This window comes from Perna viridis, chromosome 14 (genome assembly GCF_037379345.1).
Source record: "Perna viridis isolate PV_CMFRI_1.1 ecotype Kerala chromosome 14, ASM3737934v1, whole genome shotgun sequence".
Taxonomy (NCBI): domain Eukaryota; kingdom Metazoa; phylum Mollusca; class Bivalvia; order Mytilida; family Mytilidae; genus Perna; species Perna viridis.
This window is the reverse complement of record NC_142458.1, coordinates 34,464,471-34,536,559: the sequence shown is the minus strand read 5'-3', so window position 1 is coordinate 34,536,559 and position 72,089 is coordinate 34,464,471. Positions and strand designations below refer to the sequence as shown.

The 72,089-nt window shown below is 32.7% G+C and overlaps 3 protein-coding genes and 1 long non-coding RNA gene across 7 annotated transcripts in view; all 4 read right to left on the bottom strand.

Moving 5' to 3' along the window:
* Positions 1–18,120: 18,120 nt before the first annotated feature.
* LOC148599102 (uncharacterized) lies at positions 18,121–22,363 on the bottom strand. Its single transcript, XM_088561680.1, has 3 exons — positions 21,941–22,363; positions 21,079–21,102; positions 18,121–18,892 (listed from the first exon to the last, which is right to left on the bottom strand). The coding sequence occupies exons 1-3, from the start codon at positions 22,224–22,226 to the stop codon at positions 18,609–18,611; spliced, it is 594 nt and encodes a 197-aa protein (XP_088417806.1). The 5' UTR covers positions 22,227–22,363; the 3' UTR covers positions 18,121–18,608.
* A 12,141-nt stretch (positions 22,364–34,504) lies between these two features.
* LOC148599101 (uncharacterized) lies at positions 34,505–39,045 on the bottom strand. 2 transcript variants are annotated; one of them, XM_088560320.1, is made up of 3 exons: positions 38,709–38,996; positions 37,567–37,587; positions 34,505–36,925 (listed from the first exon to the last, which is right to left on the bottom strand). In XM_088560320.1, exons 1-3 carry the CDS (start codon positions 38,989–38,991, stop codon positions 36,651–36,653), a joined length of 579 nt encoding a protein of 192 aa, XP_088416446.1. In that variant the 5' UTR covers positions 38,992–38,996; the 3' UTR covers positions 34,505–36,650. The 2 variants fall into 2 exon arrangements, with proteins under 2 accessions (XP_088416446.1, XP_088416447.1); XM_088560321.1 differs by lacking the exon at positions 37,567–37,587 and having other exon boundaries at positions 38,709–39,045.
* Positions 39,046–41,093: 2,048 nt separating this feature from the next.
* On the bottom strand, positions 41,094–47,114 carry LOC148599100 (uncharacterized). 3 transcript variants are annotated; one of them, XR_015918362.1, is made up of 5 exons: positions 45,651–47,112; positions 44,868–44,879; positions 43,809–44,087; positions 42,199–42,329; positions 41,094–41,159 (listed from the first exon to the last, which is right to left on the bottom strand). XR_015918362.1 is itself a non-coding variant. In XM_088560322.1 (3 exons), the coding sequence occupies exons 1-3, from the start codon at positions 45,922–45,924 to the stop codon at positions 43,819–43,821; spliced, it is 555 nt and encodes a 184-aa protein (XP_088416448.1). In that variant the 5' UTR covers positions 45,925–47,107; the 3' UTR covers positions 43,751–43,818. The 3 variants fall into 3 exon arrangements, 2 of the variants coding, with proteins under 2 accessions (XP_088416448.1, XP_088416449.1); XM_088560322.1 differs by lacking the exons at positions 41,094–41,159; positions 42,199–42,329 and having other exon boundaries at positions 43,751–44,087; positions 45,651–47,107; XM_088560323.1 differs by lacking the exons at positions 41,094–41,159; positions 42,199–42,329; positions 44,868–44,879 and having other exon boundaries at positions 43,751–44,087; positions 45,651–47,114.
* A 23,492-nt stretch (positions 47,115–70,606) lies between these two features.
* LOC148599099 (uncharacterized) overlaps positions 70,607–72,089 on the bottom strand; it is a 3,757-nt gene continuing 2,274 nt past the window's right edge. Inside the window, exon 4 of the long non-coding RNA XR_015918502.1 lies at positions 70,607–71,866. This is a non-coding gene — a long non-coding RNA (uncharacterized LOC148599099). The remainder of the gene's footprint in view (positions 71,867–72,089) is intronic.

The window sequence follows — 72,089 nt, the reverse complement described above, 5'->3', positions numbered from 1 at the left end:
GTCATGCAGAGATAGCGACCCAATGATTTAACATAAACATGCTGATTTCAGTACAACTGTTCTATGACTTAATGAAGTCTTTTTTGGTCAATTACTCTTGTATTTATGTACAAGTTATTTGATTATTTAATGTTCTTTGATGTCTATTTTGTCAGTTGTCTTGTTGTTATCTTCAAATTGTGTTCTTTTGATTACTGCTCGATTCGTGAATTCCTCGATTATGATCAGATACAAACCATGTCTAGTATCTTGTTTACTTGTACATGACACATTTTTTGAAAACTGATGGATTGTACTTCTCTTTCTCAAAAAGTAGTTACATTCTTTGGAAAACTTAAGTGCACGAGTACAGCGCAGTAACAATTATTATTTAACGCTTTACACATATAATAAATCTGTTTTATGTGCGTTTTATTAGCGACGTCTTATTTTGACTATAAAATGATAGCAATTACCTTTGTGTTAGGAGGCATTTCGTTTTATAGTCATAATATGATATTTTAACTTTCGAAATAATTTAGCACTAGTTCATTTTATGTCCTTCTGTTGGACAAGAAAAGCAGAGTATGCTTGCCCCTCCAGTAGGCCTTGTAATACATGTTTTATGATGTCAGGACTGCTCATTTGTTCTTTAGTGTAGTTAATTATCACTATGTTTTATACCTCCACAAAGATTTTGGGGGTATGAAGGGGTCACCCCGTCTGTTGTCTGTCCGCCTGCCCGTATCTTCCAATGTTTTCATTGGTCTGTCTTATTTTGTCTAGTCCTTGTCTACTCTGTTCCACGTGGTAATCAAAGAGTTTTCCTACAGTATGAGAAAAATACAATAAAACCACACACGATAATACTGAAAATTTCTATATGAGGTGCATGTATTTCAAGGTGTTGCCTCTTATATTCGCAGCATTAAATTATTAAATAAAAATACTCAAAACCAATGCAAAGCCATTTCTACCAATAATCATTAGTGTTTTAGAAAGTTAGAATTTCGTAATACTACAAATTGCAATTATTAACCTATGTAAATCTATAAAACTATAACAAGCGGCCTATTTAACATATAATAAAATGTATATATAAACAAAAATTATATGTCCATATAGATCGTTAGTTTGTAATAGGGTGTACCAGAGTTATAGTTGACATTGAAACAGTTTGTTGTTATAGAAATATAACATTACTTTGCTATCCTTTCATATCTTTCTTTGGTCACGTACTTTTATGTACAATCAACTATCACAATGAATCTCAAATGAACGACTTCCGGGGATAGTGCCTAGAGAATGAAAAAGTTCGATATTTGACTCAAAGAACTTTTAACCTCTCTGGATTATGACAAAGTATTTGGTGCTAATTATATAACTTTCAAAGGAAATGCTCAAGTAGGTCAAGCAATTGTAACGATAAATTAGTACGTAGGGATGGTGCAATTAAGCAAAATTTGCTTACACAAGAGTATTAACCTTGATTGAAGTAATAAAGAATAAATGTTACAGTATCAAATGCATATTAAAATGTGTGCTGACAAAACCATAAAAAGACGAAAATGTCGTAATAAAAACACATAATCAAGGGAGTAGTAATAATCACGATTCACTTCAAGCGCAAAGTACTCGGTGATGCAAATAACACATTGGGCGAAACAAAAATGACACTGAATCAGTTGTTAGGAAAGGGTTTACGATAACATTGTTGAAAAAATGCGGAGTAGTTATGAAAAACGACAAAAGATGTGGGAAATGCATAGATATAACAATGTATGACTTTTTTGAGCAGCTTGACGGATATTTCTGGAAAATTAGAAGATACTTACCCTAGGGTGCACCTGACCCATTTTGTCAGGTTTTAGACAAAACAACGTTACGTAGCTGGATCTGCAAAATTTTTCATCAAACCTCTTTTAAACTTATAACTTCTATACTCACAGCTGTCAAAGAGGGGTTGCAGTCCTACCACAACTCTTGTTACTCCCTTAGTGGTACTTATTCAATGTGAATCCTGAAAGAGTAATCAAGGGAACCAAGGTTATAGCAGTAATCAAAAGAATGAAATCCAGGGACAAAGACCAGACATGGAAAACAGACATACACAACAAAGAACATAAAGTAACTAAAATCATACATACAAAATAACAAACGCAAAATGCTAGAATCTTGGTTCCCTTGATTACTCTTAGAGGAGTCCGAGTTGCTCATTTACCTTTATTACTTTGTATGTATTATTTTGAATTTGTTATTTTATTTTCTTGTGTGTGTACTTGTTTTCCATATCTTGTCTTTGTCTTTTGATTACATCTTTTGATTTCCGCTTTTTAATTCCCTAAATTACTCTTAAACATCATAGGCACAACACACGAAAGATTAAATAGAGGACATATCTAGAAAAATCAATGCCTAAAACACCATAGAGACAGAACACTATGGTTTAACCGCGGTAACACATTCAGATAAAACAATGCCTGACACTGAAAAGTTCTCCTCATACCAGTCTTACTAATTATGTGTAGTAGTTCGGGTATGCTATTGTCCATTTCAGTAAAAGATAAACCCAGCTATGATTAGGGATAGTTTTCAATCGAACTCTTGTTTCATATGGTACCATCAAGAGTAAAACATAATATATACACTGAATATATAATTTAATTCAGTTTCTTAATCTTTCTGTCCTGATTAAAATATGTTTAAAAAAATCTTCATACGTTGTTTGCTGATTCAGTATTATAAAAAAACCTTGTATTGTGCATGGCAGAATACACTATTTGTGGTGTTGAGTACTTCTTTTATACGATTTATTTTTGGACTTTGATCTATGTATTGGCTTTTATGTTACTGACGAGTGGTTACTCGATAGGTGTACAAGATGCCGAAATACACATATTTGTAATATCTATAGTTCAATATGCAAGATTCAAAGACAAGATTTTTGTTTAATATATGTCAACTATGGTTATGAGTAATGTGTTACACTGGGTTTTCTGATATCATCCGGGACACATATCAGATGACAATGAAGTTACTAGACATTACAAAATAAGTTTGCGATGAACGTTTTAATACTTTCTTTTGTATAGTAATTATTACTTTAATTGCATGTTTGGTGTTATAAATGACATCATCCCTGGTATAAACACGTGTCATGTAGTCACAAAACATTTGTCAATCAAGAAGAGTCGCAACTGTAAACAGAATTATTTATACATTTCACACTCATCAGTATCAAAGAATGAAAGAATCAGTTAAAACTTATATTACGTCGTCATCATAAACTCATGGACCGTTACGATATATCCATCTTCATTATGAGAACCAATTTGTTCAACAAGTCATAGTTTTCATGACTTTTTATGAGCTACTTGGCGGGTGTTTCTAGAAAAGCAGAAGACGCTTACCCTACCGGTGCACCTGGTCCATGTTCCCAGTTTTTAGTGGAGTCCGAGTTGCTCATTTACTTTTGTTACTTTGTATGTATGATTTTTTTTAGTTACTTTATGTTCTTTGTTGTGTATGTCTGTTTTCCATGTCTGGTCTTTGTCCCTGGATTACATTCTTTTGATTACCCTATAACCTTGGTTCCCTTGATTACTCTTTCATTTTCTCTTTTGTCTTCCCTGGACTTGACTTTTTATGAGCAGCTCGGCGGGTGTCTCTGGATTAGCAGAGGACGCTTACCCTATCTATGCACCACCTGGTCCATGCTCACAGTTTTTGGCGGAGTCCGATTTGTTCATTTAATATTGTTACATTGAATGTATTTTTTTTGGTTATTTTATGCTTTTTTTTATCCCATGTCTGATCTCTTCCTTGGACAACTCTTTTTTGACGACCGCAATATCTTGGTTCCGTTCAATACTCTCCCAAATTAACCGTCTAGATTTGTATGGCAGAATCAATGGTCATAAACTCATAGAAAACTCAAATTATATTATTTATTATATTAAAGTACATAAGCCTAATCATTTAGTAAAACAATTAGAAAATAACAATGTTAACATGATCGTCTCCCAATGTGATTACTCTATTCGCTACACTGTTCCATCGGATAGAATTGATACAAAGAAGATAACGTAAAGATAGAAGGGTCTGAAAGATTCAAAATTTGGATCTAACTTCGTTGTGAATTTGCAGACCCTTTGCAGACATGTATATTTTTAATTATAACTTTACGTGAAAATTTCATAATGTGTTTTTTCATTTCTATAGGTACATTTTTTTCATTTTTTATTTTAAAAATATATGTCTGAAAACAAACGTTGCATTTTATCCTGCGTTATGACTTCAAGTGTCTTTGGTATACATAAAAAATAAGTTCATGTTAGATATATAGAAATATCTGGTAAAATGCAATTAAATAAAAAAGAAAGTAGAAACCATGGAATTACACATAAAACATCGGCAGGTGGTCTGTGTTAAATTGTATTAATTGATACTGGCAAACCACGAAATAAATTACCACAACTTACATAATATTATCTAATATAATTTCTTTGATGATATAACATTTTAACATTTCATCATTAATTTTCTGTCAAAATATTCTTTTACATGTGTTTGTTTAATATCTGAGCCTGTCTTAAATTTAAAAAAATCTGAAACCTGCAAGCCTACACAGAATATTTACACTTGTTTGGTGTCGTGTGGTAATATGCTATATATCAGGGTGATATATCAACCACATTAAATGATTTTTTGTTTCCATATTTTATAAATGAAAGATATCCTTGCGTGACATGATGAAAGCAGCATAAATTCCGGTTAGCAGACTTTTGTTGGTAATTAACACATTTTTCGCTTGGATATGTTTAATATACAGTTTTATTTTGAAACCTTTGGTTTTTTAATTAAACCACCTCTTCATTGAAACACGACATGATTAGCTGTACAAGGGTAATCCTTGAACTTTACTTTAGGGTTGGATTGAGGAGGAACAAACTATTGATAGTTTTGTTGCATTATGTATTGAGTTGATTGAGTACACCATCAAATCGTTGCATACAAACTCGTCACAAATAAAGTGCTTTTTGACAAATAATGCGACAAAGACCAGTAGATGAAAGTATATTACTTTAACTAATTGTAAATGCAGGGAAACTGTAAAATTCCTTTTGACCTTGGAAGGTCTCAGTATCGTATTAATTTTCCCATAGACTTCTATAATGAAGTGCATATTCTAAGGATTTTTTTAAAATATGTAAATTGATTCAATAAAACTTTCACTTATGAAGCATTTCTAAGAACACGTGAAAAAATAATTTCCCGCAAAGAAAGTGGGGTGAGTCCACGAAGATCGGACAGAAAAGTAGTCTTGATCTATTAATAGCCATTTTCTCTACTTTCACTTTCGTTTTGCACTCATCAAACCAACTTGTTTATGTAATTATGTTAGATTTTCCTTTAAAAAAGTATAGTGTTTAATAAGTCATTGTTCATATCTTTTGACAAAACATTAGTTTGTAGAGAGGCAAAAAGAAAATGCACTATATTTTTATAGCCTCCATGTTTTGGCGTACACCTGCTCAGGGATATGGAATGCAATACTGGTACCTGGAAAACCAACCTCGTGGAAAATACATGAACAAGTCAAAATTAAACATGTCGAGATCACAAAAGCAATCAATAACAAATAAACATTCTTACATTATATAGAGCTGATTATTATCAGTACACTGCAATGAACATGTAAGTAATCATACACATCCTACGTCCGAGATAACTTGTGAACGTTCCGTCGTCTTATACGGCACGAAACATTACTGCACCAGATCAACAAACTATATCTTGAAGTACATGTAAACATAACAACATTTTTAAAACAAATTCCTCCATCCGAAAGAACTCAATTTTTGAAAAAAAGTGGTGAAGGTAGGAACTTCTTATAAAAAAGTTTGATGATTATATATTTGTTAATGAAATACATTATAATAAATATGTTACAGTAAATAAACGTAATAAGTTATTAAGAGTGATAACCAATCATTTCAGTAATTGGCGGGTAACTACTAGTGTGTTTAGTAAAAACTATAATTTCTACGTGTCCGCTATATAAATGATGTATTATCGTTAAACAATCCAAGATTCCGGATCGTACACAGAAGTTACTCCAAAGAACTTGAAAATCAGGATACTACAGACACTGTGAAGTCAGCCTCATATCTTGACCTTCACTTAGAGATCAATGGTATAGGAAGACCTTTGACAAACTATACGACAATGACTTTTCATTCCGTATTGTCAACTTTCCTTTCATCTGTTGCAACATCCTTCAGCACCTGCGTATTAAGTTTCCATATGACAACTTATACATATGCTAAAGCTTGTCGTAACTATGCAGACTTTTTGTACCATGTTAAGCGTATAATTAGGTTTCATAAACATGGTAATGTTGCTACAAGAATGAATTCGTCACTACAGAAGTTTTATGGTCGTCAGCATATGAGCTCGTGGATCGTTACGGTATATCCATCTGCACTATGAGAACCATTGTGTTCATAACTTTCCTTTCCTCTTACATCTACCCCGGATTTTCATGAGCAGGTCGGTGGTTGTTTCTAGAAAAGAAGAGAACGCTTACCCTACCGATGCGCCTGGTTCATTAAACATTTGAAATTATAATTTACGCGCTCAACCTATTTTGCAGCTGCATTTTCACAAATCCTCGTTCGTTTCCGATTGAATGTAGTCTTTCTGCCTCGCAAACACTTATTTCAGGGTATTCATTTTTAGATAGTCGATATGAAGTAAAAGCCGTAAAGTAATTTAAGGAGAATTAGGACCTACGGAGTCCATTTTTTGTACTGGGTTTGTACTGTTCAATGATAGAATCGGCAGTGGTTACAACACATTATATATTTAAGTCAATCCTACCTAAATCTTCGCTCGGAACTGGAACTAATATCGACTTGTCGCAAAATCTGGTTGCTAATGTCAATAATATATTCAGATTGCTTCGACAATCTATTGCCACTAGCTTGTTCCTCCTTTACTATTTGGTCTTTGCATTTACAGAGATCGCATGCATTGTTGTTTTGCGCGGTTGCCCGAAAAACTGTATAACAAGCAGTGCACATTTGTTCGTAATCCATATGTTCCAGAACAGTGTCTGCCTCCATAGGTGTTCTATAAGTTTTTTCGCTTAAGGTGGTTTGCAAATCTTCTTTGTTATGCAAAACCTGTAAAATTTTGTTTTAATTTTACTGTAAATTTGAAAACATCCCAGCTAAACTGTTTAGTTTACTTAAATATTTAATTTTAACGTTGAACGGTTACTATCGTACATATTATTTTACACTTATTGTCTTGCTTAGCGAGGATGCCGACAAATGAGACTGTATATATTGGTATCATCATTAAACAAGTGTCATGGTCGTCATCACAATTTGATTAACCGATACAAAAATCTTTTTCCGAGAATGCAAGAATAAATCTTCAGTTAGTTGTCATTTTGTACCTTATTGACATCCATTAAGTTTGACACTTACTAGATTAAATTTACTTGCAATGTATCGGGTGTACTTAACAGAGCAAGACATATGGCTCGTACGGAGCACCTGTTGTCACTCCCGTGGGAGCTATTATCATATCGCCCGTACGGAGCACTTGATGTCACTCCAGTGGGAGCTATTATCATATGGCCCGTACGGAGCACCTGATGTCACTCCAGTGGGAGCTATTGTACTTTGTTTTGTTTTGAGTGTTGTTTTGCGCTTCTTCACTGCAGATTTACATGTAATTGTGTTTTACCCGGTTGTCTACATTATGTGTGTGGATCGTCTCTGTTTCTTTTTTTTACGCTTTGGTCGTGTATTATTGGCCAGGATGAAATCACAATCCACTTTTAAAGTGATTTTATGACTGAAAAGAACGAAATATCAGGTTGTTGATGGAAGATGTAGCGTTAAAATGATAGTTCAAAGAAATATCTCGATGCTGGTTTAACGTGGTGTAAATCTATTGAACTCTCGTATTATGCAATTTGACATTCGGTGTACATTCTTTCTTCCGTTTAAATACAAATACGACAATAATGGTTATTTTATTGTTATGCTCCCATTAATTGCTATAGTAAATGAGAATTGCCCACTTACTTCAAGGACGTTATTCTGAACCGTGAATGAAAATGTAATAAACATGGACCATATATACTTTGAATAAGTTAGCAAAAAAAGTATCATTTATTTGTGTAGAATGAGTAACAGAAAAGAGATATTTCAGAAATGATAAAACCCGAGTTGCTCATTTACTTTTGTTGTCTGTTTTCCATGTCTGGTCTTTGTCCCTGGATTACATTCATTTGATTTTGCTAGAATCTTGGTTCCCTTGATTACTCTTGCAGTTGTACGGCTTCAGAAAACTTTAGTAGGAGGTTCATAATAGAAAATATAATAATGATCCTGTGAAAAAAAAAAAAAAACTCATTGAATTCTTTTTAGTGGTGTAGGAGACATAACCGATACGAGAGAATTCATATCATACAACATTTACAACCTTCCATTCAATTCAAAGAAAACTGGAAAACCCTTGTAAATTATCAGTACAATTTAAGAACAACTTTTGACGACGACTCTTTAAAAGGCTGCATTAAAACCGATTGCCATATAAACTATCACGCATTACAGGGAGCAATAAAATCGTAGTAACGGTTTCGTGAAACATTCAATACATGACTTGTAAGGAATAATCCAACAATAACCCTTTAATGTGAGGAAAGCAACCGATATGACAATAACATTTACCAATAAACCTTCGAATAGAATAGTAAAACCGTAGTTACGATAACAGCCTACAAGAATGATATACACAGTCAGAACAAAGGAGCAATTCAATATTAGAGATAGGAAGTTCTTTATTTATTCAATTATAACAAAACGCCCATCCGGTTTGTTTGACAGAAAGATCGAAAAAGTGACACTACTTTTTTTGGAGAAACAGGATGTAGTTGAATTACACAATACTGCTTTGTTACAAATATTATTCATATGTCTCTAATAACTTCTTATATAACAGTTAACTACGCTTCTCCAAGGACAATTGGGCTGTAATCGTAATTACTCATTTCCTCAGCATCATCAATATACTTATAATATACATTTTGTGTATTTGTGTAAATATGTTTATTGCCAAAGTTATAAGTGCTGTGACACATCACACGCGTAGTAACGTTGTGTATATTAGCATACGAAGATAATTTTAACTAACTTATGTTTGAGAATAAACGTGCCTGATAGCAGTTATAAACTATATTAGAATTTAGAACATTTTATGTTATGATTACATATACATCGTCTTCATCTGCTGATTGTGTAGTATTTACCTTTCCATGCATTGTTTAGGCTACACCAATCTATAAAAATCTTTATTAAATATAACAGTTTAGTAGGACGTTTTATTAGAGTTTAATATGAGTATCATTACTAAAGTTGAAACATAACCAAAACATATTTCAGCTAATTATAAGTAGTCTACATTAGAGATTCCGTTAAAGAAATCGTTTTATTTGATCTAATATATGCAAAATTAACTTACGGCATCAAACTGAATAGAGTCCCAATTTTTGGCCAAACTTTAACCGTCACTTTTTATCCAATATTTTATAGTTAGTTGTTATTTTTTCAGGTGCACTGTGTAAACTCTGACAAACATTAAAATACAAGTACATTTTTACATGCATCATAAATACAACACTTCTATAAACATTGAATGAACTTTTTACAAAAAAAAGAAAAAAAAAAAAGAGAAAAATACCATTACACAGAGGAGAAAGCAATAAAGGCTAAAATGCAACTCAACTTGAAGTGAATCACAATGTGTTAAGCAATTTAGTTGTGGATTTGAAGACATGACAATTGAGAAAACATAAAGATTAACTGTAATTCTTGCATAAAAGGGCAAAATGTTTGCATTGCATTTATTGATACACAGTTTATCATATGTAAGAATGTAAAGTTGTTTCTTGGGTTTTGAAATATAGGTGTCAAACAAAACTATGGTAACGAGGTTTCGGAGTTGAAAAACAGTGTAGGTAAATACCATTATGGATTATATATATTTAAGAGTTAAAAACACATAATACAACATCTTGACATCTTGAGTCATTTTTAAAATCACATAAGAATATAACAACAGCATAACCCAATATTTACCTGAAACAAAAACTAGTTGTGACAAAGTATTTTGTATGTTTTAAGGCGAAATGTTCAACTTTTAAATGGGAGGTTATTTCAACTAAAATTTTATTTCTGAACAATATAAAATAAAAAAATTCCACTTAAATGATAAAATTGACATTATCAGTAGAATCTGTATCATCATCTATATTATTTTTTTTTAATCAGATACGTTTACTTTACTCACGTAAAAAACCTTTACATTATTGGTATTATTCGTATAATTGAAGCAGTGGCAGTCATTTGTTTCATATCTTAGGAACCGCTGCATAAGACCCTTCTCGGAGAGCATTCAAACAGTTTTTTCTGCATTTTCTGTGAGGGTTGGATTTGGTGCCTAGAGAGACTTTGTAACGTCAGACGCTGTTCGTAGCTTGTCATTATCATTTAATTTTTGTTCTTTAGTCATATCATACCAAAAAGGCTTTATGTTAGTGGTATGATGGCTAGGGATTTAAGAATAATCAAGGGAACCGAGAATCAAAAGAATGTAATTTGGGGACAAAGACCAGACATGGAAAACAGACATACACCACAAAGAATACAAAGTAACTAAAATCATACATACGACGTAACAAAAATCAAATGAGTAACTCGGACTCCATTGTAGTATCCTTTATCTTAAGTTCTTTGTAGTAGATGCGATGTATAAATCCCCGAAACTAGGATTGTTTAACGAAAATACGTCATCTATTAAGAGGAAAACGAGATTAAAGGATCTAGCTAAACGATATTCTCTATTTTGGATCAGGACAGCTATAAAGCCAGACTCATAAGAGTGATGGAATAGGTCGGTCAGCAAATAGAAGAGCACAATTTCTTCCCACTGGAATGTCAACCCTTTGTTGAAAAGTGTTTATTTATTTAAGACAACATGAAACCAAATAAAGACACTTTGGGGTGTAAAATGTCAAAGAATCGTCTATTACACTCCTATCATAGCCTAGAACAGTGTCATTGTTTTGTTAACAAATTTCGATTTATTGATTGTTGTGTCACGTACATCTTTCCTTATTCCACATTCTAGTCATAGAACAGTAAACTGATACATTGTATTCATATTGAATAAAACACGACATATAAACAAATTAGAATGCTATCATTATTTCCTTTAATATTTATAATTATATGATACTGACCAAGAAAAGAACATTGTTATATTCCTCACCATTTTGTTTTGTTTTTCTATTCTACGAAAAAATCTTAAAAAGATATATAACAGAAAATGATTAGATTACGAGACTATTGGTTGCATGTAAACTGTATAAGTTATTACATTTTTTTGGATTGAGGAGCAAGCACGTTTTGAACAATCACGAAACAAATAATGTGAGTAATTGAACTAAAGTTGAAGCACGTGTTAAACATCGTTGTCCATGGACCAAGTTGGTCATTTACTTTTGTTACTTTGTATGTAGGTTGTTTATTGTTCCTTGTTGTGTTTGTCTGTTTTCCATGTTATGTATTACCAGCAAAATCAATCTTTTTATCAACTTCATTCAATCTCAATTAGTTCAGAAAAGTGTTACCTAATGTTATTGTTTCATGTTTTTTAAGATGTATATATGATGTAAAAGCAATGGTCTGTTAGTTCGAAACATGTATGACCTAATCCCCTATTAGTAATACAATAGCCATCTGAAAAAAGAATGGCACCTGACTCGTCCCCCCACCAAAAAAAGTTATCAGAATATTTTACCATTATTTATGAGTATGTGGTAGGTACATGTAGATATCAGATTGAGAGTGAACTGTGTTGTATTTAGAAGTTAGGCTGACTGTCTGTTTGATTGAATCCTATATAGATTTATTGCGTTTATAGAAATGTACCTAACTATTTTATCCATCAGTATTGAGGAAGGCGTAGTAATTTATAGATTACAATAAAAATGAGGCACGAAATATACCCCACTTTAAAAAAAAAACATACTTTTGTTCTCCACGGCAATATATCTATTTAACATAATCAGTAAGTGCTTAACAAAGACCCCTTTTCACTATATAAAAAGGAATGGCAATTGTCAAAAAAAAAACATACTTTTGTTCTCCACGGCAATATATCTATTTAACATAATCAGTAAGTGCTTAACAAAGACCCCTTTTCACTATATAAAAAGGAATGGCAATTGTCAAAAAAAACCATACTTTTGTTCTCCACGGCAATATATCTATTTAACATAATCAGTAAGTGCTTAACAAAGACCCCTTTTCACTATATAAAAAGGAATGGCAATTGTCAAAAAAAACATACTTTTGTTCTCCACGGCAATATATCTATTTAACATAATCAGTAAGTGCTTAACAAAGACCCCTTTTCACTATATAAAAAGGAATGGCAATTGTCAAAAAAAAAAACATACTTTTGTTCTCCACGGCAATATATCTATTTAACATAATCAGTAAGCGCTTAACAAAGGCCCCTTTTCACTATATAAAAAGGAAAGGAATGGCAATTGTCAAAAAAAAACATACTTTTGTTCTCCACGGCAATATATCTATTTAACATAATCAGTAAGCGCTTAACAAAGGCCCCTTTTCACTATATAAAAAGGAAAGGAATGGCAATTATCAAAAAAAAACATACTTTTGTTCTCCACGGCAATATATCTATTTAACATAATCAGTAAGCGCTTAACAAAGGCCCCTTTTCACTATATAAAAAGGAAAGGAATGACAATTGTCAAAAAAAAACATACTTTTGTTCTCCACGGCAATATATCTATTTAACATAATCAGTAAGCGCTTAACAAAGGCCCCTTTTCACTATATAAAAAGGAATGGCAATTGTCAAAAAAAAACATACTTTTGTTCTCCACGGCAATATATCTATTTAACATAATCAGTAAGCGCTTAACAAAGACCCCTTTTCACTATATAAAAAGGAATGGCAATTGTCAAAAAAAAACATACTTTTGTTCTCCACGGCAATATATCTATTTAACATAATCAGTAAGCGCTTAACAAAGGCCCCTTTTCACTATATAAAAAGGAATGGCAATTGTCAAAAAAAAAAACGATAATTGAAATAGATTGATTTAACAGAAACGTGGGGTTTGTCAGAAACGTGGGGTTTGTCAGATTTCGATACAATTAAAATTATATTTATAGAATCAGTAGGCAGCTGCAAGGTAAGCGTAAATTAACTGTACTAACTAATATCTTTTCTACATGGTTTAAAACAGTTGATGAAACGGCAATAATGAATACTAAATTTCTGAATGCAAACAACAAAAACAAACAAAACAAAAAATCCCAAAATATTCCACAAACAGAAATCCAAATGCCACAACTGTATTAGACCGTACTATGTGCTTTAAAAGGGGAAGCAGTATCTAATTTTTTTAAAAACTCAACAAGTTCCTGCCTTGTAAGATACGGACAAGGAAAACTTCAAGTTCCTGTCTTGTAAGATACGGAAAACTTCAAGGTAATTACTTCCTACAAAGATTGTTGGTACACCAAATTGGTCGACAAGTTCACGCAATGTAGTAATAATATATTCATATCAATACGCTTAATTATGCCCTAACTTAAAAATGAAATATTAAACAATGATAAAAAGTAATCAAGGGATTTTAGCGAAAATTTATTTTAAGGATAAAGCCTAAACAGTAAAATACTGACACACACAACTAAGAATATAAACAATTGGGTATGACATTTCATTATCCTTGAGAGTCTATAATGTGTCTTTTGTAATATGCATTTGCAAATTGGGATGGTTTATTGTCTTTAATAATTTTGCTATCACTGTATTCAGTTATTACTTAAAATATAAAATAAAATCAGATATACTTGTTCTTGCTTTCAATATTTGTTTTCTTTTGTTTATGTTTATCCCCCTACTGTGTCCTTTTGTTTGTTTTGTCTTAGACCGTTGCTCTCCTTGACTTACTATACAATTTTTTGCTATAAAGAATTGATTGTGTAAATATAAGTAAAGTATTGGTTTATATTTCTACTTTACTTTTTAATATAGATAAATGTAAAAGGAATCACCAACATTTCTACAAACAAACTGAAAAAATCGAAAAAAAAATGAGAATCTCATTACAACGGTTGTTGTTATTTTTGTACGTTTGAAAATACGAATACAAGTACTAGACAGGAGTTCGGATAGGTTTGTAATTAAAATCAATAGATAGCTAGGTGTGTTGTACATACTTCTGAGAGTAATAAATGATTTAGATAATTAAGGATAAACATTTCTATTTTAATTCTGTTAAACCAATACTCCAGATAATGAATGGGCGAGCATACCATGTATCGGAATGAAGATATGTTAAACTGTAGGTGTTCAGTTCAGAGTTTTGTTAGACATGCGAATAGTAAAATGCCAATGTATATACTTACGTTTTATGCAGGATCGAGAAAATGCAGGATGAATTAAAGGAATTTTCAATAGCTTCCGACTTCCTTCACTTTAAAAATTAATTATAACATACTGCCATTTTGACCCTTTTTATCAAGAAGAGACGAAAAATAGACGCATTGCAAATTCACAAATATAATCTATTATAACACTAAATACCAGCCATATACAAATATTAGTTGGTACCTATAATGGTGTTAACATGCTTGTAAAAGGAATGGTCAAAACTTTATATTGAAACTATCCCATTCTACTCAAAACAAAGCAATGATTTTCGTGAGTGAAAATGATTATCTCTAATTCTGGAACTGATAATCTTGTAGTTTTTAGATCAGTTTACAATATGATTATATCTAATTTTGGAACTGTTTTATCTTGTAGTTTTTAGATCAATTTACAATATGATTATCTCCAATTCTGGAACAGTTAATCTTGCAGTTTTAAAATCAGTTTACAATATGATTATCTCTAATTCTGGAACTGTTAATCTTGTAGTTTTTAGATCAGTTTACAATATGATTAGCAAGAAACTATTTCTGTCTTCTTCATGATGTGTTAATTTGCGTTTGTTTATTTTCTGCACAACATACACCAAACAAGGATGGTGTTTTAATTAACAGGACGAATGTCATGGATTGATTCTCCAGACATCAAAATAATTTTGTACGGATTGTTTGTAGATGTAGAGAGAAAACTGATTCGTAATTTAAAGCTGTTAATACATTTGTATGTATGGAATCTAGGTTTCTATAACGTAGCAAACAGTAACTAAACATACTCTTGCATAACAGAATTCTGAATGATTTGTCGTTATCGATTCATTTAGGTTCAACACAGACGAGCATAAAAATATGTGTGAAAAATGTAAGACTTTTCAAAAAGGTAATTGTCAAATGAAGTACAGTAGTACAAAAGTTAAAAAGTTTGGTAAAAATGAACTCTGGCAAAAAGTAGGAACCATTTGATAAAACAAAAAAAAACAAAAAAAAAAACAAAAAAAAACTGGAATTGTTGTGTCTATTTTCTTTCAACTACCCCGGACTTGGCTTTTTATGAGCAACTCGGCGGGTGTTTCTAGAAAAGCAGAGGCGGCTTTCCCTACCGGTGCACCTGGTCGATGCTCTAGCTTTTTTGTCGAGTCCGATTTGCTCATTTGCTTTTGCTGCTTTGTGTGTATGTTTTTAATTTCTTTGTGTTCTTTGTTGTATATATCTGTTTTTCATGTCTGGTCTTTGTCTCTGGATTGCATTCTTTTGATTACCGCTATAACCTTGGTTCCCTTGATTACTCTTTCAAAACTAAGTTCATAGAACTGTATCCTTAAATACAGGTCTTGAATATTTATAAAAAAAAATCTCAGACAGTATATTTTTCACTCAAAGTTTATTTTGCAGTGCATTGTATCTTTGTATTCTTGTATATTTTATTGCAATTGACCCAGTGCCCTGTTAATCCGTGTTTTGCTCTTTCAGGGGAAGACTTATTGATAAAGAGCGACCTGATACAAATGACCTGATATCGATTTTGTGAATGATATATATCTCATCTAGAGAATTTAACTAAAGTTTGGTATATAATCTATTGAACATATTCTGCTTGAATTCTATACGAATACTCTTAACCTTCTTTTTGTTTTAGCAATGATTTTCTGGATTAGCTTGACAAGGGATCTGTTCTATCAGTGGTTGTTAATCACAATATTTTTTTTTAATTCGTTTTAGGATGTGTATATCTATTTCGTTTTTGAAAATTTAATAGCAATAAACAATCTGTCAAAACGAGTTCGTGGGGCTGTTTTATATATAGTTTCTACATCCTGATAATTGAATTGGAATGGTTAAATAACTGTATTTTGATCACCAGCTTCAACTATCAACATTATAATATACGAACTATTATATTAGGCTCTCTTTGTCTAATTTCTTGAAACATCGAAACGTAAAACTAAAGTACAAATCCCCTTCTTTGAGCGTAATGTTATAACACAAAAAATGACTTGTTTGTCTGACGTTACAATGGGATGATACCAATCGTCTACCGAGGAGAAAATACTTAGATATGGAATCATAGGTTTTCTCATAATTGGGAAGAGATGAGGTTAAATTCGTTGGAAATTGTCGAATAAAGTAAATAGTAAGTAGAGTATTTTAGCAAAGCGTTGTTTTTTTTTATACTAAGAGAAAAGTAATATTTTGATACTAAATTTCTACTTTGGATCATTGATTTCCAACTTCCATTATTAAACAATTTTAAGTATGGTCACGGGGTCCATGGAAGCAGCGATTAAATGCTTTGAATTGTATGTGGTCAACAAAGGTATAGAAATTTCCTCAACAGCTAATAGGCAAAGGAATAACTGGATATGGTGAACATGGTATCGGAATAATTCAAGACATGGAAGCAAGGGAATCTCTCCTGGTTTATCCTTTTATTGTCATAAGGCGTAGTGTTCATAATCTTTCGTTGTTAATAACGAATAATGCGTATGTAAGAGTATGAAAAAGTACCACACTGTCAGACTTCATTGTAATATGTTGCTAAGTATAAAGAATAGTTTTCATTTCTAATTTGCAAGAAATCTGACGATCACTCGAATTCTTAGAAGAGTGTTTAACCTTATTCAGCGAAATACATTTTACATTCTTATTGTGTGGTTTTCGAAATGTTAAAAATTTACACGTATCTGTAGTCATTTGATTTATTGGTTCGGCTTTTGTCGATTTAAATGAAACTACGGTCACGTATTGAACGTTTAAGGAAGTTCATTCTACATGATGACATGATGTTTACAATTATATTAAATAATCAAATTGTTTTTAGTTAATCTGAATTTGTTAATCATAAAATGTCACTGTTTTTTCAAAATAAACACTCATCTATATGGTCTTACTAGGAGTCAAGAATTTGTTACAGGAAAACTCAAAATCATGCTCAAATATGGATTAGGTTCAAACAATATTAAAGGCAAAAAAAAAAAAAATAATAACAGGAAAATAGTTAATTGTTACAATAAAAGCGAGTAAAATATACAAATATATAGGCATATTCTGATTGATCACTTTTACCGTGTAATAACTTGATTTGATGAAAGAGTAATCAAGGGAACCAAGGTTATAGCGGTAATCAAAAGAATGTAATCCAGGTACAAAGACCAGACATGGAAAACAAGAACATACACAACAAAGAACATCAAGTAACTAAAATCATACATACAAAGTAACAAAAGTAAATGAATAACTCGGACTCCACTAAAAACTGGGAGCATGGACCAGGTGCACCGGTAGGGTAAGCGTCCTCTGCTTTTCTAGAAACACCCGCCGAGTTGCTCATAAATCAGTACTCATGGTGCTGATGGATACACCATAACGATCCACGAGTTCATGATAACGACCATAAAACTTCTGTAGTGATGACTTCAATCTTGTAGCAACATAACCCTGTTCCAGAAGCCTATTTATTAGAGTTCTAGCGCGATACAAAAAGTCTGCGTAGTTTCGGCGAGCTCTGGCATAACGTAGAGTTGTGATATGAACACTCCATACGCAGGAGCCGAAGTGATGTTGGTGAAAAAAAGGCGTTTTGATTGACTTTTTTGCTGATATATCGTTAAACGTTTATTTGTTAATAAAGCGTATACGGCCCCAAACATGGTCATGTAACACAATTAACAAAACAAAAAATTAAACAATAAACAAAAAAAAAAACAAAAACCAAAACGAAAACAAAAACAAAAAACAAAAAAAAAAAGCCAAAAAAAAAAAAATAAATAAATTAAAAAAAAATAAAATAAAAACAAAAAACAAAAACCGTCGTGAATTAATGTTGCTTAGATGCTCTATGAATCTGGATATTAATCCTGATCGTACTTCTGTTTTTGTCAATGTTAGCTGGTATATTGTTATTTACATAGTTTAAAGTCATGTATAAAATAATTCAAAAACAGTTTTATTTAAAATAAAAAAAAAAAAAAAACAACAAAAAAAAAAAAAAAAACAAAAACAAAAAGGTACTATTCAAATCAAATATCTAACACTCAGTCTTTCATATTGGCAATATGTAAGTTCACAAAGTTATCTTCAAGGCACCCAGAAATGTTTTGGACAAGCCATCCAACTAACAAAGGTGTTAAAACTTTTCGTATCTCCCCAAGAAAATATATTCAAAGTAAAGCCGTCTCTACTGAGGTTTAATACATTTCCATGAACACGCAGATTGGCGCTGTTTGAAATATCATGCTGCATAAAACCATGTGTAAGTGCCGGTGTCTCAGGAAACGGTGGATTAAACTTGATATTGTAGCTCGCTCGTCTGCCTGCCATTGGTGAGCTGCTGTATGTTAATGTTTGAATTCCACTCTGGCCTTAAAGAAGTAAATATAACAATGTTATTTAAGCTATTTAAGAATACGTCCACGCAAGCACCACGCAGTGAATGGCACATGACAAATTCTATTTTCAAAGCATGTTTATTTATCTCGTATCGTAGATATATCCAGTCTCAAATTTGAATGCTGGTTTTTGATTAACTTCAGCGGTTAAAGAGAAATAAATTACATAAAAAGCATTGACACTTATTGAAAAAAAAGAAGCTATTTCTTTCATTTTTTGCAAAGTTTTGTTGCTTTCTTTTTTAGGTTTAATCCTCTTCGTCTCCGGTGAGACATAAGGCTGCAATTGTTTCCCGCCACCTTGGTCTGTCTTTGGCTATCTTCTTGGCTTATCCCCACGTATATCTACCGTGTTTCAGCTCAGCCTCCACTGTTCTTCGCCAAGTTGTTTTTGGCCTACCAAGCTTCGGCCTTCCAGGTGGGGTCCATCTTTAGGTAACCGTTGCTGGTCCATACGAAAAACATGCTCTTGCAATTTGTTTTTGGAGCAGTTTGATATTTGAGATTTTGTTCGGCCAAAAGATTTTGCATATCTTCCGTAGGCATCCATAGTAAAAACTCTCAATTATCGTTAGGTCGCGTTGGGCGATTCTCCAGCAGTCAGATCCATATAGTAAAACTGATTTCACATTACTGTTGAAGAGTTTGATCTTAGTTTTCAACGAGTTTAAGTTTGATCTTCAGATAGGCTGCAGGATGGAAAATGCTGTCGTGTTTTCCCTAGTCTAGCTTTGATGTCCTTTGGAGCGACGTTGTCAGTGCTGATCAAGCTTCCTAAGTAGGTAAATTCTTCTACAAACTCTACTGAGGTATTTCCGATATTGATCTTTGATGAAGAGTTAGCGTTGATGTTCATTGCTTTTGTTTTCGTGCTACTGATGTTAAGGTCTGTTTGGCGGGAACATTTGTTATATTATAAGTATCCTTAGAGATGATGCCGAATGGTGTACGGTAGTACTGAATGGTTTTAAATCTCCATGACGATTTTATCCTCGGTTTTAAGCTTAAAGTGGCGTTTTGTTTAGGGATATTCAACAAAAATGTAACGCAAATGTGACGTTTTTGGAAGTATTTAAAAAAAAAATATAATGAAATTTGCAAATTTTGAGTGTTTTTGTTTTACCGGATGTAGGGTACTACCTTTGGTAGAACCATACATGTACCCAAATATAAGATGTTGTTATTGAAATAAGAATGGAAATCGACAATGTTGTTTTTGTCGGTCAACGTCTCGAGCGGTACGTCAAAGACGTTAAAAGTTCATGAGGAAGAGATATGACGTCAAAACTAAACTAGGTCAGAAATTCCATTAACGATGATGACGACGAAGCTAAGTCATGCGCATAAAAAATCATGCATGAAAAATAGGACAAATTAATGGCATCAAAAGATTATCCATCAGCACAATGAAAACTGATGTATTCAACGGGTCATAGTTTTCCTTTCCTCGTTTGTATACCCCGGACTTGACTTTTTATGAGCAACTCGGCGGTGTTTCTAGAAAAGCAAAGGAGGCTTACCCTACCGGTGCACCTGGTCCATGCTCCCAGTTTTTAGTGGAGTCCGAGTTGCTCATTTACTTTTGTTACTTTGTATGTATGATTATAGTTACTTTATGTTCTTTGTTATGTATGTCTGTTTTTCATTTCTGGTCTTTGTCCTTGGATTACATTCTTTTGATTACGCTATAACCTTGGTTCCCTTGATTACTCTTTCGTTTAAAAGGTACCACATTTAATTACTCGGGATATATGGAGTGTACAGAATTCATCATTCATTGAGGAATTTCAAGTAATTCTACAATAAAACTTTATAAATCAATCACTTAAATTTTGAGCTAAAATCGGAGTTCATGTTCATTTGTTGTGGCTAATGTTGATGTTGATAGATCCAGTGTAACATCTATGAAATACCGGCATTTGCGGAACAGAATCAAAGTTGCTCATTTAGAATAACTTCGGACAGTTGATTTCTGAATTCAGTCATCTGTGTGTTCATTGAGGATGGAAATACTGTCAGCAGTGCGCGTGACGTTCCCCGTGGATATGGCTTGGCAACATCCGGATATGCAATTTTGAGCGACATGTTGCTAACCAATAAAATTTAAGTATTGATACCCAGCCGGGGATAAATAAATATATATATATATATATACTTACAACCGGGTGATTTCCCTCTGCTTTCTGAAAAATTATCAATTATGATTAATAAACCAAAATGTTTAGATTGATTAAAATATCACAAACACTTCCCATTAAATAAAAAAGACACAAAAATGAATAACAAAAGCGAAAAATGGAACAAACAGTGGCATAATGCCTGATATTTAAATAACTAAAGTGATTATTCTAATAAAGTAATGAAAGACGATTCAAGGGAATCAAAATCGGAGTGGAAATTCAAATATTAAGATTAGAAAGGGAAAATAGACAGATACAACAAAGAACATGAAATAAACAAAATAACACCTACAAAGAAACGAGTAAATTAGCAACCAGGACTCCATTAGGAACTGGAAACATAAACCAGATGCACTGGTAGGGTAAGCATCTTCTGCTCTTCTAGAAATACCCACCGAAATGCATATTAAATGTCACGTCCGAGGAAGACGAAAGTGGAAAAAGGAACTATGACGCGGTGAACAAATCGATTACATGGTGCAGATGCAAACACCATTAAGATCAACGAGTTCATGATGAATGGAATAGAGCAGATAATACCGTGTCTGTAATAAATTGTCAATTTTAAAAAAAAATAAATCAGATAATTGAATTTAAAAGGACAAAAAATCAGTGATATTCTCGGCAACTGCCAATATATTCTCTTTGTCAATACGATGAATTAAAGAATATATTTTCGTCCAATTAATATTTTTCGTTGTTGACAATTACCAGTACACATAATGTTGATCAGACAGTTTTTCACATCTGTGATTTCATTCGAAATAAAATTAAAAGTAATACTCTTCTGGAATTGACAATTAAAATTTATCATATGTTTGAAAATACCACAATCACTTACTTAAATATCTAGTTATTGTTTTCAAAACAGAAGCATTATTGGTTACAGCCAACCCGATCTCTGCTTGCTTCAATCCCTGGTCAATCGCTTTACGCATGTCCTGTTTTAAACTATCCATCTCCTTATTGAATAATTTCATAATTTGATTTGTAAATTCACTGATATCGAGTTCAGCTTTTAGAGGGGCACTCAACTTTGAAAGTAGAGGAATATCCATTGGCGCAGTAAAGGCAGAATTGAAAATGAAAAACAGCCATAAAAGCACTACATTGAAAAATTTGATCATTGTATTGCGTCGTCTTCACTAGAGCTCCGAACACAAACGCGTTTATGTCTCTAATTGCCCTATCGTATCTAACGAACACAAACTAGCGCATACAGCTAAGATATAAACAAAGATTCGCCTTTCTCTTAAATGACAGTGAAGGGTGTGTCATTTTATTTAGAGATGATACAAAACAGAATTGCATTGCGAAATCCAACCGATAAATATTCATTTATTTGAAATTCATGCGATGCCTTAACACATACTTGGCAAATATACAAAGATATAAGCCATTCAAGCATAACTCTGAATTTACTGGCAGTCAACATGTTTCATTGCACAATTGTAAGGCCGTCTTCATAGCAGATTAAGCGCTGAAAAAAGACCGACACCTAAGCTTTTTTTTTAAATCTAGGATCAGTTCTGTTATTGTTCAATTTTATTTAAGTTGTCGTTGTCTGTAATAAACTGTTGATTTAAAAAAAATATGCAAGTCTATCGAAATTAAAAGAAAAAAAAACAACACTCCGTTATATTCCCTAGCGACTGCTGATATATTCTGGCAAGATCACGTGTGTGTATATATTTAAACCAGTTTTAACATAAAATATCAGCAGCAAGATATACACAACGGATTCAACAGGGCCAAACTCGTTGTTTGTGACAGCATTTCTTTATTCCCTGTAACTCTGTATCGAAACAATAACAGCAATTAACACAAATAATAATCCAGATTTGTTAAGATATTTACTCTGATTTTTATTGATTTGTCATGAAAATCATGTTTTATTGGTAGTTTCATACTAGTCAACTGTTCACGATTAAACAAAATAAATGTACATGAACATTTCAATAAAATAAGTGATTGTAATATAACGAAAAATACTAGGAATTGTTTTTTTAAGTGGTGTACAAACATTAATCATTTCCGTTTTCAGTTGCATCTTTTAATATATAAAAAAATAATAGTAATTTAATATTAATAACGAGCGAAATAAAATACAATTTGATATTCTTTAAATTCTTATTTTTTTCTACTTTGTGATTACTAACTACACATTAGCATGTACTATCTGATATGTGCTTTTTTCTTTCTACATGCCAGATTTTGGATGTGTTTACTTTTCATTCTCAATAATTTTGTTTAGGGAAGGAATAATATATGCGACCCCAGATCATTATATTATGACAATTAGTGTTTCTTTGAAAGTGCTATGAAAACTGTAAATCGGAGGCTATGCATGAACATAATAATAACAAGATAATCTAACAAGAAACTTAAAGACACATCACAGGAAATCGTAGTAGTTTAATGCCCAACGTGATCTTACGAATAAAAAGATCCTGAACCAGATTCTACGGTGTAGAAAGTAATTAAAAAGGTATTCATTAGAAGAAAATCGGTTTCGTATCATCTCTAAATAAGAGAAAGGCGACTCTGTATTCATATCTTAGCTGTATACGTTATTTGATGTGCATTAGATATGAAACGGAAAATTTGAGACCCGTACACGTTTGTGTTCGGAGCCCCGGGGAAGACGTATTGATACAATGGACGTGACATTTTATATGCACTTCGGTGGGTATTTCTAGAAGAGCATCCTTACCCTACCGGCAGATGTCTTCCATGTTACCAGTTTTTAGTGGAGTCCAGGATGCCCCTTTGCCTGTTTCTTTGTTCCTGTTATTTGGTTATTTGTTTAAGTATATATATTTTTAAACTACATACAATGACTTGATTTACTTTTCATACATTGTCATCTCGTTTAGTTTTATCAATTACTAGAAATCACAGACAAATTGCAAACCAACTTTTTTGCAGATATTAATTTCCGCGTTTCCAGATGTCAGTCAACATTGGTTGCCATGCATTTATTGGTATTTCTTGTGACTTTCAGTCTGTCTAAGAACTCTAAGATCTATTTTAAAATATACGAATTATATCTGGCAACAGAAAGAAGTTGTTTTTTATTTCTCAAAATATTTGCAAAAATAAGAATAACTTCGAAAGTTTTTAATTCAAGATTATTATCAGTGTATGATATTATTAAAACCTATGATTTTTCAACTTTTTATACTGTTGTTTCCCATACTCAGTTAAAATCCCGATTTAAAAACATTAAACATCGTTGTTACCCCAGAAAGACGGTACACCTAAATACAAATATGAAGTTCTTAGTAGAGATTCATCATACTTTATAAAAACAATCCCAAACATCTTCCAAAATATACCAAAAAAGATGTTTTCAAAATGCTGGAATTTTCAATCGTTAACATATTTGTCCAGTGTGGTGGACGCGTTTTTCAACAAACGGTCGGCATGCCGATGGTAACAAAGTGTGCTCGTCTACTTGCTTACCTATTACTTCACTATTATGAGGCTGACTTTATAGCTGATCTGATCATAAAGAAGGAATATGTTTAGCTAGATCATGACATCTAAGTTTCCGGTATATAGATGACGCATTATTGTTTAACATTTTGAATTTATTACAAAGAAATTGATAAAAAAGAATTTTACAGACATTGTGAAGTCATTACTGACCATCACTTAGAGATCGATGGTAATTGAAAACTATTGACAATTACTAATTGCAAGATGTCTAGGGCGATACAAAAAGACTGCGTAGCAACGGTAAGCCCTGGCATAACGTGTGATAGGATATGAAAACTCCATACGAAGGGGCAAAAGAGATATTGCCTCAGATGAAAGGAAATTTGACAATACGAAATGAAAAGTTTGTCGAATAGTTAGGTCAAAAATTATTTATTTAAGGCAGGTTCTTTGGGGTAGATGCGTCATCTATATAGCGGAAACTGTAATTAAAGGATCTAGCCAAACGAAACGATGTATAATGTTTTTGAGTCGGGATTACAACTGAGTATGGGGAATAGAAGTATAAAGAGTGAAAAAATAATAGGTTTTATGCTATTGTATTATGATAAAAATCTTGAAATGAGGGTTTCCATAAGGTCTTTCGAATTTTTTAGGATCCACATTGAATTTATACCACTACGGGAGTAACAAGTGCCGTGGTAGAAGCGGAGACCCTCCTTGACTGCAGAAGCATAATTTTCTACCACGTTCAGGATTTATTTGGTGTATGTTGTATCTGTTTAAGTTTTCTTGATCAGAAAAAATACTAAAACAAATTAACACATCACGAAATAAACAGAAATAGATTTTTACTAAACTGATCTAGAAACTGGAAGATTAACAGTTCAAGAACAAGAGATAACATTTTCATTCAAAGAAATGATGATTTTGTTCGAGTACAATGGGGAAGAAGCTCTTGGATAATTTTGTTTTTTAGGTCGGGGGATTATTTCTGCTATTTAGTAATAATGCTGCTGACCATTTGTTACTCTTTTCAACGTGCGAATAGCATTATAAGTACCAAATAATTTACAACATTTGTATATGGCTGACATCTAGTGTTCTGTCTAAAGTATATATGTGACTAAAAGTTGCGATGAGTCTGCTGTTCTTCTCTTTTTTATGAAAATGGTGAAAATGGCCGTTTATTAGTATTTATTTTTACAGTGAATGAAAGTAGAAAAATACTATCTTGTTCGTTGCTTTTGTTAAAATCTTCACTTCATCCTTCATTGTTGTCGCTGCGACATTGAACTAATTACATACTTTGGCATGATTGTATTCAAATTTTTAACTAAACTCTGAACTGAACCAACAGTGTAACATTTCTTCATACCAAGAAAGGGTGTGCTCGCCCATACATTATCTTAAGTATTGTTTTTAACAATAGAAATAAAAACCCATAATACTATTATATTTGCACATTCAATTCTTTATACCGATAATCGTATACTAAGTCGAGGAGAGCAACGGTTTAAGAAAAACTGCACCACGACTGATGAAACAAAACAACAAAACCTAACATAGGGGGATAAACATAAACAAACGACAATTCATTTTATTGTTACTTGAGTATATAGTACTCTTTATATATAATGATATTTTGAAGCCAAGTTACAGCATGCCCTGTGGTGTGAGGGTTCCTTTGCGTTAATTAAGACCTATGGGTGACCTTGGGCTGACATTTTCATTACGGTGGGACTGTTGTTTCTTTCACATATTCACTGTACCTTTTCTTGTAATATTGTATTATATCTGATATTTTCACATATTTGAAGTAGTAATCAATCGCAATGATAGAAGAATAAGTTAAAAGCAGTATACACTCCTCCAATTTTCATATCAGGGAGCACACAACATTTTTAAGACTATCATGGATATTAAAATGTCATACCTAATTGTTCATGTTGTTTTAATGTTTGCGTTCCTGTCTAGCCTTTATCCTTGGAATTGTTTTTTTTCCGCTTAAATCTTGGTTCCCTTGATTTTTTAAATCATTGTTTGATTTTCTTTTTAATTTAGAAAAATCAAGCGTATTCGTATGAATATATAATTTACTGCATTGCGTGTAGTATAATATGGTATACCATCAATCTTCGTAGGAGAAAACTAATTTGTAGTTATCCCTGTCCATACCTTACAAGACAGGAATCCAATGAGTTTTTCCTGAAGTACGATAATTTCTTTTTTAAGGGGGTTTTGTGGGATACTTTTTTGTCTTTGTGTGCATTTAGAAATTCAGTCTTTCCTAATAGTCGTAATCTTTGCAGTCATTATTACCGCTTTATCAATTGTTTAAACAATGTGAGAAAAAAATTAGTAATTACAGATAAGTTACCTTGGAACTGCCCACTGATTCTGTAAATAAATTTTAATTGAATTGAAATTGGACAAACGTCAAGTTTTTTCTTTTAAATCAAGTTGATTAACTTTTCAACTGTCTTTTTGGAAATTGCAATTGCATTTGATATAATTTGTGTATGTAGTGAAAAAAAGATTTTTGGTAAAAACGGCTTTTTGTCATTATTTGTAATAGATATGTTTCCGTGGAGATTAAAAGTTTGCTTCATTTTTATTGTATTTGTTTTTAATTTCCACGCCTCCCTAATAACTGATACATGTAGATAAAATAGTTAAGTACATTTCAATAAACGCAAAAATCTATTTAGTTTCTAATCAAACAGACAGCCTAGCTTTTCTTCAAAATACAACGCAATTCACTCCCAATCACCTACCACATATTCATAAATGATGGTATACTATTTTGAGAATTTTTTGTGGGTGTCAGGTGCCATTCTCGTTCGCAGATATTATACTTGATGGGGGTTTAAGTTATACATGTATTGCATCAACAGACCCTTGGTTGACTTTGAATACCTAGTTTCAAACCCCATTGATATCTTTAATAATCTCTTACTGAGAACATGAAACTAATACACAGTTCTGAACTTATTCATCTTTGATGGCTTTAATTTGTTGAAAAGATTGTTTTCAGTTGTAATCTTAAAGGGGTAGATTTCTATTAATGATGAAAGACCAAAGGTTTACAGGATTGATAAATGTGAATTAAATTAACCACAAAAGGGAACAAAGATTCCAACGGAAATCAAAAGAATATAATGCAGGGACCAAGACCAGACATGGAAAACAGATAACCACAAAGAACTTAATATAATTAAAATGATATATATACAAAGTAACAAAAGTAAATGAGCAACTCGGACTCTACTTTTTTAGGGGAGCCAGGTACCATTATTTTTTAGATGGTTATTGCCTATTTAATGGGGGTTTAGGTCATGCGTTTTTTGAACCGACCATTGCTTGACTTTCTATGCCTAGTTTTAAAGCCCGCTTATATCTTTAAAACATGAAACAAATACACGAGTTAAAACATCTAAACATATGCCTCATTAATTGACAGAAAAGATTGTTTCCAGTGGTATTTTGTAAGGGGTTCCTAACATGAACATAACGGTTTTTCAACTGACGTTAGTACTACACCTAGTAAGAGATATGATGAAGAGTAATCAAGGGAACCAAGGGAATCCTTATCATAATTATGATTCTAAGATAAATTCCTTCGAATGGTTTACAAGGTTGATTAATGTGAGTTGAATTGACATTAACTAAGGTTCATTCTTACTGGTCAATGTTTGAAACCATACACATCAGCTATAGAAGATAAAACCATGAAACTTTGAAGTCGTTATTCTACAAGCATAGACTAGTTAGTTTTTACAACAACTGTATTTCAGTATTTCTACAGTTTTAAATCTGCAGTTTAATATAGGACAATCTTAAGGTGATTAAGTATTTTTTTCAAAAATATACTGTACATGTGAACAGCAGCCGTACCCGGACACTTGTGTCTCTTAGAAAACCATTTTATTTTCTCTTTATTTACAGCATTCAGATTTCCCGTTTTTTTTAGGTCTGTTTGTGCACAAATAAAACATAAAAAAACATTAGTATTTTACTAGTATTTTGCTTAAACATACTCCTTTTCTTTTAAATCACAATGTATTTGATACATATTTTTTAAAAGAAAACTACTCTAGTCCTTGTTAAACAAGGAATTTCCTATAAACAATTATACAAACTCATTTGTTTGTCATTATATTTTGCTTGGTCAGAATATTTTTAACATGATACATTTAAGGGTGGGAATATAAGCTTGGTACATATAGATAAACAGATGGTAGTACATGAGCAATTACATTTCACAGATGTATAAAAATCATATCTACATAATACTTCCAAAAGAATTTTTTCTATTAAATATGCATATTAAATGGATTGATGCTTTTGAACGGTATGGAGTGTCTAACATTTCTAAACACAGGCTTTAGTTTAATTAGTATTGAAACAGACTTAGTCCTGAAAACGATGTTTAACACGTGCTTCAACTAATGAGCAATAAGTCGGGTGTTTCTTGAAAAGCAGAGAACGCTTACCCTACCGGTGCACATGGTCCATGCTCCAAGTTTTTAGTGGAGTCCGTGTTGCTCATTTGTTTTTGTTACTTTGTATGTATGATTATAGTTATTTTATGTTCTTTGTTGTGTATGTCTGTTTCCCATGTCTGGTCTTTGTCCCTGGATTGCATTTGTTTGATTACCGCTATAACATTGGTTCCCTTGATTACTCTTTTTTAAATATATTAGGATGTCTCACTTTGTTTATTTTTTTCATACTTTCAAACATCTAGTTAAATTATGTACGGCAAACGTCTTGAAATACATGTATTTGGTAAAACATTTTTTGGTAAAATAGGTACAGTTCTAGTGACATTATTAGTTAGTTGATAATGGCTCATATAAATAATTTGGACTTTTTGTATTTTTATAACCTTGGACCACTTACACTATGTCAGCTTTTAAACGACATAATTCAAAGAAACGTCCTGCGTCTGCTTTCGTACATTACAGTATTCAGAGTTCACCATTGGAGAAATTGAGTTGAAGACCATGTTAGTTTCCGTATCCGTTTAATAGATTTTCAAATATTTTAGAGTCGTCATTTTAGAAAAAAAGTCTTATTATGTATAATAGTGACTTGTAAACACGCGTAAACTTGCGCTCCTTTTCTCCAACAAAGAAAGCTATACTAGAGAGGGCAAATAGTAGACCCGAACCTAGTGCTGTAAATGAAACCAATTAGCTGATTACCACTGAAAACACCATTATTTGAGTGATGACGCTAGCATAACAAAAAAAAACTGCATTTTTCAACGGTTTTATGGAATATTGTGTTATGTTAGTTAAGAGGGTCGAAATAAAACGTTTATATCCAATCGGTTGTCGTAGCTACGCAATACAAGAATAAGTCAGATCAAATCCACCTTAAAATTCATTTTAAGTGCAGACTTGAATTCCTAGGTATAAAAGTACACTACACAGTCTTACTTTTAAAAAGTTTGGCACGTTACAGACCCAGAAAAATTGTTAAGCTCTCGAAAAACGTACATGTTAAACTCATTATATGAATTAAAATATATAGTAAGACTTCTCCAAACATCTTTGTATGTTAAATACAGGATTTGCCAAATTATCTGGTGCATATAGTCAGACAGGAACAGACTCCAAAAAGACATATTGCTCCACCTCCAGTACATCCACAATCAGCAGGATCTCTACAGGCTGAAACAATTATACTTTATTGACCTTGTCAAAATTTATCAGGAAGATAAACACATTATTCACATTAGTTTAGTCAGTTGTTCAAAAGTGTTCTTCAAACTATTGAGAGAATTAATCTCAATTAAGGACGCCAATGTTGATATTGTGTGAATTATAACACGGGAAAAACACTTATGGTTTCTTTTACCGACATTGACACATGTACATTAACCTCTCATATCTTCGTTCATTACTCAAACGAGAGTCTAGAATCCGTATATACACGTCGTAAGTTGACAATCTCGAATTGAATAGCAGTCTTCAGAGTACACAGCGACTGAATCAAATCAACATAAATTGTTCAATGCCATCGCTTATTATATCATCATTACATTTTACTATACACTCGCTATTTCAAATCGATTTCGAAAACAAACATACAATAAAACAGTACAAACAACTTTAAATACGATGCACCTTAAAAACGTTCCGCCACATCCAGCCCATGGTCAATAAAGTGTCCCGTTGTAGGTTATTACATTGTTACAAACAATTAAGATAAAGACAAGGATATTAAATGATACTCATTTGAAATGTTATTGAAATACTATTTATACCTACCAAATATGCACAATAAAATTGCTATGGTATACATTGTTGCCCTTCTCTACTGTTAAATGGAAAATATAACGTAGAAAAAGTGATCTAAAGTTAAAAGCTTATTTTAAGAAGCGTGCACACATTTAACCTTTATAGATAAGACATTACTGTGGCAAAAGTATTATAGAAAATTAAGGGGTAATTTTTTAAATTTTTATTGACCGAAATACCGCACGGTTGAATTTGGTTTATGTTTTAAGTTATTTAAAAGGCGCTATGATTAGGGTCTATCGTAGGAAATTTATAAAGATTCGAAGTCATTTGTCAACATCAAAGAATGAATATAGTTACAAAATTTGTGCAGTTTTGTCATTTGTTCTAACACAGTTTGACTTAACTTGAAGAAATGTACACGTTTACACCATGCAATATATGATTCCTATATAATCAGTCAATTGTTTAATTTTCATCAATGCCTTTTATTATTTCTACTTGATCACAAATCATTAATGTAATATAATAGACGCAAATATACTGATAAGATACTTCCCACCTTTCTGTATGCTTCTTAGGAGAAAATGTAATCATTATTCCACGTTTGAGAAGGTGGAGGTATATAGTGATCATACTGTTTGCCCGTCCGTTCGTCCGTTCAAATCCACAACATCTCTTAAACCGCTTCTTCAATGTTAATGAAACTTTAATACATTCTTCATCACATGATGCCATCGTGCAATACATTTGTTTTCACATCGGAATGCCGTTTTGGGTTTCCATTATTGGGCTAATGGGGAAGAAAGCGGGGAATCTTTATATTGTGTTGATATACACTCCATGAATACGAGTAACCTCAAAATACCAGGAGTAATAAAGGTAAGGAAAGCATATCCTGCTCTGGTAGCAGCACTGGCCATATTGCCAGTGGGTATTATCCGGTTATGGTCCACGAACAATAATGCGGCTCCGGGACACGTGTCAATCACTATTTACAGTAGAGTGAAATCATTCATTTCAATCATAAATGTAAACGTAGTAAATGACTTTGATATTGTGGATAATTAAAGCAAGATAATGAAATCTCCATTAAACATCCACAATAATAATTTATATATTCAAAAAACCGCCGTAATGTAGTCTAGAACTTGATATCACAGAGAAATAGATCTTGCGATTAAAATTTAAATTGTGTCAAAAGGGAGATACCTCCTTTTTGTGTGCGTTATTTGGTTACGTCGTTGTTAGGGAACTTTAAAATCGTTTTCAGAGCCATCCATTGTCGCTTTAAAAATCTTTTTAATATTTAACATATACATGATATAATAATAACATCTGAACAAAGCATTCAGTGGGATAAAGTTTACCTTAAAAGTTAATCTTTTTTGTAATTCTTCATTTTTCAAAATGAAAACATGACAGAGACAAATACTGTGTATCACAAAGAAGAAAGTACTTAATCATATCAACGGTGACATTATTTGTAATTAAAATTATTGACAAATCAGTCATCAAGGACTGTTTCTAACCATTTTGTTCATAGCATATTCCTTCAGTGCAAGGGAAAGAAATTGTGCACCAAATTTTTCAACCATTATGAAATATTTAATGTATCCTGAAACCCCAGCATTAGTATGTAATTTATTATCAATTAGATCCAATTTGTATTGGCAAATAATCTATCTTCTACAAGACTTTGGAATGGTATTCAGTATAGAATAAAACTCTAAATAATTGGTATTTGCTTCGTATTTTCTTTGAAATTGTTATGAAAAAAAAAAACAAAAATAATAAAAAAACCCAAAAATACCAAAAAAAACAAAACAAAACAAAACAAAACAAAAAACAAAACAAAACAAATCGGTAATGAAATATATATCTTCTGGAATATTCTTTGTATTTTTATATTTTACCAAATGGGTTGACTCAAGATGTTATCACTCAAGGCAATTCCTGGTTTGATAAGATCCAACAAACGTAATAGAAAGTCCTTCCAAAACGGATTCATCTTTCTACAACACTATTCCAGACCCTCCGTATTCAGGTAAAGTACCCTTATCTCCACTTTATTTGCATAATGTGCGAATTGGAGAAGACTTTCCATGGGGATGCATTTGATGGATCATGTAGTTTATGTAGCCATGACATCTACAAGTCTTTACAAAAAGATTCAGTATGAATAAATTTTAGCCCACTCTCTTCGTATTCATTTATAATTACTTTTTGTTTCACCTTGTCAGTTTCCCGTGCCAAATGAATTAATAAAATTTGTTTGTATTTCGTTCATAATATTAGGAGGTGGGTTTGGTAGAGTTGTAAGAGACTGTACCATGATAGGATGTGCTAATGGCTTGATAAAAATTGGTATTCCAATTAGGGACAAATCACTATAACCCCAACAACCCAATATTTGTTTTACCTTCTTTGATTTATCAGTAACATGTTCTCTAGTCGTATCAACCTTCATGATGTTGAAAGAAATTTCGAGAAGTTTAAATTTCTCAGAATATTCCGTGAGATATTTGTTTTTTTTTCTAGTAATAACTTTTCATTACTTTCCTTCCTTCAGCCAACCTATATGGCCTCAGTCTTATCAAGATTTACCCTCAATCCAGCACAAACAGAGAAGCAGTCAAGTAGATATTATCATCTTTCAAGATATCTCTTGTTATTATCTAGAATAAGGGTAGAGTCATCAGCATATTGACTAAGTGAATAAGTAAATATTCAGAGTAGTCTATTGAAACACCAGACACTTCAGGGTCATTTTTAAGTGAAACATTTACAAGCTCAAGCTCCGAAAGGAAGAGGTAAGGGGATAAAGGGTCACCTTGTCGAGCGCCCCTTTGTAGTTTAAAAAAAGCAGTGAGATGACCGTCATTTATAACTGAACTTGTGCTATAAGCGTAGAACGTTACAAAGGGATGGACCAAAGCTATAGAATTCTGAAGTTTTTCCTACAAATGACCGCTTTACAGTGTCAAAAGCTTTCAAAGTCAATGAGTAATAATACGTTAGGTGTATCATCCTCTACTAATTTTTCCAATAAATCATATACTAATCTAACACGTTCCCCAATGTAACTTCTTTTAAAAAACCCTTTATCTGTTTGACTAGTAGTATTTTGTAAGACTGGTTTAAGCCTGTTTGCAATACATGCTGAAGCTATCTTTTAGTCAACACACAGTAGTGTTATGGTCGCCAATTTTTCATAAAATGTTTTCCTTTAAAAATTACTCTGATATAGAACCCGTTTTCAAAACCATCCATTGCCGCTTTAAAAAATTCATATGATACATATGATATACCCATTACATGGGAACAACAAATTCAGTGGAAATTTATGATATTCCTACCATACATGTACCTAATTGTTACATGGTTAGCCTCTTAATATTTATTTTAGCCGGACCTGCGTATTTGTTGAGAACATTTTATTTGATTATGTATAGACTAAAACTTTAAAGAATTGCGTTTTAAAAATGGAAGCCATGGCATTGATACTTAATAAATGGCTTTTATTCATTGTGATTATATTGAACCAGAAAATTAATTTTTGACTCTTCACACTTAATAATCCGCGATGCGGATTATGTGAAATGTTAAGAGTCAAAGACTAATTTTATGGCGCAATAAAGCCAAAATAAATCATAGCCATTCATTATAAATACATTTCTATTAAAATGAGGCTCAGAATAAAATCAAAGAACTGATTTATATTATATTTATTAACAATAACAACGAAAACGTGTTGGCGTATGAATACACAACATCAGCATGAAAAGAATGAATGAACTGTCATGGCCACCGCTACGTCATTGGAATGTTATGTGACAAGATATTTTTTCTCAAACCAACGGACTGCTGTAGATTATTGAATTGAAATGTGCAGATATTGAAAGCCGAGTTGGAAATAAACCCAGAAGACATGGAGTTGTTTGACGATAATTCGGTATTCATAGTGTTAACGTTTGGGGTGTAACGAACCGCCAAGGCTGAGTTCACAGTCACACCGGCAGGATTGTTTTGTATAGCTACTGACATTGACGTTGAAGGCGGTGCGCATCCTTTGAAATAGTCAAAAGTGTGTCACTCATTGATTTTATTTGGAGGGTGGAACAGTCCCGACTGTAGCTTCATGCAGATGCCTCATTCCGATGACTGCTCATGTACATATTATATGACTGATTTCGAAGCCAGCGTCACTCATTGCTTGAAATACTGTTGCACGGAGACAATGAGCTGTGTACATAACACTAGTACTACAGGGTGTAGTGTAGTTTTAAACACATCTGCCATGAATCTACTTAATTAAAAAGTAGAACTTTTAACCAATCAAAAGACAGCAAATACATACAATTGATTTATAAGAGCATAGTGATTATCATATTGAAATGTGCTATGATTTAAAAAACAAATCAATATAAAACATCCACTTCCGGTAGAGGAGGAAATAAATCTTATCTCTCGAAACATGGGCGTGTAAACTATACTGAAATTTGACAAACATTCAACTGTTTGGATTATGTCTGCACACTTTCAGGATAGAAGTATGATTTATAATTGTAATATAGAACCTTAGTGAATGGTATGTCAAAGCCACTCCACTTGTGATAGGTTTGGTAGGTAGTTAATCCGGTTATCTTGATGAAGATATCTGGTTTCATCTGTGAAATTTGAACTTCATATCGGTCAATTAAATTGTGATGGAATTAACAAAAGCTGCACGTACCTATTATTGAGAATATTGTTTGACAATATCTGCCAAAAGAGGCACACAATTTGTTCCCTTAGGTATCCCGATTGCCCGCTGGAATTGTCCCCCAAATTCGACACAAATGTTGTCGACCAGATATCCCATAATTTTAACATAATCAAACATGGTGTACTTTTTGTTAAAATCAGTGTGTTTTCCCCCACAAATATGCATATGTGGATCCTGAAAAATTCGAAAGATCTTTTCCATACTCAGTTAAAATTCCGACGTAAAATTTTATGCATCTTTGTTTTTTTTAAAAAAAGATGGTACACCTAGATATAGATATATTGTTTTTGGTAGAGATTCCTCATATTTTGTGAGAAATAATTCCAAACCATCTTCAAAATATACAGAGAAAGATGTTTACAAAATGCTGCAATTTTAGCCAGATGCCTTTATTTGCTTAAAAAATAAAAAAAAAAGCTTTATTTGCTGTTATGTCTGAATATTATCTCAGTGCATTCACAGTATTTATCCTTAGATCATTACATCAGATGCATTAAAGTTACGAAAAGTAAATGATGAATTAGTTAAGTATAATCAAATACTGATGGGTAAAACATTCACGAGAAATTTGTGAAAGTATCAGCATCTTTTTGAAGTGTGTACTTTGATATGTTTTTTATTACTTGAAAAATGTAGCCCAAACGCTTTCCTGAATTTGATGAACATAATTTGAATATATATATATATTATTATAAAACTAGAGAAAAAAACACTCATCAAAGGCGGCGTGTTTATAACCCTATCAGCCGTATTTAAAAACCCCAAAAGTCATTCAGATGGGAAAAAACAAACAAAAACAAAAAACAAAAACAAAAACAAAAACAAAAACAAAAACAAAACAAAAAACAAACAAACAAACAAACAAACAAAAAACCTAAAAAAAAACAAAACAAAAAAACAAAACAAAACAAAAAACAAAAACAAAAACAAAACCAAATGCACAATGGCACATCGAGGTACATGTAACCAATATGTGAAAGTTTCATTTAATTTCATTCAAAGATTTCAGAGTAGTTGTTTATTGTAGAACTTTAAAATGACGAACGAACATCATTATCATTTTAAACGCGCGGGGGATATTAAAATTAAGATTAGAGAAACTTTGGGCAAGCCATCCAGCTCACTACAGCATTGTATATACGTGTTGTTCCCCAAGATGCTATCCGCATGGTAAAACCATTTTTCGTCAGATGTGATATCTGGACATAAATCCGAACGTTGTGATTTTTATCTGTATCTAGTTTCATAAAACCGTATGTTAGGGCTGGTTTATCCAGGAAACTTGGACTGAACGTTATCGTAGTGGTTTTTGATTTGGCGGCTTCTGCTGGGTTGGAGTATCCCAATTCAGCTGTTCCACTTTGGCCTAGAAGAAGCAATACACATCATAGAGCATTAAAGCCATAAAATACAAATCTACTTAAATTGTAGTTTGGACATTACTGTAAATCGGGAATTTTTGTAGCCGTCTATTTTCGCAGTTTCTGCGATCTATCTGCTTTCGTGCAGTTTCAGATTTGCAATAGTTCCTGGTTCCAAAAGGCGAGAAACAAACATACGTTAAAATTTCATAGTTTACCATATTCATTGATAATAAGTTTTGATTGACTGAAAAAAAATTGCGTTCATTGACAATGGTGACGTACATAAGAATCACGTGTTTAGTTGAATGTGGTGTCCGTATAAATCAAGTCCAATTTAGTTTTTATGTATATATTTTGCTTTACCACTTATTCTAAATGATGTTATCATTTGTTCAAGCAAGTAAAGGGCAACATATTAGAAATGACCAGTGTAAATTCATGTATAAACCTAAACATGATACGCATTAATGGGTTTCAGAAAGCGCTACTTAAAGGTTAGTTAACCAGTGATAATGTTTTCTTAAATTTGTCTAAGAAATAGAATATTTTGTTTGACGGCATTACATTGTACTCAATACCTTGATTAAACATCAAATGTTTATCATTACCTGCTTTTAAAGAGTTTAGTCAAAGCATTACTTACAACCAAGTGTCTTTCTGATACCTGAAGAAAAGCACTAAACATAAATTTACGTTTATGACATTTTGGTTTTTCTAATTTTTGTCTTCATAAAATACCATGTTTTCTTTCACGAAAAAAACCCCAAAAAAAAAAAAAAAAAAAAAAAAAAAAAAAACACACACACACAAAAAAAAAAAAAACACAAAAACAAAAGCAACAAATCAAAATTAACATGTTAAAAACGAATCATATCCTGGACGACATACAATCAATAAAACGTATGTTTGGTAAAAACGAAAATAAAGAGGGTTGTCAACGAATTTACGAAATGTGAAGGGGCGTTAGGCCATTAATACTGCCCTAAAATATCGAAATTGTTTTAATTACATAAAACTTGTTTAAAACATACTGAAATATATAAATATATATTTATAAAAAAAATGCTTTGTTTCATTAGGTCATTGTGATTACATTATAATGGCGCCACAATTATACGTCACTGAATATAAGTAGTTTTCTGGGTGTGGACATCATTTCCTTGCAGAAATATAGTAAAGTGGCCAAAAAAAGAACAAAATTGATACAATGTTTTAATTGTAGCCAACTTTAAGCAAATATTTTTGTCCTTTTTTTGCAAAAGATATCGGAAGTCTTTAAACAAGCATCGTATCATTGTTTTGGATTCAAGTATCTAAATTCATCATTAAATCTTTCAACACTTTATGATATATTTTAAGCTGCAATTATGGCTAGTGAGAGCCTTTATCGCCACTTCTCCTTTGAGGGAGTAATCAAACGAACCAAGGTTATAGGGTAATCAAAAGAATGCAATCCGGGGACAAAGACCAGACATGGAAAACAGACATACACAACAAAGAGCATAAAGTAACTAAAATCATACATACAAAGTAACAAAAGCAAATGAGCAACTCGGACTCCACTAAAAACTTAGAGCATGGAGCAGGTGCACCGCTGCTTTTCTAGAAACGCCCACCGAGTTGAAGAGATGTATTATATTTGCATGTCCTTATTCTGAGACCTCTGCTCTTATGATAGAGATCTCTGTTTTTAATGCGTGTGCCAGCATTTAAGAAGACACTTTCTGGACAAGATGTAATATTTCTAACAAATATTTACAACGCATTTTTTAATCAAGCTTATACCTATTTCTTTAGAAACTGTTTCTGTTATAGATGCATTATTTCTCATCGCCAATCTGGCCTCGGCATTCTCCAACCTTTTTGTGATGGTTGTCTGTATAGTATCCTTAAGACTGGCGAGTTCACTATGAAAAGCTTCCCTCATCAATTTAGTAAAATTAGTAGTATCTAACTCAGCCTTGAGTGGTGCGTTCATCTTTGAAATGATTGGAATGTCTATCGATGCCATCTTTACAACATCAGGTAAAATCACAAGCATTAACAGCAGGTTGCTTATTTTATCCATTTTTACTATCATAAATGAAATAAAACATGTATTCTTTAGTATAATTTATTTCACAAAATGAAAGAAAAAAGGATTTCCCCTTCTTGTTACGAATTTCCGTTAGAAATAGTGCGTTTTATTTGTAGGAAGTGCGTAATTAAATCTCACAGTTATACATGTATATAAAAATAAGATGTCTTAGAGAAATCGATTGGTAAAACACGTTTCAGAACATAAATTGAAATTGCGATAAATAATAATAGAAGAAACAGTACAAGAACTTAAGCTTATATAGTACTAATTTACATGTAATCTTGCTTGGCCAACCATGAATTAGAATACCTAATGAAATGTCAAAACCTGGCGTAAGAACGTTTACACCGTTCAAGAGCTTGTGATGCTGCTAATTCAATGCATTGTTTCTTAATTGATATATCTCTCTGTGTGTGTGTGTGTGTGTGTGTGTGTGTGTGTGTGTGTGTCTTATAGATGCTACAGGACTGCAGGACGTTTATAATCGAGACTGCAACAGAAAAAGAGGAATTTTACTTACATTTTGATCATCACTTTGATTATCGTCATAGAAGTTTAATGTAGCAATTACAATTTGAATGACTGATATGTCATTATCAGTTTAATAATACTTTACAAATAAGACAATATATCGACAATCAGATGTAACGTCGTCCAACATTGACGACTAATTAACAAATGGATGTTTTCGTGATTTTACTCACATATAGTGACGGTTACTGGTAGCAGTGCAAAACATTCTTACCATTCCGGAGCATCTGATGTCATTTCTGGATTTATATTGTATGTATGTTTAAGTGTTGTCTTCTTGTTCAAATCTTCATTTTGATATAATGTTTCGTTGTTGCCTACATTGGATTGTTGTTTTTATGTTCTTTGTCATTTGTTTTACTTTTTCACATTCAAGATTAGGTCGACTTTTGTCATTTGTGAATAGTTTCACGTCATTTGCTTGTTTTTTTTACAGTATTTTTTGTTTGTGATTTGCCCATCATTAAAGCCGTAGAATGTCCGTTTTTTGTTGCTTGGTGGATAACTGTCTCATAGGCAGTCATACCACATCACCTTTTTCATATTGTCAATCGAGAATGAGATGTTCATGTCAAGTTTTCACAGCTACGACTCTCTGTGATGTCTTATAGCATATCCCAATTGTGTATGCTGTTGATGGAAGTTGATGTTCTTCAGATATTTTATATTTTCAGTCTTAACTAAAAATAAATCACACAATGTTTACTGCTACAGGATCGGCTGTAGTATAAATGTACTTTTTGTTTTATCAATTTGAATTCCCAGTATTGTCGAATCATCTATCACCTGTAGTGCATTATTACCAATCGACCTATCTTTCCTTTACACATCTCGTTTTGCGTTGTAGTCGATGAAATGAAAATACACTTATGTTTAATACGTCTACTTGTAAAGACAAACAAAGGATTAAGGAACATACCATACACTCGCCATGCCTTGTATGTCATCTCAGAGAGTTACAGACTGATATTGTTTTATTTTACCATGTTATGTCTGCAGAGTAAAAGTAAAAAAAATATTGTAGCTTTATCAAGGTCTTATTTCGTAAATATGCTGCACTATAATGAACATTTCGCTATTGGTTTCATTGCAGTGCATATTTGTGACCCAACACAGCTTTTTAAATTAAATCCAATCTGTCTACTAAATAGTTCAAATAAAATGTACAATGCTGTATGCCATACTTTGATCTCCAGATAGAAAAGTAAAATGGTGCCGTCAGTGAAGAGATTTGTTTCTTTTAACCCACGACTTCCATCCACCCAGAATGATTTATTTCACGTGAATTATACTTCTGTTGAAATGAAATCTCATGCTCTAGTTGACTTCACTGTGACATCAATGTATTTGTAGACCTATAGTGGTTATTTTAATTGTCATAGCTACAAAAATAACTAGAGCATTGTAATCTGGACAAATAACTTAAAATATACGTCATTAAAAATTTGTTCCTGAAAACACATTAGGTTAAGGCAGAATTATTATTGGAATGATTTTACACCTGGTTGAGTTACACGTTAAAATCGTCAAAATTTCTACTATGTCTGTGAATATATTTTTACCCCATTTCTGCTCCGTTGTGATTTCCAACTGTTTTGATGATTCCGTCACTGCGTCTATATTAACTTAAATAATAAGATCGGATTAAGCATATATCATTATGAATATCAATATTTGATGGTTGGATCAGCTTTTCCTATTTTTCAAAATATATTAATCATATACTACTCTATTTGTACATTTCAATCCAAGGGAATTGCCCATGCGTGTTTCTTTGAACTAAGTGGTCGTCAAAAATGTTGCAACATATCCAAATCAATTTACCTGAGACAATATTCACAATAATATGAAGGTCTAGAGTAGATGATCCGGGTGTACAATATAGGTAAGAAATGAACAAATAAAACTCAGTTTATATTAGAATCAGACAACGGTTGAACATGGTATAAAAACAACCAACATTTTGAAAGTTTAATTAACTATTTGTACAATCAGAATAAACAAAAAAAAGACAAGGTTTCCATGACATTTAAGTAAGTTGAGTTTTAATTGAAATGAATTTCACCAACAATGAACATTTCAAGGGCAGATAACTCTGTAAAACAGTTTATCTAACATTTAATTGAAAAATTTATAAACAAATCAAGTCATCAGTTAATTTGTGGGAAGTTCGTATATTCGTGAGGATTCAACATATTTCCTACAAGTATTTACAACATCAACCAATGATGTATGGCTCCTCAAACGATCCGACAGGAATGGTTTCAGTTTTGTGGTATCGCAAACAAGACATGGAAAAGAAGATCTCGAAATATGGTGTGAAATGCTAGTTATGTTGAAAACAGATTTATTGTTTTGTCGTTAATTCCTAATGGTGACAGAAGCGCTAAAATTTTGGCGATCTAAATTTCCATCTGAATTATAATATCGTATAATTGACGATTGACGAAATAGTAGTTTCAACTGTTATGATTTACGTTAAATACAATATAGCAGCGTCAATATACATCATTTTGGTAAATTATTGCAAGTTGGTATTCTGTTTCAATAATAAATACACTTTAAATTAAAAGCCGTACGACGAACAGATGAGAGGAAAGTTGACAATACGGAATTAAAAGTCATCACGTTTGTCTTATACTTTGGTCAATAGTTTTCTTTTACCGTAGATCTCTAAGCGTAGGTCGAGGTATGAGGCTGACTTGACAGTGTCTCTAGTATCCATTATCAATAATTGGAATCAATATGTCATTCTTGACACACATTTTTGGTTGAAGAATTCATGATGGTGTCCTCTGAAATATCATTTTAAATCAGAAATACCATGCGCCAATTGTTTCTTTAAAGAAGAATAGTTTTAGGTAACATGACAATTCGCCACTCGATAACCATTAGACATTTAATGAATAAGTGTATTTAGAAATACTTTATGTTGACTATCCAGATAATATTTTAGGTGATAGAACAGTTTCAATAACAAACCGAAGGAGCTGCTGACATCTTTATTTCATAAATTGGAAAACGTATTTGAAAGAAAAACAATGAAACCTGGATTCGAAAAGGAATCAAAAGAATATATTCCAGGGAAACTAAATACATACACAAAACTAAGAACATGAAATAACAAAAATAACACGTAGAAAGAAACAAAAAAAATAAGTAACTCATATTCTTCTTAAATCTGAGAGCATGGACAATAGCCACTGAAAGGTAAATTGTCCTAAGCTTTTCCAGAACTAATAACAAAGAAAGTCCATTTAAGTTTTTAAGTAGACAAAACAAGCAGTCTGAATTAAAACTCTTGAAATCACTCAATTTTATGCAACATGTTTCATTAACTAATTTGGTTTCTGGCAAAATTAATTAGAAGTGATCATATTGGAAGATGCACTAAATTTATGTAAGTGCTGTTTTTCTGGATATTATTGAAAATGCAGGACTCGCCAATGTGTAATATCTATTTTGCCAGATTTATTATGGACTTGACTTTATTATAGATCGGATGAGTGTTCGGTGAATTTTTGTTACTCTTATTTCACACGAATATATTTAACTGTTTCGGCCTATCCAGTCTCTATGCCATTTGAGCTGATACGCAGTCTCACGTCTTTACATCAACAGACCTGGAACAAATTCTCCACTCTCGATGTCATTTGAGCTTTGTGTGCTCGACCAAATCTAACTTTCGTTGTACATGTATGTGAACCAGTCAACATGCTTAATATTAATTTTAAACGTTTGTATTTAGAATAACTTTGCATCTATTGTTTGTTTTTAAATGTCAAAATGTTACCTCTTTAAGACAAAATAAAGACATGAATGATGTGACCATGTAAAAGTGTAATATGTTTATTTAATACCAGTCTGTATGATATTAAGACACTGTCAAAGGATTTATAATGCAGACAAAATACGAAGTACACCCGAGGCTTTTGGTTTTACAAATACGCCATATTTGTAGGTAACTACAGTCATGTCTATTAACAGATTTGTATTTTAGAGATCAATGTATTTACCTGTAATATTAATATACTTAATGAAGAACTATCAATCTAAACGATAAATTTCCAATGTACAATCTTTGAAAAAGTACCATAACAGTGAAGCGTTGTGTTCTTTGACTGTTTCTGAATTAGAAATAAAAGTGCCATCACCTCTTGTCTAGTATTGATTATGGGTGAGCCCCAACGGTTTTGGTTGAGAAAGAACAATACTATTCTGCTTACACAGAAAATTTATTGCTGAAATAAATGTTGGTTAATATATTGCATTACGTTTAGAGATTCACTTTGGACAAGCCATCCATCTGACAATTGCATCATAAGTAAGTGACGTATGCCAGGATTTAATTGTCATGGTGAAACCATACTTAGTGAGGTTCGCTACTTCCACATTTATCCGTGTATTTGTTGTTTTATTGGTATCAAGTTTTGTAAGTCCATATATAAGAGCAGGAGGCTCTACGAATCCTGGGTTGAAACGAATCCAGTTGGATCTTTGTCTACCGGGATTTGGTGGGTTTGATTTTCCAATTCCATTGCTTCCACTTTGACCTGCGAGTGATAATTTTCATTATTGTTATGATGATACAGTGTACAGTATCAAACTAATCAATGGTACGTTATATCACTATCACATTGTTTTTTTCTGATGCTTTTGAGTTATTTATGTTTCGAACAAAAACATTTTTTTTTAAAACAAGTCAATGATATTTACCACCTTTCGTCAAAAACACTATGTCATTGGCATTTTGCGTTTAATAAATTAACGAAATTACGTAAAACAGACATGAATGTATCAACTAAAATCATGGCATTTAGCGTCATGCAGAGAACATTATTTGGTGAAACAAATATAACATTGCGCTTCATTAATACAAAATAATAAAACAATGAAATTGAAAGAACTGAGATATAATACATGTAATACTACGAAACAGAAACATATTTATAATTTAAATTGAACATTGAATACTGCTATATTCTTTTTTTGGTCCTTAATACAAAACTGGCAGTATCCCAAGAACAGAAAACACGACCTGGATCATCGAATAAATAAAATGTCGACGTTTTAATTTTTTCGTTATAAGTGTATTTAAATATTATATTTTACAATTTACCAATGTTAACAACATTTCTTTAGAGTAGGTGGCATTTGAATACTAAGGTGTTTTGTTCATAAATTTGATATAAAGTTAAATACATGCCAGTCCTAAATAATAGATAATATTTTTTTCGTAGTGTTTAAAAATCAACAAAAGGGATCAATATGACTGTTTTGTGTCGAAAATATTCCGTGAAATGTATTTGCCTTTTTAATGATAAACTACTTACAGCCTTGTCTTCCTGAAAGCAAAATGGATAAAAACTGAAAATAGATGTTTTACAGAAGGAGTAATCAAAGGAATCAAGATTATAGCGGTAATAAAAAAAAATGCAATCCAGGGACAAAGACCCGACATGGAAAACAGACATACAAAGAACATAAAAAAACTAAAATCATACATACAAAGTAACAAAAGCAAATGAGCAATTCGGACTCCACTAAGAACTGGGAGCATGGACCAGGTGCACCGGTAGGGTGGGCGTTCCAGAATATTAAAAACTATGAAAAAAGTAAGAAAAGGGTACAACAGGTAGACAAAAATAAAACAAACCAAAAAAAAAAAAAAAAAAAAAAAAAAAAAAAAAAAACCGCCTTGAAAAAACATTTAATTAACGGCAATTCAACAATTAAGTATGAATAGCGTTGTCATTGAAAACGACCATTATTTCTATGCATTTAAGCAGTAAATTGAAACTAAATGCTTTAAATAAAATTGTATTGAAAGCACAAAACGCATATACATATACAAAAGAATTAAAAAAATGTTTTTTATATCATTTGTTTGAAAACCGGATTAGACGGAATGTCATAAAAAAGTTAAAATGAAGGCTTTTTTTAATTCACCAAACAGCAAAAACAGAGAATAAAAGAACCGACGAATTTTTACGACTATTTTTATTACTGATAGCATAAGATGACAATATTGTTTGTTACTGGCTTTTCGAGAAAAAAAATAGGAAATGTAATTACTCATACATCTGGAAAGCTAGGTTTTAAAAAAAAAGACTGACCAAGATTTTTGTTGACAGTTTCCATGATGGAAGCATTACTATGAACTACCAGCGTGTCCTCAACCTGTTTTAATCCTTCTGTTATCTTGTTTTGCACTTCTTGGTTTAAATGCTCCTGCTCACTACGAAAAAGTTCCTTCATCTGACGCGTGAAATCACTTATGTCGAGTTCGGCTTTTAACGGTGCGCTCAACTTCGTAAGTAGGGGAATATCCATAGAAGTGGCATATTCCCAATGCACAAGAAGCAATGTTAGGACAATTCTACTATCCATTCTTGTTTGCTTTCACAGAAGAATGTTTTACATCAATGTGTATATGTAAATATATATGAAATAAAAAAAAACAAATAAAACGTTTCTACATAGATAAGACGGAAGGAAAAAATACGTATGTTCATGGTAATAAAAGAATTAAACGTGCCTATCTGTGATCAAAGGGGTTATCAGTTGATGCTTGTTTTAGTTTGCTAAATGCTTACCAATGTAAGCGATATCATCAACTTAACAGATGCTTCAGAAACATAGTTATGTGAACAATTATATCTGTATCATGGTATCAACAACACAAAAGTTTAAGGTATTACTCACCAGTATAATTGGAACTTTTCTATCAGTTATATACTGTGGTTATAAATCACAAACTGGCGCTCACAGAGAAGATTTAGTTCTATTTATAAAACATTTCTCGTTGCGTTTTGAATATACCGATATTTTTTGAAATGATAAGTTATAGGTTAACTGATTTTGCAAATCGCCTCTTGGTGGGACACTAAAGAAGACTTATTAACCGAAAATACTTATGTTTATTTTAAAAAAGTGCAACAAAAAGCACCGACAGTTAAAGCAACCAGAATTCACATACCTAACAACAAATACTAGAAAAATAACAAATTGAGACAAAAACAAGGACCAGCTAAACATTAACAAAGACAGACTCTTGTTTCACAATGAATGCCGAACAAGTCGGGAGAATAACCGAATTCCATATTTCAACACATTTTTGTGTTGATCAAGTAAGTAGGAGAAAAACGTTTATGACAATGGGTTGATTCGATGATTATGTTGTTGTGGTAATACCGCTTTGGTAAAAAAGTAATCACGAGGACGGACATTCTAGCGGAAATCAAACGAATGTAATTCAGGGACGAAGTCTATACAAGGAAACCAGACACACACAACAAAGCAAAGAACATGAAATAACCAAAATGATACGTACAAAGCAACAAAAGTAAAGGAGCAACTCGGACTCTACTAAAAGCTGGGAGCATTAACCAGGTTCACGGGTAGAGTAAGCTTCCTCTGCACTTTAAGAAACGCCCGCCGAAATGCTCATCAAAAGTCAATGCCGGAGTGGACGAGAAAGGAGAGGAAAACTGACAAGTTGAACTAATTATCATCGTAACGATCCATGAATTCATAATGATCACCAAAACACATTTGTAGTGATGACATTTATTTTGTAGCAACATAAAACTGATCCAGATTGTAAGAAAATAGAAAAAAAACCCGCGTAGTTACGGCAATAACTGGCATAACGCATGAGCTGCGATATGAAAACTCCATATACTGGTGCTGAAGGGATTTGCCACAGATCGCTTGGTCAGTTTGGTCAGTACTTTTCCTTTAGCAAAGATCCCTTAGTGTATATCAAGATATGAGGCTGACTTCACAATGGTATCCTTTATCTCAAAAGTTCGTGTAAAATCCCCGAAACTAGGATTGTTTAAAGATATTACTTATCTATGTGGCAAAAACTGAGATCAAAGGATTAACGATGTTCCTTCCTTTTTCGGGGATTTGATACATCGCATCTAGCCAAAAGAACTTGAGATAAAGGATACTGCAGACACTGTGAAGTCAGCCTCATATCTTGACCTACACATAGAAATCGATGCTAAAGGAAAACTATTGACCAAACGTTACGAAAAACGTGATGACTTTTCATTCAGAATTGTCAACTTTTTTTCATCTGTGGCAGCATCCTTTCGGGTCCTGCGTATGGAGTGTTCTTATCACAACTCATACGTTATGCAAAAACTGGCCGAAACTACGCCGACTTTTTGTATCCGCACTAGAACTAGTCAGCCTCATAAGAGTTAAGTAAAAGGTCAGTAAGTAGATGAGCACAATTTGTTTCCATTGGAATGCCGACCGTTTGTTGAAAAACGCGTCTACCATACTGGACAAATCCTTAAAAAGCTTACAACATTACAAACAGCTTAAAATCCTTAGGATTTGAAATTATATATAAAATTTAAACATCGTCAAGTAGGAAGTAATACACGTTGTAGACAAAATCACTGAACAAACGATGCTTATTGCTGTCGCCATACTATTGCTTATCAATTGTTCCACGTAAACAGATATTTTGGTTAACACGTAAAGAAATCTCCCATTACAGATATCCAGACACAAACAACGATAAATTAGACCTGATGACTTTATTTGAAACAGTAAAAAAGGCTTCCTTCGCTGCATTGGAAGTTTGAAAATAAGTGCCTTAATGTAACATACAGTAAATACACGAAATGAAAATAACGAGATAAATAGTAATAAGATAGTTAATTTGAAAGAATGAATAACCCAAATTTGACACGACTGCCGAATAACGCTTAGATTTAACGAGTGTGGGGAACTTGTTCCGCGCATGAGCTAAATCTTACTGTTTCTTTTTCTTGAGTGATCATAATTTGATTATGCACGATAAGCAATTGATCATCCTATTTATTATACAGATTTACTGGATTATTTGTTGCTATTTTCAACATGAATTTCAAATTTCGTGAACGGCAGATTGATTTTAAAGTTGTGATGTTTTGGCGGGAGAAAGTCCGAGGGTGAAATTACCGATTTTATTTCAGAATGTTAATTATCGAAATTTATTACGCTGGGAACATTCAATAAAACACTGCTATCTATATAATAAGTTATATTAATCATTGGATAGGTAGGCAAACATTCACATGATTTCAATCTGTGTTGCTACAAGATTGAAGTCAACTCTACAAAAGTTTTATGGCCGTCATCATGAACTCGAGGATCGTTACGGTGTATCCATCTGCTCCATGAAAACTGATTTGTTCAACGTGTCGTGGTTTTCTTTTCCTCGTTTGTCTACCCCGGACTTGAAAAGGACGCTTACCCTACCGGTGCACCAGGTCCATGCTCCCAGTTTTTAGTGGAGTCCGAGTTTCTCATTTGCTCTTGTTACTTTATATGTATGATTTTAGTTATTCTATGTTCTTTGTTATGTGAGTCTGTTCTCCATGTCAGGTCTTTGTCCCTGGATTACATTCTTTTGATTACCGCTATAACCTTGGTTCCCTTGATTACTCTTTCAACTTAATTGGTTATTTTCTTAGTAAAAGCATTGCTATGCTATTAATGTGTATATTTTTCATTTTTCTTTTAACTAAATGCTCAATTCACTTGTTTTTTTTCTGTTAAATGTAAAACGCTGTACACTGGCATCATCGGATAAATGTAAAATTTCATCGACTTCAATTTAACATTCGGAGGGAAATGAGGATTAGAATTTGGAACGGACAATAAGACAGACGGGCATCTTGATCACTATATACCGGCACTTTTTCACATCCGGGTGTAAAACAATTGTTTTAAAGTAACTTATGACAAGCCATCTAGCATTGCATGTTATTGAGGAACTCCAAGTTGCTACCCGCAAGGAAAAAACATTTTTTGTAAGCTGCAATATCTGAGAATAAACTAACCCGAACGTTCTGATTTTTATCCGTATCTAGTTTCATAAATCCGTATGTAATGGCTTGTTTTTCTAGGAAACTTGGATTGAATGTAATAGAAGTGGTCTTACTTCTGGCTACATCTGGATGATTGGAATATCCATATTCCACTGTTCAACTTTTGCCTAGAAGTGGTAGTACATAAAATAAAGCTATAAAGTCACAATATCTAAAGCAACCAAAATTGTAGTTTAGATATACAATTATACATTTTTATTGACTGAAAAAATTTGATGGATGCCGTTCAAAAACAAAGGTATCGTAAATAGGAATAACGTGTTTACTTGAGTAGGGTGTACAAAAATAAAGTGTAACGAAATTATTATGTAGTTTACTTTACCTTCAATTCCTAAATAATAGTATCTGTTTACGTAAATAAAAAAAAACTATATAAAGGAAGAAACACATAAACTCTTCAATACATATGAAAAATAATGCTATCTTAACACATGTGCAAGAAACAACACAATATTGTTATTTCTGGTGTTTCTGACTTTTGCCGTTTAATAGTCATTTAATAGACGTTATTGCACAAAAGTCGAGTATCGTTGTTTCCATAAGGAAATCTACTTTAACTGAAAGCACATGACATTACAAAATAAAATTACATTTTCTTCGTTAACGCCATAGAACCGAGAGTATAACATCGCAAAATACCATGTAGGAATTCTTGTACAAACCAAAGCATGACACATATAAACAATTTCCAAAATCGTTCCTTCAATGTAATGAACCAACGATAAGATTTCCTCCAATATGTCTGAGAAATAGCAATACATACCACGACATTACAAATTACTCAGCACCAATTATTGAAGTTTATCTGCTTTTGTAATAATTTAGTTAAAATTTACTTACGTCCCATTGTCTTCCTGCTACAAAAGAAAAAAAACATAAAAAAATGGATTAACATTTATGACACATTCTTTTTGCTTAATGTTTATTTCTCTTTTACGAAAAAAACAAAATTAGAGTGCACCATATCATATAAACCATTTGCCTGTCTGAGACAACTGCCTTTGTGAGAGACAACTGTCTGTTCAGGAATTTATGGATATACTTTCTGAACAAAATATATTATCTCTGAAAATATGTACACAGTATTTTTTATCAAGTTCTCGCCTAGTTCTGTAGAAACTGTTTCTGTTATAGATGCATTATTTCTCTTGCTAATCTTGCCTCGGCATTCTCCAACCTTTCTTTGATGCTCCTCTGTATAGTATCCTTAAGACTAGTGGGTTCACTATGTCAAGCTTCCTTTATCAGTTCAGTAAAGTTAGTGGTATCCAACTTAGCCTAAAGAGGTGCGTTCATCTTTGAAATGATTGGAATATATATCGATGCCATCTTTACAACACCAGGTAAAATCATTATCAATCAACAGCATATTGATTATTTTATTCAATTCAACTGACCGTCGTCCTTAACCCTGATAAATGAAATGAAACATTTATTCTTCAGCATATATTATTATAAAAAACGCAAAAGTATGCCGGAAACTAAAATAAAAATAAGATATCTTAGAGATTTCAATTGGTAAAAACACGTTGCGGAACATAAACTGACAAAGAAAAACTACATGGAATAGCAATAAATAATAACAATAGAAACAACACAAGAGATTTGAACTTCATAGAGTACTAATTTACATATTACCTATCTTGGTTAACCATGAATTAGAATACCCAATGGAATGTCAAGCATTGTGTAAGAAAGTTAATCAACACCATTTACGAACTTAAGATACTCATAAACCTTTTTCTTGATTGATATATCCGCATATATGTGTGTGTGTGCCTTTCTTTATCATATTTCGAATTACAATGAATGGAAAGTGATGAATGAAATAACTTCTTTTAAATTTCTGTATTTCGAGATTTCTTTGTTTTCCAGGTGGAACAGAGGGAATAGCACAGTTACAGAATCCATCTATGCAAAATGTGAATACGTCTTTGTTAAAACATGACGTACAGGCTGCATCTGTTTTACATGCTGAAAGAGAAAGATAATCTTTGTTTTTCTATACACGGTTCATTTGAAATCAACAGTTTTGTAAATAACATCAATGAACTAAATAAGACAAAAGAAATGCCTACCAAATTGAGTAGTATTCTTAACATTAGAGAAAGATTTCTGAAAACACAAATGATATTGGAAAATTCTTTTGTTTTAATTTTAATCAAATCACTAAAACAGCTGTATGTATAACGTTACGTTCGTAGACACAAATTTTAACAGATACAAATAATTGTCATGTTTTTCATATGTTTGTTGAATGAAATGTACTGATATTTTTTTCAGCGTCAATTGTCGCGTGAACAAAGCTAACTAGTCTTAAAATATGATTTTTTCCCTTCTACTCCGGGAAAAAGACAAACAAAATCAGAGACAAACAAACAAACAAACAAACAAAACAATCACAAAAACCTTAATTAAAAACAAATGAATGCCAATAGTATACAATGTAATGATACTTGAGTTTCCAAAGGCAAACGTTTTACGTTTTATTACATTCCTACATTCACACACTCGATGAAACAAATAAACCTTTTTGCAGTAAACGTCTTATGATTTTTGTAGAAACAACGGTGATGGCTGCATTCGAGGTCAGTTACGCATTGTTTAGCATATACAACTACTGCAAAGATGAGGAAGATTAAATGAATAATACTTAATTCTTCATTTATTTATAATTAGTCAAATGACCGTTACTTCAAAAAAAAAAAACAAAAGAAAACCAAAAACAAAAACAAAACAAAAAACCAAAAAAAAAAAAAAAAACAAACTATTATCTATACAAAACCATGTATGTTAAAGGATGTTTTAAATCGACACTGCGACAAACAAAAAGAATTTGACTTTCAAATTGTAAATCTTCTTTTTTTTAGTTAAATAAACCAACATCTGAATATAGTATACATTTTGTAATTGATTCGTTTCTGTCAAGTATATTGAGTGCACATTGACTTATAACAGATTGATGGTACGATCAAATAAGTTTCAAATACATAGACATGTTCAGCCGTTATTTCAATTTTCATTATGGAAGTTTTATTTCATATCGTCCCGTATTAACTAACCGAACTGGTTGCTTATCTGATTTTACCCATATGTAATGCGACGGTTGCTGTCTTTTTGTTCAAATTTTTATCTTGATTTTATTTTTCGCTGCTGCCTACATTGTATATTTGGATTGTTTTTGTTTCATAATTTCAATTGTTGAATTCTGGATTGTTCTATTGGTAAATTTTATGCCGATATCTTTTATTAAGTTATTTTTTTTGTCTTTTACATTTCAATTTTTTAATATTGGAAAAGGTGTCGAAATATTCATAACACGATGCTTTAAAATTTCAATGAAATGATTTATTTATCAGACACATTTTCATGACACAAATAAACCTATTGCTGAAAGTCAAAATTTTTATTTATCCAATGTAAACAAAATCTTTTTTTTTTGAAATTAGAATCATGTTATTATAATTAAATTATGAGGGAGGTATATGAAATCCTTCTTAATGATTGCCATCCTCAATTGATTAACACGTTGTCCTCATCTTTTATTATCAAAACAAACATTTCATAAATATAGCAAGAATGAAAATGGTGAATATGACAGAGACTACTACCCCACCACGATGGAAAATATTATCTCAAGGCAAATAATGAGTCTTTAATACACGATGAGGTAACCCTCACACCACAGGGCAAGCTGCGGCTGCGTCCAAAAAACAACATTATACAAGGTACAGCGAAATAGTTCCCCTATATAATCCAACAACATAAACAGAAAGTGAAAACGAAATAATACATACAGAGGCCAGAAATTTCTGACTTGGGACAGACGCAAAAATACGCATGTCTATTCCCTTCAGATTTCCTGAACAGAACAGGACGAATAGAAAAAAAAGGTGACTGTTCGCCACGCTATCAGTGTACCTGCGCGTTCGTTTTGTTTCGTTGGTTTCGTAATGTTTGTTTAATTGTGTTCTTTAAGATTCTTTTGTGTTGAACATTTTTACGTTTTATGCTTAAACTATGCTCTACCTGGTGTTTTATTGACAAAACTTCCCTTTATAGGAATTACTTGATTTTCATAAGGCACGACAACATCCTCAAATATAAGTTTCGTTTTGAACTAATTCTGAACAAGAATATAGTGTTGGATATTTTTTAAACTTCACCTTTTGCTTGCTTCTATCAAAACTAGACTTACCGCATATAAAGAGAAATAGAATCGTCCTCAACATGATGAAGGCAACAAATGATATGTCATAGTAATTCTTAGTAAATGCAGAGATAATACGTAACATACATGAAAAATCGATTCTTAGAAATATGAAAAGTGCCTACACAATCAGAGATAAGTGAACCATTGTTGTGATTAATGTCGTCTAGGCTTGGATAGTGAATTCTACGTAGGTCACGGGTATTAAAATCTAAGCAATGTGTACATATAAGTCCCCCTAATCAGTCGGTGATATTAGGTAACCCCTAAATAGCTGGAAAATTTTGTATAACAGTAAATTAAAAGCCTGGGAGTACGATAAAGTATTAAAAAAATCATATAAATACAATTTATTTGATAAGTAGTGTCTTGACAAATAAAACTTTGGTTTTGTATGCAAAAGTATTACATCCAATGGTTATTATCAGAGGTAGACGTAGAGGAAAAAGGGAGTATTTAGGCCTGTACTGCCGCTACATTCTCCAAAGATGAGATAGTGAAAAACCATAAATCTGTGCTATCCTCTTTCGGTCTCTTTTGTACCAAAGACGATGATTGTGATCTAAAAATCTATGTACTAGTTCCCTAAACTCCATACAAGAATCCACACAAATAACGTTACCTAGCTGGATCTGCAAAATGTTCAGCCAAACCTTTTTCAAACCTTTAAACTTCTATACTCACAACTGTCAAAGAGGGTCTCTAGTCCTACTACAACAATTGTTACTCCCGTAGTGGTATTAATTCAATGTGGATCCTGAAACATTCGAAAGATCTTCTGGAAATCCTCAATTCAAGGTTATTATCAGAAAACAATAATGTTAAGACACAACATTTTTAAACACTGTATACTTCTCTTTAACATACTCAATTAAAATCCCGACTCAAACACATTATAAATCGTTGTTACTCAAAAAGGCGGTACACCTAGATACAAATGTGTAGTTCTTGGTAGATATTTCGCATCTACATCACACATAAAAATCACGTATTCTAATTTTTGGGATTTGATATATCGTGTCTACCCCAAAGAACTTGCGATAAAGGATACTACAGACACTGTGAAGTCAGCCTTATATCTTGACATACACTTAGAGATCGATAGTAAAAGAAAACTATTGACCTAACTTTACAACAAACTTGATGACTCTTCATTCAGTATTGTAATCTGTCCTTTCATCTATGACAATATCCCTTTAGTACCTGCGTACGGAATTTGAATATCAAATAATGCCCGAGCTTGCCGTAACTAATACCATAAGGCTTCTTTAACATGGTTATTTTGCCATAAGATTAAATTCATCACTACAAAATTTTTATGGTCGTCATCATGAACAAGTGGTTACTTACACTGTACACAACTTCACCATGAAAACTGATTTGTCCAACATGTCATGGTATTTTTTCCTCTTTCGTCTACCCCGGACTTGACATTTTATGAACAAATCGGTGTTTCTAGAAAAACAAAAGGCACTCACTCTGCTGGTCTGTATCTTTCTGGTTTTTGTTGGAGTCCGAGATTCTAGTTTACTTTTGTTGCTTTGTGTTCTTTGTTGTTTGTCCATTTTCCATGTCTGGTCCTTTTCCCTTGTCCCTGGGTTGCCTTCTTTTGATTTCCTCAGGATGTTTGGTTCCCTTGATTACTCTATGATAGAGCGGTTTCCTTTAATTGTTGTATTGTTTTATGTAATTCAAAACATGGAAGTAGTAAACTTCTGGCTATCGTTATTTTATAATGACGATTATTCATTATTTAAATATTGTTTTTTATCGAGTAATGATTAATTGGTAGATTGACTATATTAGATTTAACTGTAACGTCTTTTGGACGATATTGCCATTCGTTTTCCGATTTCTTTTTCGAAAACACGACCCTCGCACGCCGAGCACGAACCAAATAACCATATTGATAGGCGCACAACGATAACTTAATGTAGAAAAATACTCTTCTAAATAAGATGTTTTAAACGACGCTGACGCATTTCAATTTCTGACGTTTTCAAGTAAATTGTTCAATGGGCTGGTACCCGACACGGTTAGCGAACGTTTATTATATTCAGTACGGTTTCTTGGAGTAAATAACAAATTATTAACACTGTCTAATTATTCTAGATGTAATTTTATGCACATATTTAAATATGTTCTTATATGTAGGTGTTAAATTGTGAAGTATTTTATAACTAAGAACTAATATAACCTTTATGGATACAAAATAGTCAGGTAATCATCTACGTTTTGTGATGAGGTCATAATATTTCTGACATTAAGCAGTCGCTTTCTGTAGCTTAAAAATTACGTCAATATCACATGGATTTTATGCGCTACACCATATAGTACAAAAGAAGTTAAAACATGGTAATATAATACTGTTATAAACTTTAAGTTTTATAAAGTCGTATATAAGGATTTATTTCTCCGCTGTATGCTCCTGGCTCACATCTGTACATATGTTTTTAAGGCAGTCAGTGTCCGAATCACGATGTTCAAAACATGCTTGCGTCAGCAAACACACACACACAATCAAACCGAATAATACAAAAGCAAAAATTAAAATAAAAAAACTGATGTCAATTAATTAAATTATCTTTTTAAAGGCACAAATTGAAGTCTAACTTAAAAGAAAAAAAACAGTCAGGAGAAATGGCTGCCAGGCACATATTACACACACGCACACAGTGCAGTACAGTGTCATTCAGTCTAATTTATAGATAAAGTGATAGGTAAATTGTTAGTCTTAGAGTACCAATACGTTCGCACTGATAAACACTATTCTGTCAATAAAACCTTTATCTAGAATAGCAAAGGCCGCTAAATTCAAAGGAAATATATTAATACATGTATAAAGAAAATATGGTTAAATTCCCCGAAACAATTTTCAGTCCTACTTTAAAAAATTTTAAAAAATAAGGAATCAAACTTTAATAAAACGTGAAAAAAGATGAAAGTGCGACCTTAATTTATATTCTCAACCAAGACTAAAATGTTCGTGTCATACTTTTACAGCTCGGCTCTCCATGCATTTGATGTCGAAAGAGTAATCAAGAGAACCAATGTTATAGCGGTAATCAAAAGAATGCAATTCAGGGACAAAGACCAGACATGGAAAACAGACATACACAACAAAGAACATAAAGTAACTAAAATCAAACATAAAAGTAACAAAAGCAAATGAGCAACTCGGACTCCACTAAAAACTGGGAGCATGGACCAGGTGCACCGGTAGGGTAAGCGTCCTCTGCTTTTCTAGAAACAGTTGCTCATAAAAGGTCAAGTCCAGTGTAGACAAACGAGGAAAGGAAAACTATGACCCGTTGAATAAGTCAGTGTTCATGGTGCAGATGGATACACCATAACGATCCACGAGTTCATGATAAAGACCATAAAGCTTCTGTAGTGATGACTTCAATCTTGTAGCAACATAACCCTGTTCTAGAAGCCTATTTGTTAGAGTTCTAATGCGATTCAAAAAGTTTGCGTAGTTTCGACAAGCTCTGGCATAACGTATGAGTTGTGATAAACGATATTCTCTCTTTCGGATCAGATCAGCTATAAAGTCAGCCTCATAAGAGTGAAGGAATAGGTCAGCAAGTAAAGGGGCACAATTTGTTCCCATTGAAATGCCGACCGTTTGTTGAAAAACACGTCCACCACACTGGACAAATATGTTGTCGATTAAAAATTCCAGCATTTTGTAAACATCTTCCTCTGTACATTTGGAAGATGATTTGGAATTGTTTCTTACAAAGTATGAGGAATCTCTACCAAGAGCTATATATTTGTATCTAGGTGTACCATATTTTTTGGAAAAAACAACGATGTATAATGTTTGTAAGTCGGGATTTTAACTGAGTATGGGGAATAGAAGTATACAGTGTTGAAAAATCATAGGTTTTAATGCTATTATATTCAGATAATAGTCTTGAACTGATTGTTTCCAAAAGATCTTTCGAATGTTTCAGGATCCGCATTGAATTAATACCACTACGGGAGTAACAAGTGTTGTGGTAGGACTGAAGACTCTCTTTGACAGTTGTGAGTATAGAAGTTAAAAGTTTTGAAAGAGGTTTGGTGGTACATTTTGCAGATCCAGCTATGAAACGTTATTTGTATGGATTCTTGTGGAGTTTAGAAATCCAGTACATAGACGGTAAATCACAATCATCGTCCTTGGTAGAGAGACCAAAAGAGGATAGCACAGATTTATGGTTTTTCACTATCTCTTCTTTGGGAGTGTGGTAGCAGTATAGGTCTTATCACTGCTATAATTTTTTACGTCTACCTCTGATAATAAACATAGAATGTAAAACGTTTTGCAGACAAAAACAATGTTGTTTCGGGCTTTGTCTGCTGGTGCGACAACATACTTGTCATGTATGGTAGACAATGTTCTTGCTACATCGGGTTCTTTGAACACCGATGTAGCCTTGGCACTCATTGACCTACTTTAATCTTTCTTTCGTTTCAAAATTAAAGACCTCACGGCCTTTAACCACTCTGACAGTGAATCAATGTTTTCTTGTTTTCGTTTTATCCATTTTCTTACATAGTCCTCGATGGCATCCATAAGTACTTTAAAGTTATAATTCCAATTTATGGAGCGTGGTTCACGGTACTTGGGACCTTTAGAAAGGATATTACGCAGAGATTCGTTTTCGATGATGGTTAAATCTCCCGTAACGACGTGACCAGTAGGACCATATTTGAATTGAGAGTTTTTGCAAGAACAGTCAGGTGGTTTAGCCTTCAACTCCTCAATCTCGAGGTTCTGCAATAGCCTTTTATAATTAAAAATTTTGGATGTAATGGGTGGAGTATAGGAATATGAAATAATTGATATGGATTTGTCTTCGAAATATGGAGGAATTTTGTTGGTAACGTTTTTGTAATGTAGGACGTTAGCCAAATTAATTACATTTATACTCTAGTTGACAAACGGTAGTGGAGGAAATTATCGTTTTTTTCATCTTGACTTTTCACACAAACAAGTTTAAAGAGTCTGTAGAAACCAATATCCAAAATAATGGCAAGAAGTCTGTATAATGATGTGGTGGGGTCAGAAACAGGAGTGTCAAGATTTGTTTTGTAAAGGGAGTGTAGTAGACTGAGAGGTATAGACTAAAGTTTGGTTCTAATGTGATGAAGTCCAAGAGGTTTTTGTATGAAAGGAAGGAAACCATCTATGGAGACATCATGTAACTTAGGTGACGTATAGTGGCGATGGCCATGACTCCTGTCCCGTCTTGAATTTGTGTCAAATAAATTCATCACATTTATGCTATTGTTATATTAGCTTGAAAGGTTTCCTATACTTTTGATGTTGTCATTGCATACGTAAGGTATTGCAGTACCTAGTCTGCGTATCCAGTACTCCTCTCTTTCCCTACGATAGTTTTTACTTAGAACGAGACTGTTCGTAGGGTGATAATTTTTTTCTAAAATACGAACTTTCATAGAGAGGATTGAATGATCGTGTTGATTAAAGTGTTGCTAAAACTGTCGGGAATTTGGTGGTGTTAATTCCCGAACGATGACCGCACATTCTTTTGTTTAATCGTTCTTGCGTTTCTCCGACATATACTAAACCACGTAAGGTGCATTCTAATTCATATATGTTTTAGTTTTTAATGCCGTTGATGCAAGTTGATTTTTATTAAATAGTTTATGTTTTCAGTCTCAACCATCATGATCTTTTCAATAAAAAAACAAGCCACAAGCTCGGCTACAGTTTGAATTTATTTTTTTTATGTTATCCTTTTGAATGCCCAGTATTGTCGAATCATCTGGAACTTGTAGTGCATTGTTAATAATCGACTTTACTTCCCTTCAAACTTCTCGTGTTGAGTCGTGATTGATGAAATGAAAATACATTTATATTTAATACGTCTAACTGTAAAGAGAAACAATACCAAAGCATAAAGGAACACAAACTATACCCCACCATGCCTTGTATGTTGTCTCAAAGAGTCACAGGCTAACATTATGTTTAAACATGATTAACATTGCCCTATGGGTTTCATTACAGTTTGTATTTGTGACTCAACACTTTATAAAATAAATCCAACCCGCCTACAATATAGTTCAAATAAAATGTACAATGCTGTAGGTCATACTTTCACCTCCAGATAAAAAAAGTAAAATGGTGACGTCATTCAGGAGCTTCTCTAAACCCACTACCTACATCTAGTCAGAATGATTTATGTTACGTGAATTATACAGCTGTTGAAATGAAATACTATGCTTTAATTAACTTTACTGTGAAATTAATGCATTCATAGATCTAGTAGTTTTGTCAATTATCATAACTACAAAAATATATGGAAAATATCAAAATGACATTCTAATAACTAGAACATGGAAATCTGGAACAATAACTTACAAATATTCGTGGCTGAAAACACATACGGTTTAGCTAAAATGATCGTTGGAATGACATTATTTCTGAGTGAGTTACGCGTTTTTATTTGTAAATGACAATTTTTCAAAGTTTCTACTATGTTTGTCATATATTTTCCCCGTTTTCTGTTTCGTAGTGGTTTCCAACTACATTGATGATTCCGTCACTGCGCCTATATTAAGTTATATGATAATGGAAAAGCATATGTTAGTGTTATCATGAATTTAACTTCGGTGGTTAGATCAGCTTTTCTTATTTCTCAAAATATATATTTATCATATAATTCTCTATAAACATTTCACCCAAAGATAATTGCCTAAGCGTGTTTGTTTTAAATAAGTGTTCGTCTCAAATGTTGCAACATATCCAAATCAATTTGCGTCAGTCAATATTCACATGTACAATCCCAATATTTAAAAATGTGAAAGAAAGCACACTTTTAGAAATAATAATTCAAAAATGTATCATGTTGTGAGCATAGTGTCGTAATCATATTACAGGTAATTAAAAACCGGGTCAAATAAGGTGTTCAAAGTATATCTAACCATTTATTGAATTGGACTCGGCAATAGAAGGTATAAATTAGACCTTGATATTTATAACCACACGTAAAACAGGTCACCTTTGTAATATAAAGGCTAAGAGTTATTGATCCGGGTGCATTATATAAGGTAAGAAATGAACAATTAGGTACCAGTCTGTAAGAATCAGTCAGTTGGTATGAAAAATTTTGAAAGTTCATTTAACTATTTGCACCAAAAGTACAAACGAAAAAAGTGGTCTATCACATTTTTGTAAGTTAAGTAATATTATTTAAAAACAACGAATGTGAATATTCCAAGGGCAAATAACTCATTTTTTCTAACATTCTATTGAAAAAGCTCTAAATAAATCGTCTCGCAGAAATCAAATAGTGGTCTTTTCAAAAAGAGAAATCATCCTTTAGTGAAATTATGTTATCAGTTGTGGGTTTTTGATATGCATGTTTCTCATTTTTTTACCATTTTGTCTGATTCTACATACACTTACACTTAACTTACTTTGCTAGAATTAAGATTAATCATCTGACGTTCTTATATTGCAAAATACCTTATGAATTTGCATGAGGTAACTTTACACATCTACAACCGTAACATTTGATTAACATATATCACTTTTTATAAAATCAAAGTCTGGGCAGTTAACGTGTTCCGCACCCCAGGGCCCCGGGAGTACTCTGCAATTCAGTCTTTGACAAAAAGTCAAAATTGTAAATTAGATCAAAGCACTTTAAATTGACTACTATCCCATAATGACTATTGACAATATCATCAGTGAAAAGAGGATGATCGTAAATTTGATGAATCAATGCTCCCAGTTTTAAGTGTAGTCCGAGTTGCTCATTTGCTTTTGTTACTTTGTATGTATGTTTAGTTGCTTTATGTTCTTTGTTGTGTATGTCTGTTTTCCATGTCTGGCTTTTTGTCCCTGGATTACATTCTTTTGATTACCGCTATAATCTTGGTTCCCTTGATTACTCTTTGATCTAACGGGATTTTGCTAACACATTTTAAAGGTTGTTGATAGAGAGAACCAATATATTTATAGTCAATTCATTTCACCAAACATGAGCCTAGAGTGATTGCACTCATATGTAACTCTGTAATCATGAATTGTTCAATTCTCTAAAAAAAAAAAAAAAACCATTCGCAACCATTTTTGATATGTGCCTTTACAAACTCTTCAAAAACTCTTGTAAATATTTATTGCTTTGTGCTATTGTCATGAACTGTTTTCTGTAGAAGCACGCTGTAGAAGGTCATTCAATATCTCCCAAACCTATCCTAACATGTATCAATCGTCATCGTCTTGCTGGTATTAGGCGAGCCGGCTATTAATTTGAGGAAAGTATTTAATTTCGTGAGGATTCATCATATTTTGACCAGTTGTATTTACCAGATACTAACATCAACTTATGCTGTATGGATACTTAAACGATTCGCGAGAAATAGTTTGTTTAGTAATAATTCAAATATAACATGACAAGGCAATCTTGTACTTAAGAGAAGACGATCTCTAAATCTGGTGAGAAATGCTAGTATTGTTGAAAATAGACTGACTGTTTTTTATTGTAAAATCCCGATGATGATATAACCGAAAGAAAATTTTGGTCAAAATTTTCATCTGAATTGTAATATCCTATAATTGACATAATTTCACCTGTTATGATTTACTTTAAATGAAATATAGCAGCCGTCAATATACACCCTTTTTCTAAATTTGTGCAAGCTGGTTTGAATTATAAATCCACTGTGGTTGGGCTCAAATATCAGCACCATGTGAACCCTAAGATTACAGATGGTTTTATTCTAGGTCTCAAAAATATTACTTTTTAATGTCATTTAACTGACAAAAGGCGATTACTACATTACATTTGTAATATATTTCTGAACCCTTTGTACGCATTTTCCATTTGAAAATCCGACTTTAAAAGTTTAATGTTAATACAATAAATGTACCACACATGAGAATCATATGGTTTGCATCATATGATTATCATATAAATCGGGCACCATATGATCATCATATGTTTCAGTTTACATATGATAATCTCATGATTATTTTATGATAATCATATGTTTTTTCACAAACATATGTACGGACGGTTGAAAACTGCTAAGCGATAATAAGTCTAGTCTGTGAATTTAAAGAACGGTTAATAATAAAAATATGATAAGTAGTAGAAATGGCTTCATGTGCTCTGGCAGTGTTAGCATCTGTAGACATATTGCAAATATTTGAAACCGGATGCAATGCCTCTAAAATTTCGGATTTTGCTTTGAGATTGTCATTTGTTATATAGACTTTCCTTTTGACTATTCCTCTTGACCTTATCAGTTTTGTTATTTAGTGATGACCATTTATGAATGAACGTTATCAATCTGGTAAGACGTGTGGTAATTTGTATCATTATTAAAATAGAAACTTAATATCGGTTAATCAAATTGTGATGACACCAATGATATGTCTTCAGTAACGACTGGTATGATAAAGGGATAATGATACAGCCTAACACTTACTTTATATAATCATAGCAGAAGCAGGTCAAACCATTAACATATAAAAAATGTTAAGGTAAATTATACGGCTGATCATTTGTCTGGAGTTTATTATGCTCCCAGTTTTTAGTGGTGTCCGAGTTGCCCATTTTCTTTTGCTACTTTGTATGTATTATTTTATGTTTTTTTTTGTTGTGTTTGTCTGTTTTCCATATCTGGTATTTGTTCCTGGACTACATTCTTTTGATTTCCGCTGGAATCTTGGTTCCCTTGATTACTCTTTCACATAAAAATATAGATCCATGAAACTATGTGCTTATCACGCAACACAAACTACGCTTTCAGCTCGAATGACAATACTAAAGTTCGTTATGACAAAATCATTTTAGGGTATAGATATAAATATATGTGCTGTAAGTTTTAAAACAACATATTCAGCACTTGTATGTAGATCTCGAATATGCTTTTTGACTAAGCATGATTTCCCCAAGTGTACATAAGACTAAATAGAATATTGCAGCTGTTGAAATATAACCCTTTAGCTAATTGCAGTGTTTTCTCCATTTGGTTTTGTGTTCCTATGATAAATACGATGCGGTTGGGCTACACTATTAGAACCGTGTGAATACAGATGGTCTATCTCTCACGACCATTATTACATAATGTCATAACTGCCAAACGGCGATTTTCCCGTTAAACAAATACACTTTACAATAACCTATATCTATGTTATGCTAACTCTTCTTATTTTATCACAGGTAAACGGAATCTTAACATATTCGATGCTTCATGTGTGTCCAAAACCTAGTTCAAGTTCTGCTCCTCTCTGTAATTTAGATGAATGTATAAGGACAGCAAAAAATGACTCCATATGCCAAATATATCTATGTTAATAAGGGTAACTACAGCATACAATCACTTCATATCTAGAATATATCTGTGTTAATGTTAATCTGTGCGGCTTGACGGACATGCAATAGTTGAAAATATCATCTACTTTAGTATTTATTTTCAATTGTATTCTTCAATGCAACGAAAACATAAACTTAAGTCAGATATAGATAAGAATGAATGTCAGAAACTTCACTGCGTTTAAAGCCCTTTATTGATTCGAAATTAGGATATACATGTGTACCTAAACATCTGAACACGTGACATCTGAATCGAAAGGCATTACTGTCACTAAAATGTAACGCCATTTCGATTTTATGAAATGTATGAAATAAAAAAAAAATATACAGAACAAACTAAACAAAAACAGGAATAATGTTCCGGAAGTGAATGTATGTCCTGCTCAGTCAATGACACTTGACACGTTACAAAAAATGTCTGATGAGCTACAAGTATGGGTGGATCGTTCATCCTCGAAGTGATGGGCAGTATATAAGGGAGACACTACAGCTTAACACTTAATTTATATCATCGTAAAAGAAATGGGTTAAATAAGTGATTTAAAACGATAAAGTAAATGATCCGGGTGATCATTATACGGTTTGGTGTCAGGTAACATAAGAATATAGATTCATCATTCAAAGTGTTAATTTTGCGAAATACAACAAGAAAAATGTATGTGTACGATATTTTATACAAACCTTTTCCAAATGGTAGGCAGGAACAATTGCAGGTTTGGTATGAAGACATTCGATTTCAATTATTTTACACGACGTTTTTATTAGATAGCGAATATACGTGTGGATGCTTCTTCTAACACACACACATGAACATATGCAAAGATTTCCAAACAAGTCTCTGAATAAGATAAAAAGCGTGTTTCGTAAATTATGAAAAAAACCATCATTCAATGTATAAGATCGAGGCAGGGAAACAAAGGAACCACGTTTCAAATGGTAATGTCATCCACGGATAGCGACTAGCCATGAGAAATTAAGACGTACTACAAAACAAATTATCAAGTAAAAAAAAACAAAAACAAATGTAAATGAGCAATCCAGACCTCACAAAAAACCGGGAGCACATACCAGTGGCCATGGTAGGATCAGTGTCCTTTGTTTTTTTCTGAAAGAACCATAAGATGCTCATAAATGTCACGTCGGGAGAGAAAAAATAAAAAAAGAAAACTATGACACAAAGCACAAATCGTGTCTTATGGTACAAACACCAAAATGTACAACGCGTTCATGATGACGACCAAAAAATATTCTTATGGTCTGAAGTTTAAAAACAAAACAAAACAAAACAGATAAAATGCATAACTTGAGAATTCGACGTTTTATAGACATGGTTTCTCTATAAATTATCATATTGTTGTACCTGACCTTATGCATGTACCTAATGTGAGGCGGTGCAACGAGGATTACCTCTCATTTAATAACTTAATACATAAGTTTATCCATGTTTTACATTATATTTTGCGATTTTTTCGACGCAATCGGTATTGAGTTTGCTTTGACATCAAGTGACATCCACGATGCTTTATTATGGCAACCAAACCAATCTAGCTTACAGCCTCGCATTTCATTGGACAACTGTGGTAGCATCCATGCAATTTAAGGCTCCATTTGAGGCATTGGTGTCCGGATTATTTTCAATCACTTTTATATATTGAATGATTTTAATTGATATATTGAATAATTAGAAATAGTTCACTTGCTGAACTAATAAAATAATTAAATTACGAAAGATGTATGTAGTACAAAGGTTACACAGTTCACCGAATAAGATCTTAATCAGATTTGATATTAACAAAGCAAGAATATGCGTCGGCTATCGTATTTATAGATAGTTATTGTTTTTACATTTCAGGGGTGGAAACAGAAAATAAATAACGAGAATATGCAAAACTGACCGAGAACAGGACGCACAGCGTCACGCGCATGTTTTGTCCCATTATAAACAATAAATTCCGAAAAACAGATACTTCTTATATGAACATTACTCAATTGTGATAAAAATGTTTATCTACTGGTATCAACCACTAGCTTTAACCATATACATTTAAATTCAATAGGTAACAAATGTGAACACATATAGTGCATGTGCTAATAATAATAGCTGTTAGCCGATTTAAGAAGCTACTAACCGAATTTTTTACATTCGTATGTATTAAGCACTGATCTATCTCTGCATTCCATTATTGCAAACCGATTTATATGTAGACGCATCTGATTAATAGTTTAATTATTTTGAAGTAGAAACCTAAGAGAAACAATGTTATTGTTACATTAAAAGTCAAAATGTTTATGTTTCAAGATAACTTAAAAAAACGAAATGTACATGCTATTAAATAATGCAGGCTTTACAAGAAATGTGAGGAAGACATTTTTGGAAAATACCTTAAATACATAAATGACATCAATCATAGGAGCATGCCATCTCTTACAATTGCCTCATCATTCAATTTGTCAAGTTAAATACCAAAAAAGTGTAAAAGGAAGTAAACATTAATAATCATAATTTACTTGCTGACCTTTTCCTTCACTCTCATGAGGCTGACTTTATAGCTGATCTGATCAGAAAGAAAGAATATCGTTTGGCTAGATCTCAGTTTCCACTATATAGATGACGTATTATATTTAAACAATCCTAATTTCGGGATTTGATACATCGCATCTACCCAAAAGAACTTGAGATAAAGGATACTACAGACACTGTGAAGTCAGCCTCGTATCTTGACCTACACTTAGAAATCGAAGGTAAAGGAAAACTCTTGACCAAACTTTACGACAAACGTGATGACTTTTCATTCAGAATTGTCAACTTTCCTTTCATCTGTGGCAACATCCCTTCGGCTCCTGCGTATGGAGTGTTCATATCAAAACTCATACGTTATGCCAGAGCTTGCCAAAACTACGCAGACTTTTTGTATCGCGCTAGAACTCTAACAAATAGGCTTCTGGAACAGGGTTATGTTGCTACAAGATTGAAGTCATCACTACAGAAGTTTTATGGTCGTCATCATGAACTCGTGGATCGTTATGGTGTATTCATCAGCACCATGAAAACTGATTTATTCAACGGGTCATAGTTTTCCTTTCCTCGTTTGTCTACCCCGGACTTGACTTTTTATGAGCAACTCGGTGGGTGTTTCTAGAAAAGCAGAGGACGCTTACCCTACCGGTGCACCTGGTCATGCTCTTAGTTTTTTTGGAGTCCGAGTTGCTCATTTACTTTTGTTACTTTGTATGTATGATTTTAGTTACTTTATGTTCTTTGTTGTGTATGTCTGTTTTCCATGTCTGTTCTTTGTCCCTGGATTACATTCTTTTGATTACCGCTATAACCTTGGTTCCCTTGATTACTCTTTCAAACGTAAGATGTAAAATTCGAATGGATTGACATATACAAGTAATCAAGTAATCAAGGAAAATAAGATCCGAGTGTAAATCAAAAGAATGTAATACAGGGACAAAAACCAGACATAGAAAACAGATAAGTACAACAAAGAACAAGAATAAAACGTTTAACATGTTCAAAGTAACAAAAATAAATGAGGAATCCGGATTCCACTAAAACTAAGAGCTTTAACCGGGTGCATCCTCTATTTTTCAAGAAACGTTTGCCGAGTTGCTCATAAAATGCCATGTCTGGGGAAGAAGAAAGAGGAAAAGAAAACTAAGATATAGTGAACAAATTAGCTCTTATTGTGCAGATGGATACACAATAACGATACACGAGTTCATGTTGACGACCATACAATCTTCTGTATTGAATATTTTAATCTAGTTGCAACATAAGCCTGTTTCTGAAGCCTAATTGTAAGAGGTCAAACATGGTTCCAAATGGCCGGCAGCTCTGATATAACGTATATAAGTTGTGATATGAAAACACTACACACAGGAGAAGTTGATAATACGGAATGAGAGGTCATTCCGTCTAACATAAAGTTTTTTTTTCACCGATCTCTCAGTGTAGGTCAAGACATGAGGCTGATTTCATAGTGTGTGTACTGTCATTTTTCTCACATTCTTTGCTGTAAATGCAAGGCATAAAATCCTCGAACTTAGGATTGTTCAAAATAAAACTATAGGAGAAACGGTGTTTTGTTCATTCGGATCATAAGGTCAATACCAATATATATTACTAAGGAAATGATATAAAGACACACAAGGGGAGCTTTTAATGGTAATTCAATGTCCACAAACTGCAGTGAAAGACACTTATACCATTTCTAACATTTATCTGCACGAATAGATGGTAATCTAATCACAAGGACAGTTAACCGAATTTTCTCGTATCTGAATATATTAAAACTCTTTGTTATAATCAAATGAACTAAATTACCAACGGAGAAAATGTGCATATTATCTACCTCAATGTTTAAAAGGGATTATTTAGTAAACACCGATGTCACTTGCTGGAATTATATATTTATTTAACCACATTTTTTGTATTTTTCAATGAATGTATCATACTAATAACTGATATACGATTCTTTTTAGATTGCATAGGCACATTTGTTAAAAAAAACAAAATAATATTCAAATACGGTATACATTTTATTAAATGAAACCACATGGTCTGCAAACTTTGAAAACATCAGTCAGAAACTCGAGTCACATATAAAATATTCTAGTGGTATCGTAAAAAAACTTTGGCTTTATACGTTTAAATATGCTTCCGATTAAAAAAACGTGTTTACTTATTGTCCGTAGAGTAAGGTTCCGAAGAAGAATAATTTAAAACCGTTAACTATGTTTTGCGGTTACAATATTAAAACTTAGTCCACAAGTTAAAACATTCTCATCGAATATTTGTTCAAAACTAAAAGTGAGCAAATAAAAGGCAGATTAAAAACGCACTTTGCATAAATATTTCAAATAATCAATCAAAAATTAAAAAAAAATATTCAAAAATGCAAAAGCACGATTAAAAAAATCAAATACACTTTCAGATCTGTATGGATTACTATCCGAAATAATTCATTGTGCAACCGTTTTACTGGGTAAAGGTAGTTTGATACGATTACGTAAAATAAATTTGTTTGGATATTAAACATACACATGGTTTTGAAGATAAAAAAGCACCTCCTCTGAGACAGTTAAAAGGACATGATTATTTATGTAATTAATTCTGAACAATTCAAAACAACTAGATTTAATATAAATATCGTTAAGATAAGGACAGCGAACTAATTCATTCACAAGAAAATTAAAATTACAAAAGAGACAGGGTTAAATAACACTGGTAGTCCCATTTGTTAATGAAAAATTTAAGTAGATCAATGAGTGCCAAGGCTACATCAGTTTTCAAAGACCTCGATGTAACAAAAACATATATATTGTCGTACCAGCAGACAAAGCCCAAAACAACATTGTTTTGTCTGCAAAAGGTTTTATATCCAATGTTTATTATCATAGGTAGACGTAGAAAATAACAGCAGTGATAAGACCTATACTGCTACCACTCTCTCCAAAGAAGAGATTGTGGAAAACCATATATCTGTTCTATCCTCTTTTGGTCTCTCTACCAAGGTCGATGATTGTGGTTTACCGTCTATGTACTGGATTTCTAAACTTCACAAGAATCCATACAAACAACGTTTCATAGCTGGATCTGCAAAATGTACCACCAAACCTCTTTCAAAATTTTTAACTTCTATACTCACAACTGTCAATGAGGGTCTGCAGTCCTACCACAACACTTGTTACTCCCGTAGTGCTATTAATTCAATGTTGATCCTGAAAAATTCGAAAGACCTTTCGAAGACAATCAGTTCAAGACTATTATCTGAATAAAATAGCATTAAAACCTATGATTTTTCAACACTGTATAATTCGATTCCCCATACTTAGTTAAAATCCCGACTTAAAAACATTATACATCGTTGTTTTTCCAAAAAAGCTGGTACACCTAGATACAAAAATATAGTTCTTGGTACAGATTCCTCATACTTTGTACGAAATAATTCCAAATCATCTTCCAAATATACAGAGGAAGATGTTTACAAAATGCTGAAATTTTTAATCGACAACATATTTGTCCAGTGTGGTGGACGTGTTTTTCAACAAACGGTCAGCATTCCAATGGGAACGAATTGTGCTCCTTTATTTGCTGACCTATTCCTTCACTCTTATGAGGCTGAATTTATAGCTGAACTGATCAGACAGAAAGAATATCGTTTGGCTAGATCCTTCAATCTCAGTTTCCACTGTATAGATGACGTATTATCTTTTAACAATCCTAATTTCGGGGATTTGATACATCGCATCTACCCAAAAGAACTTGAGATAAAGGATACTACAGACACTGTGAAGTCAGCCTCGTATCTTGACCTACACTTAGAAATCGATGGTAAAGGAAAACTCTTGACCAAACTTTACGACAAACGTGATGACTTTTCATTCAGAATTGTCAACTTTCCTTTCATCTGTGGCAGCATCCCTTCGGCTCCTGCGTATGGAGTGTCTATATCAAAACTCATACGTTATGCCAGAGCTTGCCAAAACTACGCAGACTTTTTGTATCGCGCTAGAACTCTAACAAATAGGCTTCTGGAACAGGGTTATGTTGCTACAAGATTGAAGTCATCACTACAGAAGTTTTATGGTCGTCATCATGAACTCGTGGATCGTTATGGTGTATTCATCAGCACCATGAAAACTGATTTATTCAACGGGTCATAGTTTTCCTTTCCTCGTTTGTCTACCCCGGACTTGACTTTTATGAGCAACTCGGCGGGTGTTTCTAGAAAAACAGAGGACGCTTACCCTACCGGTGTACCTGGTCCATGCTCCCAGATTTTAGAAAAGCAGAGGACGCTGACCCTACCGGTACACCTGGTTTCTGCTCCAGTTTTTAATGGAGTCCGAGTTGCTCATTTGCTTTTTTTACTTTGTATGTCTGATTTTAGTTACTCTATATTTTTGTGTACACCTGTTTTCCATGCCTGGATTACATTCTTTTAATTACCGCTATAACCTCGGTTCCCTTGATATCTCTATCAAACTCTCAAACATGCACAAGTAATCAACAGTGGTGGTGATATAAAACCCTGGAACATGCAAGGTAAACAATAGTAGTCTTGAAATCAAACCTTTGAACGGTCAACTCTAGTCAATATTAGTCCTGATATGAAACCCCGGAACATGGATTGGTAATCAACAGTAGTCCTCATAGTTATGTAATGTTACTGATTAATTTATTAATTACTTGAAATCATTTGAACATATTCTGCCTCCTTTTTTGTACCAGAATTCTTCGTTCAGAAAATTGGAAATTAATTATTCACAAAATATTTTGATGTGAAATGATTCAGCCAATTCATGCAGACGTTTCAATTAAAAGGTTTTTCGTTTTTCACTAACATAAGAATACAACTTTCAATTTGCATTTTCAAAAAGTCCACATTGTAATAATTACAGCATATGATTAATATTCATTTTGTCTATTTATACACATGAATTATATTTTAATCAACTTTTCATTTAAGTTGTCCTAAAGTGTATTTGAATGGGGTACGGAGCAATTAATTGGAGTAGTTGGGTTAAAAGAGACCGATAAAAATTACTCAGTGTAATTATAATAGCTGGTAATAAAGCAAGTCACAATCCGAAATTAGTAATGGTATTTTTTCGTCTCCCAAGGGTTAACATTATCTGAGCAATTCGGCTGGTGTTTCTTGAGGAACATAGGAATCTTTCTCTACTTGGGAACATGGCTCATTTTTTTCAGTTCTAGTGTAGTCCGGCTTGCTTATTTACATATAATTCTATATGTGTGTTTTATTATGAAATTTCATGTTGTATGTGTCTTTATTCTCTGTCTTGTCACTGGATTGTTTTTCTATTGTTTCACTAATCTTAATTGCCTTGATTTCCCATCAAAGTTGTTATCTCTGAAAAAAAAATTGCGATAAATATTCAAATGTGTCATCCAATAGAAATAATGTGACCTACTTATAGTGTATTTTAAGAATAAAAAGTAAAACAAATCCATGATAACGTGTCAAAATTTGAAAAAAAAAGATAAACTTCTGAATTATGATACCAATTAAATTGATGTTGACAAAATAAATTAAAATTCATTCCATAGTAAACCTCACTGAAAACTGGATTGGG

Coding starts and splice junctions, on each gene's coding strand:
- LOC148599102 (XM_088561680.1), bottom strand. CDS start 22,226: ATGATCAAATTTTTCAATGTAGTGCTTTTATGGCTGTTTTTCATTTTC. Junction 21,103..21,940: donor AACAATAACTAGATATTTAA/GTAAGTGATTGT, acceptor ATAATTTTTCAG/AAAGCAGAGGGAAATCACCC. Junction 18,893..21,078: donor CAGAGGGAAATCACCCGGTT/GTAAGTATATAT, acceptor TACTTCTTTAAG/GCCAGAGTGGAATTCAAACA.
- LOC148599101 (XM_088560320.1), bottom strand. CDS start 38,991: ATGGATAAAATAAGCAACCTGCTGTTAATGCTTGTGATTTTACCTGAT. Junction 37,588..38,708: donor AACAGTTTCTAAAGAAATAG/GTATAAGCTTGA, acceptor GCTTTTCTTCAG/GTATCAGAAAGACACTTGGT. Junction 36,926..37,566: donor TATCAGAAAGACACTTGGTT/GTAAGTAATGCT, acceptor TGCTTCTTCTAG/GCCAAAGTGGAACAGCTGAA.
- LOC148599100 (XM_088560322.1), bottom strand. CDS start 45,924: ATGGATAGTAGAATTGTCCTAACATTGCTTCTTGTGCATTGGGAATAT.